The sequence below is a fragment of the Spinacia oleracea genome, chromosome 6 (genome assembly GCF_020520425.1).
Source record: "Spinacia oleracea cultivar Varoflay chromosome 6, BTI_SOV_V1, whole genome shotgun sequence".
Taxonomy (NCBI): domain Eukaryota; kingdom Viridiplantae; phylum Streptophyta; class Magnoliopsida; order Caryophyllales; family Amaranthaceae; genus Spinacia; species Spinacia oleracea.
This window is the reverse complement of record NC_079492.1, coordinates 25,171,161-25,243,249: the sequence shown is the minus strand read 5'-3', so window position 1 is coordinate 25,243,249 and position 72,089 is coordinate 25,171,161. Positions and strand designations below refer to the sequence as shown.

The 72,089-nt window shown below is 36.2% G+C and overlaps 2 protein-coding genes across 5 annotated transcripts in view; one reads left to right on the top strand and one right to left on the bottom strand.

Annotated features, from left to right (window-relative positions):
* Positions 1 to 28,477: 28,477 nt before the first annotated feature.
* Positions 28,478 to 29,392, bottom strand: LOC130463019 (uncharacterized). Its single transcript, XM_056832033.1, has one exon. The coding sequence runs from the start codon at positions 29,390 to 29,392 to the stop codon at positions 28,478 to 28,480; it is 915 nt and encodes a 304-aa protein (XP_056688011.1).
* A 40,240-nt stretch (positions 29,393 to 69,632) lies between these two features.
* LOC110793152 (WUSCHEL-related homeobox 9) overlaps positions 69,633 to 72,089 on the top strand; it is a 3,968-nt gene continuing 1,511 nt past the window's right edge. Inside the window, exons 1-3 of one of the 4 annotated variants that reach the window (XM_056831223.1) lie at positions 69,633 to 69,852; positions 70,051 to 70,308; positions 70,498 to 71,406. In XM_056831223.1, the coding sequence (XP_056687201.1) occupies positions 70,173 to 70,308; positions 70,498 to 71,406 (1,045 nt within the window). In that variant the 5' untranslated portion in view covers positions 69,633 to 69,852; positions 70,051 to 70,172. Of the gene's footprint in view, positions 69,853 to 70,011; positions 70,330 to 70,497; positions 71,407 to 72,089 lie in introns of all 4 variants that reach the window. The other 3 variants (XM_056831222.1, XM_056831221.1, XM_056831220.1) reach the window with 3 other exon arrangements.

Below are 72,089 nucleotides of genomic sequence, written 5' to 3'. Positions count from 1 at the left end.
CAAATAAACAGATAATCATAGCCTATGATTCATCCGAGCACGGCCATGCATTTCACAGTTTCTAGCTCTCCGAGTGGCCTTGTACAACTTTTAAGCATCTCATCCCGATTTATGGGAGGACAATCCCAATCTTGCGATCTTGAGATTAGACTTCGTTTGATAGGTGATTACCTGAGCGTTGCCTTTATAGCCTCCTTTTACGGTGCGACGGTTGGTCAACGTCAAAGCAACCAGTTCTCAAACAAGTAATCTCAAATCACTCAGGTATTGAGGATTTAGTGTCAAATAATTTAATGAAATTTACTTATGCCAGACTTTCATCTCTTACAGTAAAGTTTCATAGGTCTTGTCCGATACTAGTCTTCCCAAAGTAAGTATCTATGCAAATGATTATGACATTGCCATGTCCACATAGTTCAAGAAACAGAACTACTAGTCATCTTGCATTCTAATCGTCTAACGTTTTCTATGCGTCCAATTTTATAGAAAACTCCGATTAGGGACCATTTTCAACCTTTGACATTCAAGTTCACTTGATAGACATTTCTTAGTCACAGGACTGGTCCTGACAGTCTATCTTGAATATATCGTCAAATTGAAGGGACTCATCATTTAATAAACCACAAATTAAATGGAAAAATGAATTCTTTTCATTTATTGTGAATGATTAACCAATAATTTTTTACAAAGATTTAAACTCTAAAACTTTAAAACATTAAACAGAGACATCAAAGCCATTCTCCAATATGCTTGATTCCCATAGCTGCAGTGTGCGAGTTGTGCTTCGCTTGCGGCAGAGGTTTAGTTAATGGATCTGATATGTTGTCATCAGTTCCAATTTTGCTTATCTCGACTTCTTTTCTTTCAACGAACTCTCGTAGAAGGTGAAATCTACGAAGTACATGCTTGACTCTCTGGTGGTGTCTAGGCTCTTTTGCCTGTGCAATAGCTCCGTTATTATCACAATACAGGGCTATTGGTCCTTTAATGGAGGGGACTACACCGAGTTCACCTATGAACTTCCTTAACCATATAGCTTCCTTTGCTGCTTCATGTGCAGCAATGTACTCCGCTTCAGTTGTAGAATCCGCAATGGTGCTTTGCTTAGCACTTTTCCAGCTTACTGCTCCTCCGTTGAGGCAGGAGACAAACCCAGACTGTGATCTGAAATCATCTTTGTCGGTTTGGAAACTTGCGTCCGTATAGCCTTTAACAATTAATTCATCATCTCCACCATAGACCAGGAAGTCATCTTTGTGCCTTTTCAGGTACTTCAGAATATTCTTGGCAGCAGTCCAATGCGCCTCTCCTGAGTCTGACTGGTATCTGCTCGTAGCACTGAGTGCGTACGCAACATCCGGGCGTGTACATATCATAGCATACATTATTGAACCAATCAATGATGCATATGGAATCCCATTCATTCGTCTACGCTCATCAAGTGTTTTTGGGCACTGAGTCTTGCTTAGAGTCATTCCATGAGACATGGGTAGGTAGCCTCGCTTGGAGTCCGCCATCTTGAACCTATCAAGCACCTTATTGATATAAGTGCTTTGACTAAGTCCAGTCATCTTTTTAGATCTATCTCTGTAAATCTTGATGCCCAATATGTACTGTGCTTCTCCTAGATCCTTCATCGAAAAACATTTCCCAAGCCAAATCTTGACAGAGTTCAACATAGGAATGTCATTTCCGATAAGTAATATGTCGTCGACATATAATACTAGGAAAGCAATTTTGCTCCCACTGACCTTCTTGTATACACAAGATTCGTCCGCGTTCTTGATGAAACCAAAGTCACTGACTGCTTCATCAAAACGTATATTCCAGCTCCTGGATGCCTGCTTCAATCCGTGGATTGACTTCTTTAGCTTGCATACCTTTTTAGCATTCTTTGGATCCTCAAAACCTTCAGGCTGTGTCATAAACACAGTTTCTGTTAAAACGCCGTTTAAGAAAGCAGTTTTGACATCCATCTGCCATATTTCGTAATCGTAATATGCAGCGATTGCTAACATTATCCGAATAGACTTTAGCATTGCAACTGGCGAAAAGGTTTCATCGTAATCCACACCGTGGACTTGCCTGTAACCTTTTGCAACCAATCTAGCTTTGAAAACTTCAAGTTTCCCATCCTTGTCCTTTTTCATTTTGAAAACCCATTTGCTTCCAATGGCTTGGTAGCCATCTGGCAAATCGACCAAATCCCATACTTGGTTTTCAGACATGGAGTCTAATTCAGATTGCATGGCTTCTTGCCACTGCTTGGAGCTAGGGCTCGTCATAGCTTGTTTGTAAGTCGCAGGTTCATCACTTTCAAGTAATAGAACGTCATAGCTCTCGTTCGTCAAAATACCTAAGTACCTTTCCGGTTGAGATCAATATCTTTGCGATCTACGCGGGGTAACATTTCTAGATTGACCATGATTCTCACCAGATTCTTCTAAAGATCTCTGAGTTTCATCCTGAATGTCATCTTGAGCATTCTCTAGAGTTTGTTGTTCGACTCGAATTTCTTCGAGGTCTATTTTTCTCCCACTTGTCATTTTGGAAATGTGATCCTTCTCCAAAAAGACACCATCTCGAGCAACAAACACTTTGTTCTCAGATGTATTGTAGAAGTAATACCCCTTTGTTTCCTTTGGATAGCCCACAAGGATACATTTGTCAGATTTTGGATGAAGTTTGTCTGAAATTAATCGTTTGACGTATACTTCACATCCCCAAATCTTAAGAAAAGACACATTTGGGGGCTTTCCAAACCATAATTCGTATGGAGTCTTTTCGACAGCTTTAGACGGAGCTCTATTTATAGTGAGTGCAGCTGTATTTAGTGCATGTCCCCAAAATTCTAATGGAAGTTCGGCCTGACCCATCATTGACCTGACCATGTCTAGCAAGGTTCTGTTCCTCCGTTCCGACACACCGTTCCATTGTGGTGTTCCAGGAGGAGTCAATTCTGATAGAATTCCACATTCTTTCAGATGGTCATCAAATTCATAGCTCAGATATTCACCGCCTCTATCAGACCGCAGTGCTTTAATCTTCTTGCCTAATTGATTCTCTACTTCACTCTGAAATTCCTTGAATTTGTCAAAGGATTCAGACTTATGCTTCATTAGGTAGACATAACCATACTACTGAAGTCATCAGTGAAAGTGATAAAGTAGCTGAAACCACCTCTAGCATTTGTACTCATTGGTCCACATACATCTGTATGGATTAAACCCAATAGTTCATTTGCTCTTTCTCCAACTTTAGAGAAAGGTTGCTTTGTCATTTTTCCAAGTAAACATGATTCGCATTTACCATAATCCTCTAAGTCAAATGGTTCTAGAATTCCTTCCCTTTGAAGTCTTTCTAAGCGTTTCAAGTTTATATGGCCTAATCGACAATGCCACAGATAGGTGAGATCTGAATCATTCTTTTTGGCCTTTTTGGTATTTATGTTATATACTTGTTTGTCGTGATCTAATAAATAAAGTCCATTGACTAATCTAGCAGATCCATAAAACATCTCTTTAAAATAAAACGAACAACTATTGTCTTTTATTAAAAAAGAAAATCCCTTTGCATCTAAGCAAGAAACTGAAATGATGTTTTTAGTAAGAATTGGAACATGGAAACATTCTTCCAGTTCCAAAACTAGCCCGGAGGGCAACGACAAATAGTAAGTTCCTACAGCTAATGCAGCAATCCGTGCTCCATTTCCCACTCGTAGGTCGACTTCACCCTTGCTTAACTTTCTACTTCTTCTTAGTCCGTGTGGATTGGAACATAAGTGTGAGCCACTGTTAGGTTATGATACATATGACATTACATAGATCATGCGGAAATAACCATTAACCCAGGACAACATATTATTTACACATAATCATATAGCATAATTTAGATGCATACTCTTTGTTGCGTGCCCTCCCTAGCTGCGCCCGAACCGAACAAGAACAAGTCTTTAGGACTCCAAGTGTCGTCCCTCCGTAGATAGTCCACAGCACGTCCGGATCCGCCTTAAGATTGACCAACTAGAATCGCCCTTAAGGTACTAGAAAATTTCGGCACTTTATGAGCAAGATGTGTGCTTTAATTTTCTCTCAAAAACTCACTTTTTGAATACTTTGAAACTCGTTATAAATTGTGAGCCCTAGCCTCATATTTATAGGGGTATGGAAAGGGAATCGAAATCCTATTCAGATACAAATTAATTAAACCTAGAATCCTACAAGAACTCTAATTTAATTAATTTATCAAATAGAATTAGGAATTTAATCATTAACCGAACTCTGCATGTTTTAGGAAACGTGCACGAACACAAACATTTGCACACACACGCACGGCTGCCACGATGGGCCCCATGCGTGTGTGCGAGCAGCAGCCCACACAGCGCCCGCGCGCGCTGCGCGCTGCGCGCTGCGCGCTGCGCGTGCTGTGCGCGCTGTGCGCGCTGCGCAGCCTGCTGGGCCTGGCCTTGCGCTGGGCCTGGTGTGGCTGTTTGTGCGGCGCGCTTGGCTTGCTGGGCGATGGCCTGGCTTCGTGCTGGGCCTCGTCCGGCAGGCCTCGTCCGATGCTTATTCGTACGATACGCTTCCGATTAAATTTCCGATTCCGGAATTCATTTCCGATACGAACAATATTTAACATTTCCGATTCCGGAATTAATTTCCGTTTCGAACAAATATTTAATATTTCCGTTTCCGGAATTATTTTCCGATTCCGGTAATATTTCCGATTCTGACAATATTTCCGTTTCCGGCAATATTTCCGATTCTGGTAATATTTCCATTTCCGATAATATTTTCCGATACGTACCATGTTTCCGTTTCCGGCAACATCTACGACTTGGATAATATTTATATTTCCGATACGATCCATATTTCCGTTTCCGGCAATATCATCGTTTCCGGAGTATTCATTTCTTGCTTGTGACGATCTTAGCTCCCACTGAAACCAAGATCCGTCGGTTCCGAATATTCATAGATGGAGTATTTAATGCCATTAAATACTTGATCCGTTTACGTACTATTTGTGTGACCCTACGGGTTCAGTCAAGAGTAAGCTGTGGATTAATATCATTAATTCCACTTGAACTGAAGCGGCCTCTAGCTAGGCATTCAGCTCACTTGATCTCACTGAATTATTAACTTGTTAATTAATACTGAACCGCATTTATTAGACTTAACATAGAATGCATACTTGGACCAAGGGCATTATTTCCTTCAGTCTCCCACTTGTCCTTAGGGACAAGTGTGCATTTCCTAATTCCTTTGTCGCTCGATGCTTGCCCTTGAATCATAAGGTAAGAGTTGTCATCCTTATTACGTCCAGAGGTGTTCCTCGGTTTCAGAGTTCAACTGATCAAATAAACAGATAATCATAGCCTATGATTCATCCGAGCACGGCCATGCATTTCACAGTTTCTAGCTCTCCGAGTGGCCTTGTACAACTTTTAAGCATCTCATCCCGATTTATGGGAGGAAAATCCCAATCTTGCGATCTTGAGATTAGACTTCGTTTGATAGGTGATTACCTGAGCGTTGCCTTTATAGCCTCCTTTTACGGTGCGACGGTTGGTCAACGTCAAAGCAACCAGTTCTCAAACAAGTAATCTCAAATCACTCAGGTATTGAGGATTTAGTGTCTAATAATTTAATGAAATTTACTTATGACAGACTTTCATCTCTTACAGTAAAGTTTCATAGGTCTTGTCCGATACTAGTCTTCCCAAAGTAAGTATCTATGCAAATGATTATGACATTGCCATGTCCACATAGTTCAAGAAACAGAACTACTAGTCATCTTGCATTCTAATCGTCTAATGTTTTCTATGCGTCCAATTTTATAGAAAACTCCGATTAGGGACCATTTTCAACCTTTGACATTCAAGTTCACTTGATAGACATTTCTTAGTCACAGGACTGGTCCTGACAGTCTATCTTGAATATATCGTCAAATTGAAGGGACTCATCATTTAATAAACCACAAATTAAATGGAAAAATGAATTCTTTTCATTTATTTTGAATGATTAACCAATAATGTTTTACAAAGATTTAAACTCTAAAACTTTAAAACATTAAACAGAGACATCAAAGCCATTCTCCAATATGCTTGATTCCCATAGCTGCAGTGTGCGAGTTGTGCTTCGCCTGCGGCAGAGGTTTAGTTAATGGATCTGATATGTTGTCATCAGTTCCAATTTTGCTTATCTCGACTTCTTTTCTTTCAACGAACTCTCGTAGAAGGTGAAATCTACGAAGTACATGCTTGACTCTCTGGTGGTGTCTAGGCTCTTTTGCCTGTGCAATAGCTCCGTTATTATCACAATACATGGCTATTGGTCCTTTAATGGAGGGGACTACACCAAGTTCTCCTATGAACTTCCTTAGCCATATAGCTTCCTTTGCTGCTTCATGTGCAGCAATGTACTCCGCTTCAGTTGTAGAATCCGCAATGGTGCTTTGCTTAGCACTTTTCCAGCTTACTGCTCCTCCGTTGAGGCAGAAGACAAACCCAGACTGTGATCTAAAATCATCTTTGTCGGTTTGGAAACTTGCGTCCGTATAGCCTTTAACAATTAATTCATCATCTCCACCATAGACCAGGAAGTCATCTTTGTGCCTTTTCAGGTACTTCAGAATATTCTTGGCAGCAGTCCAATGCGCCTCTCCTGGGTTTGACTGGTATCTGCTCGTAGCACTGAGTGCGTACGCAACATCCGGTCGTGTACATATCATAGCATACATTATTGAACCAATCAATGATGCATATGGAATCCCATTCATTCGTCTACGCTCATCAAGTGTTTTTGGGCACTGAGTCTTGCTTAGAGTCATTCCATGAGACATGGGTAGGTAGCCTCGCTTGGAGTCCGCCATCTTGAACCTATCAAGCACCTTATTGATATAAGTGCTTTGACTAAGTCCAATCATCTTTTTAGATCTATCTCTGTAAATCTTGATGCCCAATATGTACTGTGCTTCTCCTAGATCCTTCATCGAAAAACATTTCCCAAGCCAAATCTTGACAGAGTTCAACATAGGAATGTCATTTCCGATAAGCAATATGTCGTCGACATATAATACTAGGAAAGCAATTTTGCTCCCACTGACCTTCTTGTATACACAAGATTCGTCCGCGTTCTTGATGAAACCAAAGTCACTGACTGCTTCATCAAAACGTATATTCCAGCTCCTGGATGCCTGCTTCAATCCGTAGATTGACTTCTTTAGCTTGCATACCTTTTTAGCATTCTTTGGATCCTCAAAACCTTCAGGCTGTGTCATAAACACAGTTTCTGTTAAAACGCCGTTTAAGAAAGCAGTTTTGACATCCATCTGCCATATTTCGTAATCGTAATATGCAGCGATTGCTAACATTATCCGAATAGACTTTAGCATTGCAACTGGCGAAAAGGTTTCATCGTAATCCACACCGTGGACTTGCCTGTAACCTTTTGCAACCAATCTAGCTTTGAAAACTTCAAGTTTCCCATCCTTGTCCTTTTTCAGTTTGAAAACCCATTTGCTTCCAATGGCTTGGTAGCCATCTGGCAAATCGACCAAATCCCATACTTGGTTTTCAGACATGGAGTCTAATTCAGATTGCATGGCTTCTTGCCATTGCTTGGAGCTAGGGCTCGTCATAGCTTGTTTGTAAGTCGCAGGTTCATCACTTTCAAGTAATAGAACGTCATAGCTCTCGTTCGTCAAAATACCTAAGTACCTTTCCGGTTGAGATCTATATCTTTGCGATCTACGCGGGGTAACATTTCTAGATTGACCATGATTCTCACCAGATTCTTCTAAAGATTTCTGAGTTTCATCCTGAATGTCATCTTGAGCATTCTCTAGAGTTTGTTGTTCGACTCGAATTTATTCGAGGTCTACTTTTCTCCCACTTGTCATTTTGGAAATGTGATCCTTCTCCAAAAAGACACCATCTCGAGCAACAAACACTTTGTTCTCAGATGTATTGTAGAAGTAATACCCCTTTGTTTCCTTTGGATAGCCCACAAGGATACATTTGTCAGATTTTGGATGAAGTTTGTCTGAAATTAATCGTTTGACGTATACTTCACATCCCCAAATCTTAAGAAAAGACACATTTGGAGGCTTTCCAAACCATAATTCGTATGGAGTCTTTTCGACAGCTTTAGACGGAGCTCTATTTATAGTGAGTGCAGCTGTATTTAGTGCATGTCCCCAAAATTCTAATGGAAGTTCGGCCTGACCCATCATTGACCTGACCATGTCTAGCAAGGTTATGTTCCTCCGTTCTGACACACCGTTCCATTGTGGTGTTCCAGGAGGAGTCAATTCTGATAGAATTCCACATTCTTTCAGATGGTCATCAAATTCATAGCTCAGATATTCACCGCCTCTATCAGACCGCAGTGCCTTAATCTTCTTGCCTAATTGATTCTCTACTTCACTCTGAAATTCCTTGAATTTGTCAAAGGATTCAGACTTATGCTTCATTAGGTAGACATAACCATACCTACTGAAGTCATCAGTGAAAGTGATAAAGTAGCTGAAACCACCTCTAGCATTTGTACTCATTGGTCCACATACATCTGTATGGATTAAACCCAATAGTTCATTTGCTCTTTCTCCAACTTTAGAGAAAGGTTGCTTTGTCATTTTGCCAAGTAAACATGATTTGCATTTACCATAATCCTCTAAGTCAAATGGTTCTAGAATTCCTTCCCTTTGAAGTCTTTCTAAGCGTTTCAAGTTTATATGGCCTAATCGACAATGCCACAGATAGGTGAGATCTGAATCATCCTTTTTGGCCTTTTTGGTATTTATGTTATATACTTGTTTGTCGTGATCTAATAAATAAAGTCCATTGACTAATCTAGCAGATCCATAAAACATCTCTTTAAAATAAAACGAACAACTATTGTCTTTTATTAAAAAGGAAAATCCCTTAGCATCTAAGCAAGAAACTGAAATGATGTTTTTAGTAAGACTTGGAACATGGAAACATTCTTCCAGTTCCAAAACTAGCCCGGAGGGCAACGACAAATAGTAAGTTCCTACGGCTAATGCAGCAATCCGTGCTCCATTTCCCACTCGTAGGTCGACTTCACCCTTGCTTAACTTTCTACTTCTTCTTAGTCCCTGTGGATTGGAACATAAGTGTGAGCCACAACCTGTATCTAATACCCAAGAAGTTGAATTAGCAAGTATACAGTCTATAACGAAAATACCTGAAGATGGAACGACTGTTCCGTTCTTCTGATCTTCCTTTAGCTTCAAGCAATCTCTCTTCCAATGCCCCTTCTTCTTGCAGTAGAAGCATTCGGATTCAGAAGTGGGTTGACTGACCTTCCTCTTTGCAGATTTGGCGCCAGTTTGCTTAGTTGGGCTGGCCTTGTTGCCACCTTTCTTAGCATTCCTCTTCTTTCCAGATTTCTTGAACTTGCCCCCACGCACCATAAGCACATCCTGCTTATCACTTTTGAGCGTCTTTTCAGCGGTCTTCAGCATACCGTGAAGCTCAGTGAGCGTTTTGTCCAGACTATTCATACTGTAGTTCAGTTTGAACTGATCATACCCGCTATGAAGAGAATGGAGGATGGTGTCTATAGCCATTTCCTGAGAAAATTGCTGATCCAGCCGACTCATATTCTCAATGAGTCCAATCATTTTGAGAACATGTGGACTTACGGGCTCGCCTTTCTTAAGCTTGGTCTCAAGAATTTGCCTATGAGTCTCGAATCTTTCGACTCGAGCCAGATCTTGGAACATGTTCTTCAACTCACTGATGATTGTGAAAGCATCTGAGTTGATGAACGTTTTCTGCAGATCCGCACTCATGGTGGCGAGCATTAGACATTTCACATCCTTGTTGGCATCAATCCAACGATTGAGGGCTGCCTGAGTGACCCCGTCGCCTGCAGCTTCGGGCATCGCCTCATCTAGGACATACTCCTTTTCTTCCTGCATAAGAACTATTTGCAAGTTCCTTTGCCAGTCAAGGAAGTTTTTCCAGTTCAACTTCTCCTTTTCGAGAATTGATCGAATGTTGAATGAATTGTTGTTTGCCATATTAAAAACTACAATTGAAAAGAATAAACAAATAAATAACCATTCACAGTTTCTCTTAATAAACTTAAATTCTAGCATACATGCATAATTCAATGTTTATTAAGCATTTTATTCAAATTATGTGTTCCGGCAGGTGTGAATAAAATGATTCCAAGATCCTAAAATCATTGAAGAACTAAGCACAGTTTGTCGACTTAATCCTAGAACATCTTAGGTAAGCAAAAGCCTTTTGCTAATAGTCTAGAAACTATTCTTGGTTGATAGGTACGTCTAAGAACTTATTAGGTAAACCTATCGAATTTGCCACGACATAAAAGGACTCCTTACTTATATCGTTGAGTTTCACCAAAACTAACATGTACTCACAATTATTTGTGTACCTTGCCCCTTTAGGACCAATAAGTAACACCTCGCTGAGCGAAAACTATTACTAGATTGATGTAAAGGATATCCAAGCAAGTGTATATTTTGGCATGGCACCTTTTAACTCAATTTTTAAGTTTGGAACTTAAGGCTCTTACTATGTTGGTTAGATTTTAAGTGAACTAAAATCCTTAATCATGCAACATAATCAAGTTTTTTTTGATCTCATGCATTTTAAGACATATTTAAAAGCAATAAATAACTTAAAACATGCATAAGATATTTGTGATCTAGTATGGCCCGACTTCATCTTGAAGCTTTGACTTCAAAGTCCGTCTTGAAAATCTCCGTGGGAGGCACCATTTTCTTCAAATAGGATAAGCTATAACTAATTACAACTATTTGATGGTTCGCAGACCATATTTGAATTGAAAAATAACTTTGGTACTTTAGACCAATTACATTCAAATTAATGGTACGCAGACCATATTTTCTATCCTATTTGGGCCATACTAGTCACTTCATAACCTGCAAAACAGTACATATACAATATATACCATTCACCCATTCATTATCATGAATGGCCCACATAGGTGGTTAGTAAAACACATTATGCATCACGTAAACATTTGCAGCAATTAATCAAGGGCACCAATAATCTACCAATTATTCAGTCCTTATTAATTCTAATCAAGTTGTTTTAACCTTAAGGATTTGTAGACCTAATCAAGAGTTTATGACTAAAAAACGCTCCCACTTAAACCAATAAATTTATATGCTTTACTAATTTTAAACATAAAAATGTATTTCTAGTCTAACCGGAAACATACAAATTTAATTAAAATTTAAAGCTCATATAAATTTATAATTGAATCCAAAAATTTAATTTAATTTCAGTCGTATTTAAATTAATTCATGATTTTAATTTTAGTAAAATAATTAGAATAAATAAAATTTATTATAATTACAATATTCAAAATTAAAATCCAAGAAAATAATTTAAATTATTAATTTTAAAATTAATTAAAATTACGTGAACTGAAATTTTCAAATTAAACATTCAAAACGATCTTTAATCGTAACGCAAACACCCTACGCGTTGCACGCCCATGGGCCGCACGCACACAGCCATTGCTGGCCATGTGCGCGCAGCCCATGCGCTCGTCGCATAGCTGCTGCATCCCCATCGCAAGCCTCCGCACGCATTGGTGCTCGCTGCGCGCGCCAGCGTTCATCGCACGCGAGCTATTGCTCGCAGTGCGCGCGCGACATCGCTCGCTGGGCGCGCGACATCGCTCGCTGGGCGCGCAAGCCATCGCTCGCTGGGCGCGCGACATCGCTCGCTGGGCGGGCGACATCGCTCGCTGTGCGCGCGAGTAATGCTGGGCGCAGCGCTCGTGGCACGCGAGCTTGCGCTCGCTGCGCGCGAGGCTGCGCGCTCTTGTGCGAGGCAGCGCGCGTTGTGGCGCAGCTCGCTTGCTGCCCACACGCGACTGCCTTGGCTCGCCCTTCGCCCATGCCCATTCGTCCATTGCTCGTGGCATACGACACAAGGCAGGGCTGCTGCCTTGTGCTCGTGCACTACGCCCTTGCTCATTGCATTCGTGCCGCACGGGCGACGAGCTCCCTTGCTCGTCGTCGCATGCCCGCATTATACAACACCCCTTAAGGATAACACGAAGCGTCCATTGCTTCGTGCGTGCAAGTTTTATGAACGAATCGCATAAAAATTTAAAATTTATATTTAAAATTAATGACAAATTAATAAATAATATTAATTTCATAATTTTAGGGCGAAAAATCGAAAATTTATTATCCAATTGATTTCCGATTGTTATGGATTCAAGTCTAGGTCATAAAAATTTAAAATTTATCATAAATTTACAATTTTTATGGTGGTTTTTAATCATAGGTTTCTAATTAAATTACAATTAATTATGAAAATCAAATTAATTCTAAATTATTCTAATTTTCAACAAATTAATCATAATTACAAATTAGATTGCATAATTAACAAGACTAGACATTCAAACTTGTTAAACATATACAGTAGGTCAATCAAAAATTCAAGATTTATCAACAAGAATCGCAAATATTTAATTTAACATCTTAAATTTACGAAATTTTGCATTCGAAAAACTAAAACCTTCGAAAAGTCATAGTTAGGCTTCGAATTTGAGAATTCTGGGTTCGGCAGAAAAAAACTATTTTTGTCAAAATTTTAGAATGCCTTTTACATGCGAAATTGACACAAAAATCACTCGATTTGGATGAGTAACGAAGAAACTGCCGAAAAACTGCGTACGTATAATTAAATAAACGCAATTTGCAATTAATTAACAATTACGAAAATTAATCACCCCTTTTATTTCTTACAAATTTGTAATATTTAACCATGTTCATGCAATTTAGATTATGAAAATAATAAGGGGCTCGTGATACCACTGTTAGGTTATGATACATATGACATTACATAGATCATGCGGAAACAACCATTAACCCAGGACAACATATTATTTACACATAATCATATAGCATAATTTAGATGCATACTCTTTGTTGCGTGCCCTCCCTAGCTGCGCCCGAACCGAACAAGAACAAGTCTTTAGGACTCCAAGTGTCGTCCCTCCGTAGATAGTCCACAGCACGTCCGGATCCGCCTTAAGATTGACCAACTAGAATCGCCCTTAAGGTACTAGAAAATTTCGGCACTTTATGAGCAAGATGTGTGTTTTAATTTTCTCTCAAAAACTCACTTTTTGAATACTTTGAAACTCGTTATAAATTGTGAGCCCTAGCCTCATATTTATAGGGGTATGGAAAGGGAATCGAAATCCTATTCAGATACAAATTAATTAAACCTAGAATCCTACAAGAACTCTAATTTAATTAATTTATCAAATAGAATTAGGAATTTAATCATTAACCGAACTCTGCATGTTTTAGGAAACGTGCACGAACACAAACATTTGCACACACACGCACGGCTGCCACGATGGGCCCCATGCGTGTGCGCGAGCAGCAGCCCACACAGCGCCCGCGCGCGCTGCGCGCTGCGCGTGCTGTGCGCGCTGTGCGCGCTACGCAGCCTGCTGGGCCTGGCCTTGCGCTGGGCCTGGCGTGGCTGTTTGTGCGGCGCGCTTGGCTTGCTGGGCGATGGCCTGGCTTCGTGCTGGGCCTCGTCCGGCAGGCCTCGTCCGATGCTTATTCGTACGATACGCTTCCGATTAAATTTCCGATTCCGGAATTCATTTCCGATACGAACAATATTTAACATTTCCGATTCCGGAATTAATTTCCGTTTCGAACAAATATTTAATATTTCCGTTTCCGGAATTATTTTCCGATTCCGGTAATATTTCCGATTCTGACAATATTTCCGTTTCCGGCAATATTTCCGATTCTGGTAATATTTCCATTTCCGATAATATTTTCCGATACGTACCATGTTTCCGTTTCCGGCAACATCTACGACTTGGATAATATTTATATTTCCGATACGATCCATATTTCCGTTTCCGGCAATATCATCGTTTCCGGAGTATTCATTTCTTGCTTGTGACGATCTTAGCTCCCACTGAAACCAAGATCCGTCGGTTCCGAATATTCATAGATGGAGTATTTAATGCCATTAAATACTTGATCCGTTTACGTACTATTTGTGTGACCCTACGGGTTCAGTCAAGAGTAAGCTGTGGATTAATATCATTAATTCCACTTGAACTGAAGCGGCCTCTAGCTAGGCATTCAACTCACTTGATCTCACTGAATTATTAACTTGTTAATTAATACTGAACCGCATTTATTAGACTTAACATAGAATGCATACTTGGACCAAGCTCATATAAATTTATAATTGAATCCAAAAAGTTTAATTTAATTTCAGTCGTTATTCAAATTAATTCATGATTTTAATTTTAGTAAAATAATTAGAATAAATAACATTTATTATAATTACAATATTCAAAATTAAAATCCAAGAAAATAATTTAAATTATTAATTTTAAAATTAATTAAAATTACGTGAACTGAAATTTTCAAATTAAACATTCAAAACGATCTAATCGTAACGCAAACACCCTACGCATTGCACGCCCATGGGCCGCTCGCACACAGCCATCGCTGGCCATGTGCGCGCAGCCCATGCGCTCGTCGCATAGCTGCTGCATTTCCATCGCAAGCCATCGCACGCTGCGCGCGCGCCAGCGCTCGTCGCACGCGAGCCATCGCTCGCAGTGCGCGCGAGCCATCGCTCGCTGTGCGCGCGACATCGCTCGCTGGGCGCGCGACATCGCTCGCTGTGCGTGCGAGCCATTGCTCGCTGGGCGCGCGACATCGCTCGCTGGGCGCGCGACATTGCTCGCTGTGCGTGCGAGCCATCGCTCGCTGGGCGCGCGACATCGCTCGCTGGGCGCGCGACATCGCTCGCTGTGCGCGCGAGCAACGCTGGGCGCAGCGCTCGTGGCACGCGAGCTTGCGCTCGTTGCGCGCGAGGCTGCGCGCTCTTGCGCGAGGCAGTGCGCGTTGTGGCGCAGCTCGCTTGCTGCCCACACGCGACTGCCTTGGCTCGCCCTTCGCCCATGCCCATTCGTCTATTGCTCGTGGCCCACGACACAAGGCAGGGCTGCTGCCTTGTGCACGTGCACCATGCCTTGCTCATTGCATTCGTGCCGCACGGGCGACGAGCTCCCTTGCTCGTCGTCGCATGCCCGCACTATACAACACCCCTTAAGGGTAACACGAAGCGTCCATTGCTTTGTGCGTGCAAGTTATATGAACGAATCGCATAAAAAATTTAAAATTTATAAAATTAATGACAAATTAATAAATATTATTAATTTCATAATTTTAGGGCGAAAAATCGAAAATTTATTATCCAATTGATTTCCGATTGTTATGGATTCAAGTCTAGGTCATAAAAATTTAAAATTTATCATAAATTTACAATTTTTATGGTTGTTTTTAATCATAGGTTTCTAATTAAATTATAATTAATTATGAAAATCAAATTAATTCTAAATTATTCTAATTTTCAACAAATTAATCATAATTACAAATTAGATTGCATAATTAACAAGGCTAGGCATTCAAACTTGTTAAACATATACAGTAGGTCAATCAAAAATTCAAGATTTATCAACAAGAATCGCAAATATTTAATTTAACATCTTAAATTTACGAAATTTTGCATTCGAAAAACTAAAACCTTCGAAAAGTCATAGTTAGGCTTCGAATTTGAGAATTCTGGGTTCGGCAGAAAAATATTATTTTTGTCAAAATTTTAGAATGCCTTTTACATGCGAAATTGACACAAAAATCACTCGATTTGGATGAGTAACGAAGAAACTGCCGAAAAACTGCGTACGTATAATTAAATAAACGCAATTTGCAATTAATTAACAATTACGAAAATTAATCACCCCTTTTAATTCTTGCAAATTTGTAATATTTAACCATGTTCATGCAATTTTAGATTATGAAAATAATAAGGGGCTCGTGATACCACTGTTAGGTTATGATACATATGATATTACATAAATCATGCGGAAACAACCATTAACCCAGGATTACATATTATTTACACATAATCATATAGCATAATTTAGATGCATACTCTTTGTTGCGTGCCTTCCCTAGCTGCGCCAGAACCGAACAAGAACAAGTCTTTAGGACTCCAAGTGTCGTCCCTCCGTAGATAGTCCACAGCACGTCCGGATCCGCCTTAAGATTGACCAACTAGAATCGCCCTTAAGGTACTAAAATTTTCGGCACTTTTGAGCAAGATGTGTGGCTGAATTTTTCTCTCAAAAACTCACTTTGAATACTTTTAAAACTCGTTATAAATTGTGAACCCAGGCCACATATTTATATGGGTATGGAAAGGGAATTGGAATTCTATTCAGATACAAATTGATTAAACCTAGAATCCTACAAGAACTCTAATTTAATTAATTTATCAAATAGAATTAGGAATTTAATCATTAACCGAACTCTGCACGTTTTAGGAAACGTGCACGAACACAAACACTTACACACGCACACACGGCAGCCACGATGGGCCGCCCATGCGTGCGCACGAGCAGCAGCCCACGCAGCGAGGCCTGCGCGAGCTGCAAGCCCACGCAGCTCCCGCGCGCGCTGCGCGCGCTGTGCGCGCTGCCACGGCCTGCTGGGCCTGGCCTTGCGCTGGGCCTGGCGTGGCTGTTTGTGCGGCGCGCTTGGCTTTCTGGGCGATGGCCTGGCTTCGTGCTGGGCCTCGTCCGGCAGGCCTCGTCCGATGCTTATTCGTACGATACGCTTCCGATTAAATTTCCGATTCCGGAATTCATTTCCGATACGAACAATATTTAACATTTCCGATTTCGGAATTAATTTCCGTTTCGAACAAATATTTAATATTTCCGTTTCCGGAATTATTTTCCGATTCCGATAATATTTCCGATTCTGACAATATTTCCGTTTCCGGCAATATTTCCGATTCTGGTAATATTTCCATTTCCGATAATATTTTCCGATACGTACCATGTTTCCGTTTCCGGCAACATCTACGACTTGGATAATATTTATATTTCCGATACGATCCATATTTCCGTTTCCGGTAATATCATCGTTTCCGGAGTATTCATTTCTTGCCTGTGACGATCTCAGCTCCCATTGAAACCAAGATCCGTCGGTTCCGAATATCCATAGATAGAGTATTTAATGCCATTAAATACTTGATCCGTTTACGTACTATTTGTGTGACCCTACGGGTTCAGTCAAGAATAAGCTGTGGATTAATATCATTAATTCCACTTGAACTGAAGCGGCCTCTAGCTAGGCATTCAGCTCACTTGATCTCACTGAATTATTAACTTGTTAATTAATACTGAACCGCATTTATTAGACTTAACATAGAATGCATACTTGGACCAAGGGCATTATTTCCTTCACCCAGCACGAAGCCAGGCCATCGCCCAGCAAGCCAAGCGCGCCACACAAACAGCCACGCCAGGCCCAGCGCAAGGCCAGGCCCAGCAGGCCGTGGCAGCGCGCACAGCGCGCGCAGCGCGCGCGGGTGCTTGCGTGGGCTTGTGGCTCGCGCAGGCCTCGCTGCGGGGGCTGCTGCTCGCACGCACGCATGGGCGGCCCATCGAGGCTGCCGTGTGTGTGTGCGTAAGTGTTTGTGTTCGTGCACGTTTCCTAAAACGTGCAGAGTTCGGTTAATGATTAAATTCCTAATTCTATTTGATAAATTAATTAAATTAGAGTTCTTGTAGGATTCTAGGTTTAATTAATTTGTATCTGAATAGGATTCCAATTCCCTTTCCATAACCCTATAAATATGTGGCCTGGGTTCACAATTTATAACGAGTTTCAAAGTATTCAAAGTGAGTTTTTGAGAGAAAAATTCAGCCACACATCTTGCTCAAAAGTGCCGAAAATTCTAGTACCTTAAGGGCGATTCTAGTTGGTCAATCTTAAGGCGGATCCGGACGTGCTGTGGACTATCTACGGAGGGACGACACTTGGAGTCCTAAAGACTTGTTCTTGTTCGGTTCGGGCGCAGCTAGGGAGGGCACGCAACAAAGAGTATGCATCTAAATTATGCTATATGATTATGTGTAAATAATATTTATTCCTGGGTTAATGGTTGTTTCCGCATGATTTATGTAATATCATATGTATCATAACCTAACAGTGGTATCACGAGCCCCTTATTATTTTCATAATCTAAATTGCATGAACATGGTTAAATATTACAAATTTGCAAGAATTAAAAGGGGTGATTAATTTTCGTAATTGTTAATTAATTGCAAATTGCGTTTATTTAATTATACGTACGCAGTTTTTCGGCAGTTTCTTCGTTACTCATCCAAATCGAGTGATTTTTGTGTCAATTCCGCATGTAAAAGGCATTCTAAAATTTTGACAAAAACAGTATTTTTCTGCCGAACCCAGAATTCTCAAATTCGAAGCCTAACTATGACTTTTCGAAGGTTTTAGTTTTTCGAATGCAAAATTTCGTAAATTTAAGATGTTAAATTAAATATTTGCGATTCTTGTTGATAAATCTTGAATTTTTGATTGACCTACTGCATATGTTTAACAAGTTTGAATGCCTAGTCTTGTTAATTATGCAATCTAATTTGTAATTATGATTAATTTGTTGAAAATTAGAATAATTTAGAATTAATTTGATTTTCATAATTAATTGTAATTTAATTAGAAACCTATGATTAAAAACCACCATAAAAATTGTAAATTTATGATAAATTTTAAATTTTTATGACCTAGACTTGAATCCATAACAAACGGAAATCAATTGGATAATAAATTTTCGATTTTTCGCCCTAAAATTATGAAATTAATAATATTTATTAATTTGTCATTAATTTTATAAATTTTAAATTTTTTATGCGATTCGTTCATATAACTTGCACGCACAAAGCAATGGACGCTTCGTGTTACCCTTAAGGGGTGTTGTATAATGCGGGCATGCGACGACGAGCAAGGGAGCTCGTCGCCCGTGCGGCACGAATGCAATGAGCAAGGGCGTAGTGCACGAGCACAAGGCAGCAGCCCTGCCTTGTGTCGTGGGCCACGAGCAATGGACGAATGGGCATGGGCGAAGGGCGAGCCAAGGCAGTCGCGTGTGGGCAGCAAGCGAGCTGCGCCACAACGCGCACTGCCTCGCGCAAGAGCGCGCAGCCTCGCGCGCAGCGAGCGCAAGCTCGCGTGCCACGAGCGTTGCGCCCAGCGTTGCTAGCGCGCACAGCGAGCGATGGCTCGCGCGCACAGCGAGCGATGTCGCGCGCCCAGCGAGCGATGGCTCGCGCGCACAGCGAGCGATGGCTCGCGCGCCCAGCGAGCGATGTCGCGCGCCCAGCGAGCGATGTCGCGCGCCCAGCGAGCGATGTCGCGCGCCCAGCGAGCGATGGCTCGCACGCACTGCGAGCGATGGCTCGCGTGCGACGAGCGCTGGCGCGCGCGCAGCAAGCACCACAGCGTGCGATGGCTTGCGATGGAGATGCAGCAGCTATGCGACGAGCGCATGGGCTGCGCGCACATGGCCAGCGATGGTTGTGTGCGAGCGGCCCATGGGCCTGCAATGCGTAGGGTGTTTGCGTTACGATTAGATCGTTTTGAATGTTTAATTTGAAATTTTCAGTTTACGTTATTTTAATTAATTTTAAAATTAATAATTTAAATTATTTTCTAGGATTTTAATTTTGAATATTGTAATTATAATAAATTTTATTTATTCTAATTATTTTACTAAAATTAAAATCATGAATTAATTTAAACACGACTGAAATTAAATTAAACTTTTGGATTCAATTATAAATTCATATGAGCTTTAAATTTTAATTAAATTTGTATGTTTCCGGTTAGACTAGAAATACATTTTTATGTTTAAAATTAGTAAAGCATATGAATTTATTGGTTTGAGTGGGAGCGCTTTTAGTCATAAACTCTTGATTAGGTCTACAAATCCTTAAGGTTAAAACAACTTGATTAGAATTAATAAGGACTGAATAATTGGTAGATTATTGATGCCCTTGATTAATTGCTGCAAATGTTTACGTGATGCATAATGTGTTTTACTAACCAGCTATGTGGGCCATTCATGATAATGAATGGGTGAATGGTATGTATTGTATATGTACTGTTTTGCAGGTTATGAAGTGACTAGTATGGCCCAAATAGGATAGAAAATATGGTCTGCGTACCATTAATTTGAATGTAATTGGTCTAAAGTACCAAAGTTATTTTTCAATTCAAATATGGTCTGCGAACCATCAAATAGTTGTAATTAGTTATAGCTTATCCTATTTGAAGAAAATGGTGCCTCCCACGGAGATTTTCAAGACGGACTTTGAAGTCAAAGCTTCAAGATGAAGTCGGGCCATACTAGATCACATTTATCTTATGCATGTTTAAGTTATTTATTGCTTTAAATATGTCTTAAAATGCATGAGATCAAAAGCTTGATTATGTTGCATGATTAAGGATTTTAGTTCACTTAAAATCTAACCAACATAGTAAGAGCCTTAAGTTCCAAACTTAAAAATTGAGTTAAAAGGTGCCATGCCAAAATATACACTTGCTTGGATATCCTTTACATCAATCTAGTAATAGTTTTCGCTCAGCGAGGTGTTACTTATTGGTCCTAAAGGGGCAAGGTACACAAATAATTGTGAGTACATGTTAGTTTTGGTGAAACTCAACGATATAAGTAAGGAGTCCTTTTATGTCGTGGAAAAATCGATAGGTTTACCTAATAAGTTCTTAGACGTACCTATCAACCAAGAGTAGTTTCTAGACTATTAGCAAAAGGCTTTTGCTTACCTAAAATGTTTTAGAATTGAGTCGACAAACTGTGCTTAATTCTTCAATGGTTTTAGGGTCTTGGAATCATTTTATTCACACCTGCCGGAACACATAATTCGAATAAAATGCTAATGACTTGCTTAGATTGCATGATTGCTTTCATTTTCAAGTTATTACTCATGATAAATGTTTAGACTTTGCATGCTTCAATGAATGTTTTAATTATTGTTTATAATTAAATATCTTGCACTGCAATAAATCCTTTTAGAAAGGTAACAGTAAATTTCCTCGATTGGTAGTGAATCCAAGAACGATTCACGGAAGAGAGAGAAAGTGAGCAATTTAAAATGTACGTTTCTTATATCGACTTTTATGGTTGTTTTCGAATATCAAAATCGAATGGCAAACCAATTGGTGCTTGTGAATTCAAAACACACTGTAGTTTTGAGATCATAAAGCATTGAGCTTAAACGCTCAGCTTTACCAATGGTTAACAACCTAATATCTTTGTCCATTTAATTCTCGAATGAGTCTAGTCCCTAGACATTCGAATAGATCGATGCTTAGAGAACTTTAGAAGCTTCTTGTAAGATCATCTAGTTGAAACAGAATATTCAACATAAATTAAAATGGTAAAAACCTTGTTGGTGACATTGGACATGTCTAACAAAGTATAAAAGTCAACACTAAAGAAATCAATTCTTAAGACTATAAGAAAGGGTACAAGAAATAGGAAAACGAGGAACAAATGAAAGGAATTTACGATTCCGTTTCTACCTATAAGTTTATGTTTAAAGAGAAGTGACCTAGCAATCAAACTTCCTTGGTATCATATACCGCTTGAGGTTCTTACTTCGGTAATAACTCAAACAATGGAAGCTAGGATACACTAATGACCTACAAGTGGGAAATGAAGCATGGCAATGCTACATTAATTGTAGGGTCATCTAAGTTTATTTTAAGTCCTTTCAAAGGCTGGAACTTAATGGCTATTTTGTTCCATAATCAACATACCTAAATTTCTGTTTTCAAATACAGAAAGACTCACATTCAAGAAAAACAAAAACAATGTTTGTTTGTTTATTTGAATGAAATGGTCAATTACAGATTGAGTCAATATGCCTGATTAAAACAAACAACTCTTTAAAGAACTTTACTAGGTTCAAATCAACTTCTTGATTTGAGTTCCACTAATCTTTGGCATTGTTGCTTAGACCATGTCAACAAGTTAACATTCACAAGCTCTATTTTAATGGACTTTTGAAAGTTGGTTGATTTCTAGATCAACTTAAGACAAGCTAGTCTTACTTGTTGAAAGTAACAAAAGATATGAACTATTGTTAGAACGCCTAGACAATAGAGTTCAAAGCTAAAGAAAGATTTTATGACTTTATTATTTCACATGGATTTGAGTGAATATAGGTTTATTTACTCAAATGTGATATAAGTTGAATCTGTTTGGCTAGTTCAAAGATTCGAAGTATAAAATCCACTTGGCAAGAAATCATAAAGATCTAGGTTAGATCATGTTGATGATTACTTGAGACCAAATATGATCATCAATGATTGTGTGTTGTAATTTCACAATCTAGCTCCATAAGATATGGCATATCTAAGTTGAAATGATCGAAGTCGATTAGTACTTGATTCGATCAATGATGGATCATAAAGACTTTTTCTTTAATTTCTAAAACAAAATGCTCAACTACCACCAAACTAAACTAAATTCGTCAAAGCTATAGAAAAGAAATTTCAGAATATCTTTTCGATAATATATATCTAGAGAGTTGCTAAACTCAGTGGGAGCTTAGTGTTTGTTATTCAACAAACTAAGGCCCAAGTATAGATATATGTTTCATTGTGATTTATTCAAATGAGACACAAGGGTATTGTTTCTACCACGAATTTTTGAGAACATAATGTTTGGTTGCTCGAAATGATGTCCTTTTGGAGATTCGTTTCCAAAATGACAAGTGGGAGAAAATAGACCTCGAAAGTCTTCGAGGCGAACAACAAACATAAACGGACATTCCGGAGGCTTTTCGAAGTGCTTCAGAAAATCCGAACTTATTCTTTAAGGACTTTAGAAGTGGCTTTAAAGAATAGACATCTCTTAGAAGACTTTACAATTGCTTCAAGGAGAACAGAATATTCAAAGGACTTTCAAGTGGCTATTGATATTCTATTGTTTGATGTTCTATACCCAAGTAGGCATAGAATTCAAGTCACTGAAACTATAAGATTCTTCTATTAGATAGTGAAGAAACATAGAGATCAGGTCAATGAAACTATGAGATTCTTCTATTAGATAGTGAAGAAACCTACAACTTGCAGTCAAACTATTATCATGTAGATTAATGAGTTTGTGATTTGTAAGAAAGCTATGACGAAACCTAGATTCACTAAAATGGTTAGAGGCCATGTATAGACTCAAATGTTTTAAATGGTTAGAGGCCATAAAACATACTCAATGTTTTGATGACAAAATTGAAATTTTGTTGATTTGCAAGAATAGGTTCACACCTATTGGTTGCAAGTTTGTTTTAAGGATAAAAACCATCAAACATGAAATTGTGTTCACACGCAAAGCTAGATTAGTTGCTAAAGGTTACAAGCAAATTCATGACATGGATTGTGTTGAAACCTCATGCATAATCGTAATGCTCAAGTCTATAATTCAAGCAATGATTGCATATTGGTACATATAGCAATTGGATGACAAAACGTATTCCTCAATCAAATGTTGGAATATAATATGTACATGGTATGTCATAGAATTTGTGGATCCAAATAAATGCTTGAAAAGGAAAGCTAGCTTATAAAATCTAAGTACAGATTTAAGCAAGCAATTGGGAATTGGAACTGTATTTTAAGTGAAGCTAATAAGCATTTTAGTTTCATAAAATATACATGATTCTTATAGATGTATAAGAAGTTTAGTGGGAGTACATAAAAACTTATTTGGTCCTATGTGTATCACACACATATCTCTCTATTGTGAAATAACATTCAAATGCTAATGACTTAGATTTGAAATTATTCATCAATAATGGACCATGGCGAAACTTAGTACATATTGGGTATTAAGATCTATTTACAAAGATCTTATGACATTGTTTTGGATTAAGTAATGGCATTTACTAAATCAAACACGAAAGACTCCATTGGAAATATTCGACCCATATGAATAAATCTAAGTAAAGGATGTTTGAACTATGTATAAGCATTTACTAAGTTAAACATCAAAGAATCTAAGTAAGATTCTTAAACCTATATTATATATCAAAGAATTTAGCTGGATTTAGTATCTACTGAAACTAGATGAGCTAAAGTTACATGAATAGAATTCAATTGGGAATTATTCTGCAAAAGAATTTATCATGTATGATATAATATGAGGATCGCCAAAAACATATCGTATGACTTTAGGCATGACGAACATATACCAATCTCTATTGATCTAAGTGAAGATCAACTAGATTGAGATCAAGAATACTTATGGTACTTGAAAAGGTACATAGGAATAGTTCTTGATTCAAGGAAATAAAGATATGCTAAATATTGATGCTACACGCATAAACACTGGCAAAGGATCAAGCAAGACCCTTTGGAGTTAACCATTGATAAGGACGAGCTATAGAGCATCGTGTTTTGAAATGGCAACATGGATAGGAGACCATGAGTTGTTGCGTGGGAAATTAAAATAATAATTTCTATGTTCCAAGATATAGTTGGAGAATCTTCCACATATCTATGAACTGCCTGGATAGGTAAATCCAAACAAAGCATCACTAGCAACCTATACAGTTGAAGTAAAAGTAATTATTGCCTAAGAAGCAATAAAACAGGGTTGTTTAAAGTTCTTCACTGAACTTGGGTAGATCACCTATTTGCTGGCTTGATGGTTCTTCATTGAAAAATGCGTAGAACCACTCTTGAAGCAAGAAAAACGTCTGCTAACTTGATGGTTCTTCATTGCAAAGTGAGTAAAACCACCATCGAAGTAAGAAAGACTAGATCACATAATAAACAAACTCGAAAAGATCTTATCATCATATCTCGAAGAACATTCGATGAAAAGGATATTAAGATTGGTAAAGCATGATAACTAAACCTATGCAACAAGTGAGAAGCAACACTCACATTGTAGCACTGGAAATCAAGCATAGCTTTGAATTCCATGAACTGTTTTAGAAGATGGGTTTGAGGCCCATGGTTATAAAACATTGGGGTTGAACATTTATCATATATGAAATGTGTTTTCATATTCCATTTAATCTTGGTTTAGTATTAAATGATGAGTCCCTTCAAATTTGACAATATATTCAAGATAGACTGTCAGGACCAGTCCTGTGACTAAGAAATGTCTATCAAGTGAACTTGAATGTCAAAAGTTGAAAATGGTCCTTAGTCGGAGTTTTCTATAAAATTGGACGCATAGAAAACGTTAGACGACTAGAATGCAAGATGACTAGTAGTTCTGTTTCTTGAACTATGTGGACATGGCAATGTCATAATCATTTGCATAGATACTTACTTTGGGAAGACTAGTATCGGACAAGACCTATGAAACTTTACTGTAAGAGATGAAAATCTGTCATAAGTAAATTTCATTAAAATTATTAGACACTAAATCCTCAATACCTGAGTGATTTGAGATTACTTGTTTGAGAACTGGTTGCTTTGACGTTGACCAACCGTCGCACCGTAAAAGGAGGCTATAAAGGCAACGCTCAGGTAATCGCCTATCAAACGAAGTCTAATCTCAAGATCGCAAGATTGGGATTGTCCTCCCATAAATCGGGATGAGATGCTTAAAAGTTGTACAAGGCCACTCGGAGAGCTAGAAACTGTGAAATGCATGGCCGTGCTCGGATGAATCATAGGCTATGATTATCTGTTTATTTGATCAGTTGAACTCTGAAACCGAGGAACACCTCTGGACATAATAAGGATGACAACTCTTACCTTATGTTCAAGAGCAAGCATCGAGCGACAAAGGAATTAGGAAATGCACACTTGTCCCTAAGGACAAGTGGGAGACTGAAGGAAATAATGCCCTTGGTCCAAGTATGCATTCTATGTTAAGTCTAATAAATGCGGTTCAGTATTAATTAACAAGTTAATAATTCAGTGAGATCAAGTGAGCTGAATGCCTAGCTAGAGGCCGCTTCAGTTCAAGTGGAATTAATGATATTAATCCACAGCTTACTCTTGACTGAACCCGTAGGATCACACAAATAGTACGTAAACGGATCAAGTATTTAATGGCATTAAATACTCTATCTATGGATATTCGGAATCGACGGATCTTGGTTTCAGTGGGAGCTGAGATCGTCACAGGCAAGAAATGAATACTCCGGAAACGATGATATTACCGGAAACGGAAATATGGATCGTATCGGAAATATAAATATTATCCAAGTCGTAGATGTTGCCGGAAACGGAAACATGGTACGTATCGGAAAATATTATCGGAAATGGAAATATTACCAGAATCGGAAATATTGCCGGAAACGGAAATATTGTCAGAATCGGAAATATTACCGGAATCGGAAAATAATTCCGGAAACGGAAATATTAAATATTTGTTCGAAACGGAAATTAATTCCGGAATCGGAAATGTTAAATATTGTTCGTATCGGAAATGAATTCCGGAATCGGAAATTTAATCGGAAGCGTATCGTACGAATAAGCATCGGACGAGGCCTGCCGGACGAGGGCCCAGCACGAAGCCAGGCCATCGCCCAGCAAGCCAAGCGCGCCACACAAACAGCCACGCCAGGCCCAGCGCAAGGCCAGGCCCAGCAGGCCGTGGCAGCGCGCACAGCGCGCGCAGCGCGCATGGGTGCTTGCGTGGGCTTGTGGCTCGCGCAGGCCTCGCTGCGTGGGCTGCTGCTCGCACTCACGCATGGGCGGCCCATCGAGGCTGCCGTGTGTGTGTGCGTAAGTGTTTGTGTTCGTGCACATTTCCTAAAACGTGCAGAGTTCGGTTAATGATTAAATTCCTAATTCTATTTGATAAATTAATTAAATTAGAGTTCTTGTAGGATTCCAATTCCCTTTCCATAACCCTATAAATATGTGGCCTGGGTTCACAATTTATAACGAGTTTCAAAGTATTCAAAGTGAGTTTTTGAGAGAAACATTCAGCCACACATCTTGCTCAAAAGTGCCGAAAATTCTAGTACCTTAAGGGCGATTCTAGTTGGTCAATCTTAAGGCGGATCCGGACGTGCTGTGGACTATCTACGGAGGGACGACACTTGGAGTCCTAAAGACTTGTTCTTGTTCGGTTCGGGCGCAGCTAGGGAGGGCACGCAACAAAGAGTATGCATCTAAATTATGCTATATGATTATGTGTAAATAATATGTATTCCTGGGTTAATGGTTGTTTCCGCATGATTTATGTAATATCATATGTATCATAACCTAACACAGCGTCTATAAGTTGTGTTGAAGCGTCTCCACTGCGAATGGATTCTAAAACTTGAGAAAACAACGATGTCATTGTCCTAATCAGCTTTGCATTCTCATCGCACTTGTCTTTTATCTCTTCATTTTTCTTATGAAGTTCCTTATTCTCTTGCTTCAAGCTTGATACCTCGACATTGATGCTATCCACTTCTATTACCTTCCTTTTTCCTTTACCAAACCCTGCTTTTCTGAGTGCACCACGCACCCCATAAATGTCACCTTTACAAACACCAAATCCATAACCTTGTGGTTTTTCAGGAATTTCTCCATTATATAGCGTAGCCTTGAAAGCCTCATTCTCGATCTCCTTAATTGACTTGGAGCCAGGAGGATAAAGAAGCTTTAAAGTTTCAGCCTTTGCCTTAACATCATCCTGCATATCATATACGAAAAATAAATGGGAGAATAAAATTATACAAAAGAAAGTACAAGCTAAGGGATAACCATCAGAACTTTACCAAAAAGTCTTCGGTGAATGTGCCATCGACAAAGGTTCCATCCTTCTTCTTATAACAAGCTAGCCAAAGTTCTATTAGGCTCATATCTTCTCCATGTTCATCTTCCTACAAGTAGCAATATATACATAGAAACAAGTTACATGCATACTTAACCTTTTCTAGTTCCTTCAAAATGTCTATCCCACTTGTAGGGACCAGAGCAACCCCGTATTCATTTTCCCCATCTAATAAATTAATTTGAGAACGATAAGGATGATCAATTGGCAACCATTTTCGATGCCCTGAGTAGCACATTCTTCCGCCAAACCAATATGAATTAGTATTATGGGCACATGTAGGGCAAGCTTTGTAACCTCTTGTACTCCAACCGGACAACATAGCATATGCCGGAAAGTCGTTTATAGTGGAATGTAAGGCTGCTCGCATCTTAAATTTATTTCCACTATGCGCATCAAAGACAGGAACACCTTCCCACTATAACTTTAACTCGTAGATTAATGGTTGCAAATACACATCAATATCCATCCCAGGACTATGTTTTCCGGGAATAAGCAAGGACAAAATGAATGATGATGGCTTCATACAAAGCCACGGTGGCAAATTATAAGGAATCAAAATCACCGGCCATGTACTATAATTGGTATCATTAGACGATATGGATTGAAACCATCACTCGCTAGACCTAATCTAACACTACGGGGATCTTCGGCGAATTCTACATATCTTTTATCAAAACTTTTCCAAGCCTCACCATCCGACGGGTGCCTTAAGATCTTATCATCTTCATGTTCAAAATGCCATCTCATATCCTTAGATGTTTAAGATGACATATAGAGTCTCTTTAGCCTAGGTATAAGAGGAAAATATCGCATTACTTTAGCTGGCTCGCCCTTCTTACATATTTTCTTTCCTTTCTCACTTTTATTATCCTCCTTTTCTTTCACTGTTTTCCACCTTGATGTATGGCAAACATGACACTCATCTTTGTCTGCAAATACACCCCAATATAAAATGCAATTATTTGGACATGCATCGATTTTCTCATATCCTAACCCCAAATCGTTCACTATCTTCTTTCCTTCATAATAAGACGATGGAAACTCCTTAATTTGAGGAAATGCGTCTATTAGAAGTTCAAGCAATTTAGTAAATGACTCTGCGGACCAGTGGAACATACACTTAAGGTGAAACAAGTGTAAAATAAAGGATAACTTTGAGAAAGTAGTGCATCCCTCATATAAAACCTCATCAGCGGCTTCCATTAGTCGTTTACACTTAGAATCTTCTTCACCTGAGTTACTTGATGGAAATTCATTATCTACCTCACAATGAAAATCAAACTCCTCATGCATGTCATAAAAAACTTCATCTTCGGGCATGTCTTGTGATTCATTATGCGACTCTGAATTGTCAACACCAAAAGCTGCTCTTAGCAACTCTCCCATGTCATCTTGACCTACTGCATTTCCTAGACCACTAGGGGTTTCAAAGCTATTTCTCCCTTCATTGACTTTACGATGAAAAACCCAATTTCGATATTTTTTAAGAAAACCGTTAAGCAAAATATGTCCTCCAACTTCTTCTACGAAGTGCCATTTATTTAACTTGCACTTGTTACACGGACATCGTGTTTTTCCTTCAACAAGAGTCTCCTTCGCAAGTTCCATGAATTTCAAGCAACCACTATAATAAGCAGGATCCCCATTGCGTAAATCAATCCAACTAGTATCCATGTCTATAAAAAAAAATTTACTTATTCCAAGGATTTTTTAGCAAGGAACACACAAGAACAAAAGAGCCTAGACAAGCCTTACACCACGCACATCCACAAAGTAACCTTATCACACAAAATACAAGAATCTAGAATTTGACAACCAATAAACTAGAATTCCACTAAGGGTAGCAGCTTATTATTGAAAAACATACAACAATAGGAACATGCAACAATGATAGAAATTCATAACATATATTTAAACATGACACTTCACACAAATTCATGAGAAAAATAATAAGACCAGCTACTTTGTCACGCATTGTTATAACATGATATCAATCTAAGATTATGTTAATCACCTGGTTCGTCTACAAGAGTGCAAATAAACTTGACACAAGCCTTTTGCTCTTCGCTAGAGTCTTCTGTTCGTTTGTTATCTCCTTCAATTTTTGCCAAATGGCCAAATTCAATTAGTAATTGACTGGAAAAATTCATATTTCAAATCAAAGGCTATATTAAGATTGCAAGATTGAATGCAAAAGATAAAGATACAACAAATACACCTTAAAAGCATTAGACTTTAGAGGAGATTCAACTCATTAGATAAGATTGGACATGTTAGAGAATCTTATGTCATTCAGATGAGGGAACACCGGAATAGGGCTCAAAATGAATGCTCTCTATCAAACCATCAAGCACAGTGAAGCCCCAAAACTCAAGAACTTAAAGTTTATTATATATATAAGGGAAGTTTCATTCAAGGGAAGTTTCAAAATAAATTATCCATTAAAAATACTAGTATAACAGAGACAATGAAAGAAAATCCAACAAAATATACTATGTGTTAGGTAGAGAAATCAAGCAATGTAGACGGCTTAAGAGCCACCTAATTAATCATATCATGAGCCCTTTGGAAGAGCCAGAGTGTCGTCCCTAGGAAAATGAAATTTTTTATCACTCTAGATTAATGTAAATGTAATTAAACAGAATTTTGTCTCAACCAGCACATAGTTTCTTTTTAGAAGTAAATCAGAATGTTTTTTGAGTAAATCATGCCAGAGAAAACTGAACTTCACGTAACAATTCTGATCTGCGCAGATCAGTTCTGATCTGCACAGATCAAAACTGTTCTGTGAAGTTCAGAACTATTTTGTTCTACATAGATCGGAACTGTTCTGTTCTACACAGATCAGAACTGTTCTGCTCTGCATAGATCAGAACTGTTCTGTTCTGCACAGATCAGAAATGTTCTGAAAGATCCCGTGTTGAAATACGACATCAAACATAAAACCAACAAACTTGACATACCGAATCAAGAAATTTAAAGCCAATAATACCAATCACATATCAGAACAGAACTTCACATAACAGTTCTGATCTGCACAGATCAGAACTGATCTGCATAGATTAGAACTGTTCTGTGAAGTTCAGAACTGTTCTGTTCTGCACAGATCAGAACTGTTCTAAAAATCAATAAAAACAACCCAAAAAATTAAAAACACCCACAACAAATCAGAAATTAAATTACTTGAAAACGAAAGCGCGCGCGAATTGATGAAACCCAATACCAAAGAAGACAACTAGCTTGTTTTTCTGACGAAACCCAATACCACGGCAGCAACTAGAACAAACCAAAACAAACAGACTCACAATCAACAACTAGACCAAACAAAAACATACAGAATCAAAATACCGAATCAAAAAATCAAAAACATAAACACTGCATCAAACACAAAATCCTATTGTACCAATTCATATACATCTTTTCAGTTTATTAAATTCGATAAAGTCCTAATGCTCGAATACAATATCCTATGCTCGAATACAATATCAGTTCATAGCACACAAATAAGAACATACGTGAAATTAAAAGGGGGAATTCGATAAATTCCGACTAAGAGAACGATCGAGACAACGATTAAGACCACGGGATTGGAAGCGCGAATTCAATGAAACCTGAAACTGAAATTGAAATTGCAAATTTGGAACTTGAATTAATACCGAGCGCAAATCCTAAAATTGTACATCATTTATTCTTATAATTAATCAAAGCTTCAGGGGGAAATCATTTTAAAAAATAAAATCCACTCTAATTATCAGCCACACAATTACAAAGCTGATCTTATTACTCCGTAGTTTGTAAAAGTGTAATGCTAATGATATTGTTCCCTATCTAGTTCAATAGAAAATCATAAGCCATATCCAGTAGAGAAAAACACACATCCTTGTGTCAGACACACGATTCAAGAAAATCCCATAATCCATTTTCCCTGTTAAAAGCCTAAAACACACTACAAAAACAGTGGCAGGACTATCTTAATAGAGGGGCTAAACAAATTCATGGTGGTACTAAAGTTTCAACCAGTCCAATTCAGAGCCAATATAGCTCACTACAGTGGGCAAAGACATGAAAATGGCAGCAGAAATAAAAGAATGGTGATTTTCCGGCCTCGATGTCGAATAATAGAGCCAACATGTGATTTTGGCAAATTGCTCCAATCTGCCATAACTTAATCTCAACTCTAAACAATTCTAGACAAAAATAACATAAAATCACAACAATAATTTCCAATCAAAACAAATTTTCCCAAAAAATCACAAATTTACCACACAACTTTATGCAAAAAATCCCAACATATAACACGAAATTGAACCCATAAGAATCCGAAAATAAGCAAGTCAGAAAATCAACTGGTAACACTAATGTCTTATTCGATCAGCCTCAAAATTTAGATTCAAACCCACCTTAACAATAGTTCTCATCAAATTATAATAACTTCTTTCCGTTCTTATTTTAAAATTTCTATAAGAATCATTATCATCAATTAAAAAAAACTATAAATCAGTTAATAATTAATGGATTCACATAACCAACAACAAACATTAAAAATCGAGGATTCAAGGTGTAGAACATACCAGGGTTCAAGGTGGCTTGAGAGATGCGATTTCAATGGAGGGTTGAAGTGAACGGCGATTTCAATGGAGGTTGAAGTGAACGGCGATTTCAATGGAGGTTGAAGGATTCTCAGATCGAACAACTGATGACAGAGGTGAATGAAGGGGTTTTTTCTTTTTAGGGTTTTAATTTAGTATTGGCGGTTCACCACTTAAAATTAAAATTAGAAGACGCGGGTTTGAAAAAATTTAAGTAGAGGTCACGTGCCACACACGTGGAACATTCTCGACGGTCTTTGCTGTCGAGAAAACATGTCGACTACAAACAGCGTTGAGATATCTCGCGAACTGAAACTTCTCCCAGCAGACTTGTGCAGCGTCGAGGGGATAGCGTCGTGAAATCACGGGAATTATAGTAGTGAATACATTATTTATCTCCGTTACTCACCAAACTTTTCTCCACAACTCCCTCCCCCCCCCCCCCCCCCTCGGCGGGTGGATGCATGGGGGTCTCTTACAAACTCTCACCACTAACAATCTGACATCCCTATATTTAGTTAATTATCCACCTTATCTTTTAACTTAACTTTTGTATATATTGATATAAATTTATTATAAAATTGATTTTATTATTAGCTATAATATTGATAAAAGTTTTGTAAGACTATATACATATTAGGATGGGGAGAGTATTTCCAAAGCTAATAAATCCAAACATGCCTCATCACCAAGTTAGGTACATCCGTACATGTATTGTTATCCTTCTACCAGCCCACAATATCAACTCTCTATTATTATTCAATATTAGTCACCTATCTATGTTTGTTTTCGTTTTCAGGCGAATCTAAATCCAAACCAACCCCATCACCAAGGTGTGATCTACGATTTACGTATCAAAATGTTACTTTTGCATCAAACTTTATATAAAAGTGACATTACACTCTTTTACATTAACATATTAACAATAATATTTTGTTGAAAACATATTTATGATAATTCGTTATAATATAAAATACTACAGTACAATTCCTTATAATATACTTGTATACCATTATAAAGTCTCTTGTGGAGTTACAAATTTTAAAATTATTTCTGCCTTACTTCCCCAAGAAGTTCGCACACTGCATTCGACCAAAGATTCATTTTACCAACCAGCTTTGTTACCCTTAAAGTGGTTGGAACACGAGGAATCTGAGTCTCAAACCAAGTTTGATCGCCTTAAGAAGTTTTCTCAAGTGATTTTCCCCCTGTTGACATTAACAAAAAGAACAATGCAAATACATATATTCCAAGCACAGTGCCCCACGATCAACGTTTGGCAAGTCAAGCTAGCCTCAAAGTATTGTACCTGCTTACACAACATAGTAATCCGAGAAGCAACAACCATATAAACCAGCAATATTTAGATTTTAAACCAAGCAAGTTTGAAAATATTTAAACCAAAAAGGGAAGATTCCCATTGTTTAGTTATACATAACCAAAAAAAAAAAAATCCAGAAACAAGGCAGTAATAAAAGAGATAGGAAGGATTGATTGGTTAGGCTTGGGTAGGAGAATCTGAGGCTGCTGTTTCTTCCACCACAGTTTCCTCGAAGGATTCAAGGTTGTTGATTTTCTGCAGAATTTAAGTTCGAGTGTTGTTGGCTTGATCAGCATACTGTTGCAGATTGGTTTGGAGTGTTTGAACAGCATTGACCAAGGCATTCAATTGTGTCTGCATCTATTGAACTCGAAGGTTTGATCCTTCCTGCAGTGCTATTAAGCGAGTCAACGTACCCTGGAGTTCCTGAAATTTTTCAGCAGAAACAGGTGGTGTTCCAAACCCAGAGGAACCAGAGAAACCAGCAAAACCACCCAGAGAACCTGGAGCCTTAGCAGAAACAGCTTGAGGAACAGGAATGGTTTCTGTTCCCTTAGTCAAAGGAACAGACGCAGGTTTCTTAGGAACTGGTGATTTGGTCCTAAGAGCCTTTGTCAGTTCCTGTTTCTCCTGTGGAACTGGCTTAGTTCCTGTGTCCTCTTCCTCCTCTTCTTCTTCACAAGTGATATCCATATAAACAGGAGGAGCAGGAACTTTGCGAGGTCTGGTGGCAATTCTCATACTTTTCCTATTACCCCTCTTAGGAACACTCTTGGCCTTTAATGACACAGTTTCTTCCAGAATAGGAACTTCAGATTCTACCTCATTTTTACCAGGGAAACATAACACCTTATCCACCACAACCAACTTCAGATTTTTTAGGAACTTTTCTTGAATGATTTGAGAAGGGGTTAGGGGTTGGGAATCATAGGAACTCAGGTCAACTACGAAGTTGTTGAATATGGCAGTGAGTAAGGAACCGTACCCAATTTTGAATTTTCCGGGAATGCAGTGGGCTAGGTGTTTGATCATGATGGCCGGAAAATTAATTGGGATATCAAATTCGAGACAATAAATTAGACATGCATCATAGAAAGTGACATCATCTCGTTTTTGACTCCTAGGAACTACCCCCCTCCACACAAAGTTGAAAAGTAGTTTATGTAGTGGTGAAAGAAGATTGTGGTTAGTGATGGATGATTCTTTGAGATTTCCCCCTATATTGGCCACAATTTGATTACTATCAACCTCATTTATTGTGATGTTGGTTTTCTTTTTCACATACTCCTCAAAACCCTCGTTGGGCACACCAAACAGATTTGACAAATAATTTGCATCAAAAGAAATTGGAGTTCCATTGACTACACTCGAAACTACCCCTTCTTTACACTCAAATTTTTCACAGAATTCAATAACAACTAAGGGATAGATTGGAAGTCTTGCATGTGTGTCAAATAGTCTTACCCATTGTTGGTGGTCAAGTATTCCGACGAGCTCTTCCAAGTTTTCCGATTTGCACCACACATAGTTGATCGCAAACCCACCACTGAGACCCTTAGCCAGTTCCTCTATCTTCTATGTTTCCCCCTGAGTTTCAGCTTCCGGTTCCTCGGTCTTGTCGATTTTTTGTCTTTTGGCTCTTGAAGAAGATCGACGGCCAAGTGGAGGAGTGGGACTTTGGGTTTCCATTGGTTGGTCGGTCCACTCGCCGTAGGTGAGAGCGAGTACAGGGGGTGGTTGAATTTGGATTGGTGATGGTGATTTGATTGGTGATTGAGCGGGTGATGTTTCCATCGGAATCGGAGAGTTAGGGTTTCGTTTTCTTTTGAGTTGGGGAAGTTTGATGGTTTGATTTGAGGCACTCATGGTTGTAGGTGTTTTATAGGTGTATGGAATTTATGAGGTTAAGGGGGGAAACCGAGTGGGAGTTGAAGGATTTGAGAAAGGGGGATGGATGGAAGGTGAAGAGTTTCTCTTATATTACTGATTTATTTTGGAACGGAAAAATAGGATAGACATTTGTTTTTGAAAATTTAAAAAAAACGTAACAACCTTTTATTTTTTGTTTTTAAAAAAATAATTAATAAAAATTGCCTGATTAATTGTCTAATATTTACTGATTTATTAGGGAGGTGCTTACCTGGCTTAAATGTTGAGTGAGTCGATCTTTTACGATGGTAAGCTTCAACTGTGTTTACACACGAAAATTGTGTTTGAAATAATCAGTATCATGCACCATTGTTGTTGTCTTTGTCTTCAGAGGAACTTCACTTTTGCAATTATCTTATTTTGATCATCCAGAGTTCCATCCTCATTTTCTCATGTTTCTCCCTGTTTAAGGGCTTAGTCAAAATGTCAGCAATTTGGTGATCAGTTTGGCAAAAATCTAATTTAATTAAACCTTTCTCAACATTATCTTTAAGGAAGTGGTGTCTGAAGGAAATATGTCCTTCACCCAAGGTGCATTAAATCTAATACCAAGGTTCAGATTAATTGTGAACAATTAATTCAGTGAGATCAAGTGATCGGAACAGCTAGCTGGAGCAATGCTTCCGATCAGTGAGTTCTAATAGATATTGAACTCACAACTTACTCTTGACTGAACCTACAAGGTGTGAGGGGGTCGAAAAAGCGCGAGGCTAATGCATGACCTTGTCCCTCGTGGGTGTGACGATTCTTTTTATTCAATCAAGTGTAATTGGATTTCCTGTGAGTATACACCCAATTGACTAGTAATATAGGAGTCGCCATTCAGTTTTTAACGACAATGAGAAAAACTGACAAAACCCGGTTATCGTGACATAAAGGGAATGCAATTATGTTTGACCACGACGGCCGTAGGTTGCCTTGTGATCCCTGGTGTGGGGATCTCTCAATATACACCCGCAAGGTAGAGATTGAGGGTTCGAGGGACTGTAACTACCGAGAGGAGTAATTTGCTCGTCGATAACTCCAGAGGCAGGATATCCTTACTAGCTCAGCATAAATAATTGAAGGGACATGCGTTAACTATTAAACTAATCTGTGTTGATTTTAGCAATATGCAACATATAATACTAATTCGATCGTGATTATCTGATTTAAATAGCATTAAGGGACCTAGCATGATAATCCGATTTCCCAAAAATATTATATTTGTTAGGCGTGATAGAACAATCAGATTAGGTTAGTTTAACAGTTCATAAAAAGGGTGAGGAAAGCAGTTAAATCATCGAAAAGGGACACATTACGACGCACCCTTGAGAGGTGCGTCACGGTTCTCAGAAAACTAACCACTTTGACTTTGCTATTTCTCCTTTTTATTTAACGAATCTCAATTATGGGACAGGATACGTTCTGTCCGAATTATGGATCGATTGCGACAGAACGCGTGAACAATTTCGCAGCGAGAGGCTTAGGCTAAGGGGTTTAGAGTCAATACTCAGAATATAATTATGTATTGTTGTGTGTTCTTTTCACGTCGAAACTAGGGGCCTATTTATAGGGAAGAGTTCGTGGAAAGATAGAATTGCAGAGTTCTAATCCACAAAGAATTAGGAAAAGAGACGTACCCAGGTATATTCAGCGCCCAGGCCTGGGCGCCGAAGATTTCGGCGCCCAGATCCAGGCGTTGAAAATAGGGTCTGGGCAGTTTTGTTTAGTCAGATTTGGATTCCTAAAATCCGTAGAGTTTGAGATTAATTCGAGTCTTTTAGCGCGTATCAATTTTATGACGGAATGCGTCTGGGCCCGTTACGAACTCTAGGTTCGTTAGGATTTTAATTAATACGTAACTCTTATTTCTGAATCCTATTAGGAATAGGATTCTCGCGGTTTTCTATATCATTTAGGATTTATGTTGGAATGCAACACCTAATTCTGACAGGTTTCTATCCTTTATGATTTGCCACTTTTAGAAGCTACCTTTTACGACAATTACTATTTTAGCAGGTTTCCATAAATAGCAGGTTTCGGGTGAAATGAAATGGGGAATCGAGATTCGTTTATTTTATAGGAGATGCGTTGTCAAGTGGAGTTTTTATGCTTTCATCATCGAACCTTTCCCTTGCGGGAACGGGGACAAAAGTAGGTGTCTACACAAGGTCACACCAATGACACGTAACAGATCACCGGATTAAATGAATCGGAAATTCATTTAATAGCTTTTCGGGAATTAGTTGGAAACGTATTATACGATACGACCTTTGTCGAAATCGTATATCGTATCGCGAATATTCGTAAGCTGGGCGACACGAATAAATCGTATCGTACGACGGTGATTCGTCGTATACGAAATGATAAATAATATATCAGAAATATATTAAATCGCGAATACGAAGGGCATCAGAGTTGCCGGCCCGTCGAGCCAAGCACGTAAGCGTGCAAGGCCCAACGAGCCAGCAAGCTCGCGAGCAAAGGCGAGCAAGGCCAGCCCATTGGGGGCGAGCACGCAACAGCGCACAGCAGCGACGAGCGAGCAAGGCCCACGGCCCAGCTACTCGGCGCGCGCGCTGTGGGCTTAGGCCTGCAGTGTGTCGCTGGGCGCGGGCGTGCGGTCCGTGTGACTTGGCGTGCAAGGCTTACTAGCCGGCCTTGCCTCTTGTCTTGGTCGGTTAGTAAGGTTATGTAAATAACCTTACAACCTAATTTCCAACTAAGCACAATTCATTACTCAAACCCTAGAGACACAGAGAACCCTAATTCTCTCTGTGCCTCCAAAGTGAGTTCTTCCCAAAAGCAAAGTATCTTGATCAATTGTCTAAGCTACGATTATCAAGACGGATCTGATCGTGTCGGTGAACCAAGTAGAGGAACGACAAGTGGAGTTCTTTGTTCGTGTTCGTTGACAGATTATTGTGGAAAACACGCTTCGAATGTAAGTTTGCTTAATCTGTGCTTTATACATGTTTCCTGGCTTTGGGGATTGTTCCGCACATGTTATTATGTTTAACTGTATTCCCCTACAGTGGTATCATGAGCCTTATGTATTCAAAGAATGAATTAGCATGATTATTATTGTTTTTGCATCTGTCGAAAATTTGGATTTTTTGTTGATTTTTCGGAATTTTTTACGAATTATTGGATGAATTGCGTATAATCAGGTCCGAAATCAAAAATCATCGCTTTTTCGATTTTTAAAACCCTAATCTGATGGAAAAAGATTTTCTAAGATCAATTCATGAGAATAGAATTGCGAAAACAGGCCTCGAAGTATCGTTTTTTGGGCGTTTTTGTTAATTTTTCATTAAAAATTAAAACTGTCGGACAGTAATTCAATTAAAAGGTCAACCTAAAATACTCGGAATTGCTTGAAATTTTGACACAGTGTTTCTGGGTAAATGCTTGATCTATGGTACAAATTTCAGATTTTCCCGATAAGTATAAACCCTAATTTTGCCTTTCCCCAATTCGTAAAATTTGAAACCCTAGTTGAATTTTAATTAATTTTAGTTTAATAATTCGGTTAATTGGGAAAGGGGATATAATTTCATGGGTTAGTGGCTAATTTTAAAAATTATTGGATTAAAATTTTGAATGGTTTCGTTAATTTTAATCGCACTTAAACCAAATTATTAAAAATCTGAAATTTAATTGTTTATGAACGATTTAAAGCTTCGGATTTTATTAATTAAAAGTTCAAACTTTAATGTTGATTCGATCGTTCTTAAAAGTTTGAATATTGTTAGCCCTTGATTTAATAATTTTACGAAATTGGATTGTCGTTAAAGTTTATTGAATCGTTAAAAATCGTTGTTTTTCGAAAAGAAAAATCGTAACTTTTTGAAAATTAAAATTAATGCAAGTTCGTGAATTAAAATTTAATTTTAATTAGGTTGGTCCGTTTTACGAACCAAAAACACGAACATGGGCATGATGGAAGTATGGCTCGTCGAGCCATACGAGGCCATCGTGCTTAGGCCGAGCCATGCGACACCGGCAGCAGCAGCTATGTTGCGTGCCTCGTGCACGCTAGGCGAGGAAAGGGCATGCGGGAGCTTGCGGGGCTGTGACGAAGCAAGGCGCAAGCCTTGCAACGTCCAGCACACACACGATGCACAACACGCAGCGCAGGGGCAGCATGGCTGCGGGGACGCGGTGCGCGCGCGCGATGGGGCTGGGGGTGTGCGAGCCTTGCTCGTGCGCCTCTTGGGCCTCACGCAAGGCATGGGCCTGGGCGCAAGCCTAGCCCGACTACGTAATCGGACTTTTTTTGTTGAAAATTGTTTATTTCGTTGGGCTTCGTATATTTGCATTAATTTGGGCTAACGGGATATTTAATTTAATATTTTATTTTCTTGGGCCGGGCCGCGAGTTTTAATTTAATATTTCATAATTAATTATCCGGAATAATTATTGGTTTGAGTGGGAGCCACTAAATGAAATTAAAATGAAATAATTATCTTTAATTATTTTCGTAGGTCGCATTATTTTAATTAAATTCAATTTCAATTAGAATAAAGTCTAAGGATTAATAATTTGGAAATTGATTAATCTTTTAGGACGCGTTTATGTGAACGTGAATTTTAATTAATTCACGTAAATACTTGCATATTTACATGGGCCATTCGTTTTAGCACACGAATGGATGAATGCATAGAATGTATATTTTATGTAATGCAGGTACTCCAAGTGACTAGTATGGCCAAATTTAGGATAGTTAAATACGGTCTGCGTACCATTCTATCTTTGAATGTAAAGTTTTAAATATGGTGTGCGTACCATGGAAATTTTGATGTAATTTATTATTTTCAAGTATTTCTAAGTTTAGAACTTTAAGTTAGCATTTGAACGAAGATTCAAGACGATGCCAAGCTAACAAGGAGGTGATGAAGATTGGATGCTTCAAGACAAGATGTTTTGGGCCATACTAGATCACCATTTCTTTATGCAATTTAATATATATATTATGCGTGAATGTATGAATGTATGTATGCTTTGCATGAACAGGTTGTTTCATATGAATCGATTAGATTAAGTTCACTAAATAATCGAACCAACATAGAAACAACTAGGTCCAAGTAATATTGAGTTTAAAAATTGCCTTCCAAATCAAGCACTTACAAAAATCTAAGGATCTAAGATAGTAGGTTTACGCTAAAGCGAGGTGCTATTTTAGTTGACTTAGATGGTAAGGCGTCCTAAAGGAGCACGTTGATTGTGGTTACAACTCAAACAACAATGGCATCATGTTGTGGCAATGGGATAAATTATGGCATTAATTTATTAACCAAGAGTAATTTGGAGATTACTAGCAATAGGTTTTGCTTACCTAAGATCTTAAACTACTTAAGACATGCTAAAGATGCTTAAGGATTTAGGACTTTTGGGGTTTTGGAATCGTTTCATTCATATTGGACCATGTTTTATTTTTGCATGAATGAAATGTTTAATAGCTTTGATGATTGTGTGAATGCTTTTATTTAAAGTTATTAAAGTATGATAAATGTTTTCTTTGCTAGTTCATTTTGTAGAATAGTCAATCTTCAACCTTATTGCGTTCGGGCAATAGAACTGCGATATTTCCTCGATCGATTGGTAACTATTTTTGAGAGAGATTCTCAAAGAAAAGGAGAGTGAGAGCGTATCTTGAATGCTATTTACTTATAGTGATCTTCATGGTTGTTTTCAAACTAGAATTTGAATGGTAGACCAATTGGACCTCATATATTCAGAATACTGGGTAATTTTGAAATAATGAAGTATTGAGTTAAAGACTCATGTATAACCAATGGTTAACAACCAATTTTCTTTTGATTCGATAATGAACTAGACTCATTGGATGCGGTCATTCAAAGTGAATAAAAGAAAGGGACTTTGTACGCATAACAAAGTAAGAAGATCAAGCAAAGAGTAAAATCTTTAGGACTATAAGAAACCATGCTAGAAAGGATAGGAAAGGGGAACAAAAGAAATGAATTCAATATTCAATTTCTACCTAAAAGTTTGTGTTAAAGAGAAAAGACTTAGCAAATAAACTCCTATGGTATTAGATTACCGCTTGAGGTTCTAAACTCTTGTTAAGAACTCAAATTCCTGGAGCTAAGTCAGGTTATTGACCTACAAGTAGGAAATGAAGCAAAGTTGTGCTACATTAATTGTAGGGTCATCGTGTTTGTTTTAAAGTCCTTCTAAAGGCTGGAACTTAATGGTATTATGTTCCATTAATCATCATAATCAATTTTTGTTTGGACAACGGAAAGACTCACATTCAAAGTAAACAAAAACATTCGTTGAGTGTTTATTTGAATGAAATGGTCATTTAAGGGTTGAGTCATATGATTGATTAATAAACAAACGAATCTCTTCACACTCAAACTTCATAAGGTTCAAATCAAACACTTTGATTTGTGTTCCACATATCTTTGGCAATGTCATACGACCATATCAACAAGTCAACATTCTAAGATTCCATGGCATGGATTTCTGAAAGTTGGTTAATTTAAGACACGTGGGTCTTGCTTGTTGAACATGACATAGAAATGGACTATTGTTAGAAGTTTCTAGACAATGAAGTTCATGGGCCAAAGATGGATTTTATGACCTACCTATTTCACAAGAATTTAAGAAAATACGGCTTTATTTACTCAAAGTGAAATATGTGAAATACTTCAATGTAATTCACAAAAGGATATAAAATCAACTTGGCAAGAATTTTGGAACATCTAGGCTGGGTCAAGGTGATGTTTGCATAAGCCAAGAAAGATTATCTAGATTGTTTATATGGCAATATGACAATCGAAGCTCCATAAGAATATGGTATGTCCAAATGGAGAAATCGGAATCTATTTCGATTAACGATAATCACGACTATTTTCCTATTTAGTTTCTAATTACACTCTCAAGTGACTTTCACACTAAACAAGGTTGTCAAAGCTAAGTATAAGATGTCATAAGGATTGAACTTCGGTTCAGTACATCTTTTTAGTACATATATATCTAGGGTTGTCGAACCCAGTGGGAGTTAGTGTTTACATCAAACAAACTCAAGGATAGATATATGTTTCTTTATGAGCGACTCATAGAAACAAAAGGTATTGATTCTACCACAAATCTGAGAACATATGGTTGTTTCTTAAGATAATGTCTTTTAGGAAACCATCATATTTCCAAAAAGGCAAGTGGGAGAAAAATGACCTCGAATGGACTTCGAGTCAAGCAACAAACAAATGTAGGATACTTAGGAGTCTTTGGAAAAGCTCCGTACTTAGAAGCCTTTGGAAGAGCTTCATGAAGACTTTAGAAGTGCTTCAAGAGAATCCTAATACTCAAAGGACTTGAGTGATGTCTTTATAGACACTAACGTTTGATGTTCAATACCTACGTAAATAGTATAAGGAATAGAATTCAACCAAGATAGATACATAGATATCTTGAGGAATGAAAACTATGAAGACTTTGGAAAGTGCTTCAAAAACATACGACTTGCAGGTTAGCTACGACGAATTAAAATTCCCAAGTATGGTTTGAGGCCATCAAAAACATAAGTATGGTTCGAGACCATACAAAATGGTTTGAGGCCATTTCATCCAAAGTACCTTCATCTTGAAGAATCAAATCTATGATTTGGTTGATTTGCATAAAGGGTTCACTCCCATTAGTTGCAAACATGTTTTCTAAACATAGAACGTTGATTTGCATAAAGGGTTCACTCCCATTGGTTGCAAACATGTTTTCAAAACATACAAAGATGATATTGTATACACATACAAAAGAAAAGCTAGATTAGTGGTTAAAGATTGTAAACAACTTCACGGCGTTGATAATGATGAAATCTTTTTCACCAAGTCGGAATGCTTGAACTATTTTGGATAAATCTAGCAATCATTGCATATGGCAATATGGCAATTGGAAAACGAAACACCTTACTCAATTGGACTTGTAGAAAGGAATTGTGTACATCACACAATGTAAAAGTTTTGGATTCTAGATAAAAGAGCAAGCTTAAGAAATCTATTCGTAGATTAAAGCATGCAAGTGGGAATTGGACCATATTTGTCTACAAGGCTATTGAGCAATCATAGCTTTATGAAAATATGGATCATCTTATAGATGAGGAATTTAGTGGGAGCTAAGTCAAGATTATTGGTTCTATATATGAGATACATATCTCTGTATTGAAAATGATATTCAAATTCTAAATGGTTAGATTTGAAAGTATTGTCAATATTAGAACCATGGCGAAACTTAGAACATACTGGGTTAAAGATCTATTGGATAGGATCTAAAGTGTTGTTTGGATTATGTAAAAGTAATTACTAAATCAAACACAATGGAGAGACTCAAAAGAGACTCTCAACCCATATGAGTAAGTCTAAGTTATGAATGCTTTAACTAAGTATAAAGCTAGGCTGTTATCACTAGAGTTAAGCATGAAGGACCTTGAAGAGGTGCCTTCACCTTATATCACATGGCAATGCCAAGATTTTAGCAAGATTCAGTGTCTCTTGAAACAGAATGAAGCTAAAAGTTACATGGATGGATTTTAAAATGCGAATGGTTTTTGCATTACAATCAATCATGTATAATGTGATATATAGATCGCCAAGATGACTCGTGAACATTGGATCGTGACGAGTTTATACCAATCTCTATTGATCTGGATCAAAGATCATTGGAACAGTATCAAGAACATCCAATACATTTGGATATGTAGGATGAGCACTTGATAAGAGGAAGTGAAGATAACTAAAGTTTTGATGCTATATGTATTTGCCTAAGCAAAAGTTGAATCTTGTTGGTAGGCAAACCACAAACAAACACGGGAAATTAGGCGTCGTGATTAAAAGGTGGTTACATAGGTTCTAAACCATATGTGATGCATGGGAAACTGAATCAGTGATTAGTTTCCAAGTTCTCAGTTGAAAGATGTATCTCCCACATCTATGTGAACTGGTTGGAGTATTCCAAAAGGGAAGCATCATTTGAAATTCTACATAATTGAAATGAGTTCATTATTGCCTAAGAAGCAATAAAAGGGAATTGTTTTTAGTGGGAGTTCTTCAGTGAACTCGGGTTGATCACAAGTCTGCTACCTGGATGATTTTCTATTTTAGATATGATTATCATTCTAAACAGCAACGAAAGACTAGATCATTCTAGAAACATATTCAAAGATCTTTTCATCTTACATCGAAAGGCTTTCGATAGAAAAGATTCTAAGGATAGCAAAGTATGATAAACTAAACCTCGGCATTGAATGATACACAACATTCATATGCAGATATGGAATCAATTTTGAGTTCCATGAATGTTTTAAGTATTAGGTGAAAGGCCTATATCTGTAAAACGTTAAATGCTTGATTTTGGGTTAGAGGCCCACAAATTGGTAAGCATTTGGTTTAAACATTTATCATTTATGAAATTATATTTCATAGTTCATTTAATCTTGGTTTAGTATTAAATGATAATTCCATGTGATTCAAATCATTCAAATGGGATGTCAAGATGGATTCTTTGACAAAGAAACACCCATAAGTGAACTTGAATATTGAAGTCACAAAGGATCCCTAATCCAGGTCATTGAAAGGTGGACGACCAATGACTAATGAAGATTAGATTGCAAGTAGATTACTTAGTTCTGTTTCTTGAACTAGAGTGACTGGATGTCAGAATCTTTTGCATAGATACTTATTGGATCTTGTATCGGATTGACCATGAGAACGCTTTAAGAGATTAAAGTCATGTCATAGGCAGTTCTCATTAATGGTGATTAGAAACCATTCCTCAGAACATGAGCGATTATGTCTGCTCATTTGAGAATTAGTTCGCTTTGATACTAGCTAAACATCGCACCGTAAAAGGAGGCTATAAAAGCAGTTATTGGGCGTACTATGAATCAAAGTGAGTGGTCATAGATTTCAAGAATGGATTGTCCTCCTATCTTTGATAGGATATGGTGTTGTTGTGTAACAAGGCCTCTCGGAGAGTTAGATACTGTAAAATGCATGGCTGTGCTCAGAATGGTTAGGCTTAACCTTCTGCAAAAGTTTGACAGTTGAACTCTGTAATCCGAGAAACACTTCTGGACCTAATAAGGATGGCTTGGATCTTACCTTATGTTCAGTAAGTAACACTAAGTGACAAAGGAATGTGGATGCACAATTGTCTGAATGACAAGTGGGAGATTGAAGGAAATATGTCCTTCACCCAAGGTGCATTAAGTCTAATACCAAGATTCAGATTAATTGCGAACAATTAATTCAGTGAGATCAAGTGATCGGAACAGCTAGCTGGAACAATGCTTCCTATCAGTGAGTTCTAATGGATATTGAACTCACAACTTACTCTTGACTGAACCTACAAGGTCACACCAATGACACGTAACAGATCACCGGATTAAATGAATCGGAAATTCATTTAATAGCTTTTCGAGAATTAGTTGGAAACGTATTATACGATACGACCTTTGTCGAAATCGTATATCGTATCGCGAATATTCGTAAGCTGGGCGACACGAATAAATCGTATCGTACGACGGTGATTCGTCGTATACGAAACGATAAATAATATATCGGAAATATATTAAATCGCGAATAAGAAGGGCATCGGAGTTGCCGGCCCGTCGAGCCAAGCACGTAAGCGTGCAAGGCCCAACGAGCCAGCAAAGGCGAGCAAGGCCAGCCCATTGGGCGCGAGCACGCAACAGCGCACAGCAGCGACGAGCGAGCAAGGCCCACGGCCCAGCTGCTCGGCGCGCGCGCTGTGGGCTTCGGCCTGCAGTGTGTCACTAGGCGCGGGCGTGCGGTCCGTGTGAGTTGGCGTGCAAGGCTTGCTAGCCGGCCTTGCCTCTTGGCTTGGTCGGTTAGTAAGGTTATGTAAATAACCTTACAACCTAATTTCCAACTAAGCACAATTCATTACTCAAACCCTAGAGACATAGAGAACCCTAATTCTCTCTGTGCCTCCAAAGTGAGTTCTTTCCAAAAGCAAAGTATCTTGATCAATTGTCTAAGCTACTATTATCAAGACGGATCTGATCGTGTTGGTGAACCAAGTAGAGGAACGACAAGTGGAGTTCTTTGTTCGTGTTCGTTGACAGATTATTGTGGAAAACACGCTTCGAATGTAAGTTTGCTTAATCTATGCTTTATACATGTTTCCTGGATTTGGGGATTGTTCCGGACATGTTATTATGTTTAACTGTATTCCCCTACAGTGTCTAATGTGAATGTGTTTGACCCGGGAATGATGAACCGGATCTTTTGAAATACAAATAGCACTGGTGTTATCACAATAGATAGGAACACAATCATAGATAATACCAAAATCTCTTAACTGTTGTTTTATCCATAGAATTTGTGAGCAACAAGCTGAAGCAGCTACATACTCAGCTTCAGCTGTGGATAGAGCAACAGTATTTTGTTTCTTAGAACCCCAAGAAACCATGCATGGACCTAGGAACTGTACCATACCTGATGTGCTTTTTCTATTTACCAGGTCACCTGCATAATCAGCGTCAGCATATCCTTTTAGCTCGAATGATCCACTTCTTGAATAGAATAAGCATAGGTCATCAGTTCCTTTGAGATATCTAAGTATTCTTTTTACAGCAGTTAAGTGAGACTCCTTTGGATTGGATTGGAATCTTGCACATAGTCCTACACTGAAAGAAATGTCAGGTCTACTAGCAGTTAAATATAGTAGTGATCCAATCATACCTCTATACTTCGTTTGATTTACATTTTTCCCATTAGGATCTGTGTCTAATCTGGTGGCTGTTCCCATGGGAGTGTGATTCACCTTAGCAGAATCCAGCTCATATTTCTTTAGGAGTTCCTTCACATATTTTTGCTGGTGGATCATGATTCCTTCCTCTGTTTGTTTGATTTGTAAACCAAGGAAAAAGTTGAGTTCCCCCATCATGCTCATTTCAAATTCACTGCTCATTAGGTTTGCAAATTCCTTGCACATATTTTCATTAGTTGCCCCAAATAATATATCATCTACATAAATTTGAACAACTAATAAGTCAGTTCCTTTTGATTTTAGAAACAAAGTTTTATCTATTCTACCTCTTTTAAAATCATTTTGTAAAAGGAACTTTGAAAGTCTTTCATACCAAGACCCGGGGGCTTGTTTTAGTCCATAGAGTGCTTTGTCTAACTTGTATATGTGGTTTGGAAATTCAGGATTTTCAAAGCCAGGAGGTTGTTCCACATATACATCTTCTTCTAGGAACCCATTTAAAAAGGCACACTTAACATCCATTTGATAAAGTTTAAAACCCATAAATGCAGCAAAGGCAATTAAAATTCTAATGGCTTCTAGTCTAGCAACATGAGCAAAATTTTCTTCGAAGTCAATACCTTCTTGTTGATTGTAACCTTTAACAACTAACCTTGCCTTGTTCCTTATGATTGTTGCATGTTCATCTTTCTTGTTCCGGAACACCCATTTCAGTCCTATCACTTTTTGATGTTTTGGTTTGGGTTCCATGTGCCATACCTTGTTCCTTTTGAATTCATTCAGCTCTTCTTGCATGGCAATTATCCAGTCAGCATCTTCCAAGGCCTCATTGTGGTTCATTGGTTCAATCATGGAGAGGAACGCATGAGTTGCACAGAAGTTCCTCAGTTGAGATCTCGTCTAGGTTCCTTTTCTAATATCACTCATAATGAGTTCTATTGGATGGGAACTCTGGTGCTTCCAAGGTTTGGGTGGGAACTGTGCAGCTGGTGTTGTAACAGCTCTCTCTGTTCCTTCTGTGACCTCAGTTCCTTTTTGTATGCCATGGAATTCCTCCGGTTCAAATGCTATTTCTGGTTCTTCTGGGACTGGATCTTCTGGTTGTTCCTCTTGAATTTGAACTTGTTGGTTCTGCTGGACTGTTCCTTTAGTTGTTTGTCTGGTTGGGTGGATCTCTTCATCATTATCTGAAACACGAGACAAACCAATTTCGAAACTTTCTTGTTCCTGTGCTGCATCAAATTTGTTAGACTCATCAAAAATTATGTGTACACTTTCCTCTACACACATTGACCTTTTGTTATATACTCTGTAGGCTTTTCTATTTAAGGCATAACCTAGGAACACTGCCTCATCACTTCTCTCATCAAACTTTCCTAAGTTTCTTTTGCCATTATTGTGGACAAAACATTTACAACCAAAAGCTCTAAAGTAGGAGATGTTCGGTTTGATACCTTTTAGAAGTTCATAGGGAGTTTTGTTTAAGATTGCTCGGATCATAACTCTATTGACAATGTAGCAAGCTGTGTTGACTGCCTCAGCCCAGAAGTTCCTAGGTAAGGAACTTGCGATTAACATGGTTCTAGCCATGTCTTCCAGGGTTCTGTTTTTCCTCTCAACAACTCCATTTTGTTGTGGAGTCCTAGGTGCTGAGACATTATGATCCATACCTTGTTCCTTGCAGTACTCGTCGAATTTGTAGTTCTCAAATTCTGTTCCATGATCAGATTTGATGTGAATCAACTGATGACCTGTGGTTTTCTGGATTTTCTTTGAAAATGCAACAAACTCATCAAAGGTTTCATCTTTGCTTGTTAGAAATATGACCCAGGTAAATCTAGAATAATCATCAACAATAACTAAAACATATTTTTTCCCACTTCTGCTTTGAATTCTCATTGGACCACACAAATCCATATGGATGAGTTCCAATGGTTTTGATGTGCTTACTAATTTCTTTGGCTTAAAGGAACTTCGGACATTCTTGCTTTTTGCACATGCATCACAGACTTTATCATTGAGAAACTTGATTGAGGGGAGTCCTCGAACCAGTTCCTTTGATCTTAGTTTGTCGAGCAATGAGAAACTAGCAAGTCCAAACCTCCTGTGCCATAGGAGAGTGTCTTCTTCAATGGCACTGAGACAGGTTAAGTTGTTCCTTGAAACTGTATTGAGATCCACAGAATATGTGTTCCCTTTACGAGTTCCTTCCAAAATAACCTTCCCAGTGTTATTGCTAATAATTTGACAGTTTTCAGAAGTAAAACTTACAGAGTTCCCTTTGTTGCAAAATTGAGAAATACTTAGTAGACTGTGCATTAAACCCTCGACTAAAAATACATTTTCAATGGCATAGGAACTTGACCTTCCAACCTTTCCAATTCCAACAATTTCTCCTTTCATGTTGTCTCCAAAGGTCACAGTTCCTCCGTTGTAGGCTTCTAGTGAGAGGAATTTAGATTTATCTCCTGTCATGTGTTTGGAACACCCGCTGTCGAGATACCACGAGCTGTTCCCCTTCACTAGAACCTGTAAAGAGATCAAAGGTTAGTTACAGGAACTCGGGTTTCCTCGAGTTCCTTTTCAACTATAACATCTGACTTCTTAACCCATTTTTGCTTTACATAATTTATGTTTCTTTGATCCTGTTCCTTCATCTTGGAACACTCAGTACTTACATGACTCCCACTTCCACATGAGAAACAGACTTTCACACTTGGAAGATCCACATACCTTTTCTTATGACTAGTTTTATAATTAAAACCTAATCCTTCTGTTCTCTTAGATTGAGCATTCTCAATCCATTTGGGAGGAACTTTAGGTGGTTGTCTCTGTGCCCTGGCCATGGCTAGTTCCCTCTCTAGTTTCTCTTTCTGTTCCTTTGTGGTGATTAGATCTTTGTTTAATCTTTCTAAGTCGATGTTAAAAACTCCCATGTTAATTTCCAAGGATTTTGTAGGGTCTAAACTTAGATTAATCATCTTATATTGACTGAGTTGCACTTGTAGAAGGATGTTTTCATTTCTAATTTTCTCGAATGACTCATTAATGGTGGTATTTCTATCTAGCAATTCAAAGAACCTGCCTTGAACATCAGATCTAATATTGTTCAGATAATTTATGTGGTCTTTACTGAGTTCCAAGGCTCTATCACTTTGTGCTTTTAACATACTTAGCTTTTTGTAATCATCTAGAGTTTCTAGCAACAGTTCGATTAGTTTTGACTTTGAAAGACACTGAAGAGTGGAGGAACTTACTTCTTCTGATGGAACTTGTTCAGTTCCTTCTGTTCTTGCCATAAGGCAGAGATTTGCAGTTTCTTCATTTGGTTGTTCCTCATCATCTTCTGAATCAGTTGCTTCGCCCCATGCAGCTATAATAGCCTTTTTAAAGTTAGGCTTGTTGAAGGTGGACTTATTGTAGCGTTCCTTGACCTGTTCCTTTCCTTTTCCTTTGCCTTTGTCGTTTTCCCACTAAGGGCACTCACGAATTTGATGATCAGTTTCTCCACATTTGGAGCAACCTTGCTCAGTTTTGGAACTGACAGTTTTTCTTGCAAAGTTCCTTCCTTTCTGGTTGCCTGGTTTGAAGTTCCTGTAGAGCTTTGTCATCCTTCTGACCAGCATAGCAGCTTCTTCTTCATCTGGTTCAGACTCATCGAGTTCCTCAGCTTTTAGAGCAAGTCCTCGGTTTCTGGAGCTCTCAGGAACAGCAGCTCCAAGGTGCAGTTCATGTGTCATCAAGGAACCAGCAAGTTGCTCAATATTGAATTTTGTAAAATCCTTGGTCTCAAACAGTGATGTGACCTTTGTTCTCCAACGATCATCTTGTGGCATACTCCTTAGTATTTTTCTTACCTGTTCATCACTGGGAATGGTTCTACCAAGAGAAACTAATTCATTTGTTATGTTAGTAAATCGAGTAAACATCTCTTGAATTGTTTCTTTTGGAAGAATTTCAAATCTCTCATATTTAGACATTAACCTATCAATGTTGGAACGTTTAACTTCGTTAGTTCCTTCGTGGGTTACTTGTAGTAATTCCCGAATCTGTTTTGCGTTCTTGCACCCCATGACCCTATTGTGTTCATGGGGTCCAAGTCCACAATGCAAGATTTTAACTGCCATAGCATTCATCTCATATTTATCAAAGTCTTCTTTAGAGAATTCAGACATAGGTTTAGGAACTACCTCGTTTTCTGCATTGGTCTTTGCTACCTCAAAGTCTCCAACTTCAATCACACGCCAAACTTGGTAATTTTCCGCTTTGATGAATATCTCCATTCTGTTCTTCCAGTATGAGTAGAACTTGCCATTGAACATAGGTGGCCTTTGCGTGGAGTAGCCTTCTTCCAGTTTCTCTTGTGTATTCATACTATCAGGAACTAGACTCAAACAGGGTTTCCTGTGTTTTTAGTGATTACTGGCTCTGATACTAATTGATAGTCTAATAGGAACACGCACAAGAGGGGGGGGGGGTGAATTGTATTTGGAACTTGAGAGAGTTTCTTGCAAACTTTAAAGCAATTTAAGGAACTGAAAAATACAGAAACAAAAGTTACTCAATTTGAGGAAACTTCTTGACACTAATCAAGAAGAGAAAACCTCAAAACTCTTTTATAATAAAATAATTCCTCAATTACAATAATATAACAACTTGAGTTCCTCTCTAAATCAAGTTTCTCACAGTAATCGACTCTGACTGCACTCTCTTTTGTTTCTCTCTTTCTCGACGTTAACTCAAATCCTTTACAAGATTACTCAATCTTCTCTCACTCAGATTACAAGTTGTTTTTAAGACTCTAGATAATAATAAAGCTTTTCAGATATTTATGGAACTTAGGAACTCGAATTTTGCTAGGACACAAATCGTTTTTATAAACTCTTTTGAAAGCTTTTGATAGATAAGAAAGCTTGTAGCATATTTGTGTGTTTTTACCAGAAGAAAAACGACCCTTTTTATAGAGATGATCCTTAGGGTTAGTTCCCTTCAAATCTCAACTGCCCACACTCCTACACTACTTGGTCTTTACGATCCATAACTTGTGGATCAAGGGAAGACCACTTCCCTTTAAACTGCTTTAGAGAAAATCGTGGTTTTGGACTTTGTCAACCACTAAAAGATTTGTGAAAATATTTAGTAAAATAAAATCAGATTTTAAGAGAAGTTTTAGGAGCAGTAAAACTGTTTTGTTTTAAAAGATAAAATCAGATTTTATTAAAGGAAATAAAACAGTTTTACTGCTCCTAAAACTTCTCTTAAAATCTGATTTTATTTTACTAAATATTTTCACAAATCTTTTAGTGGTTGACAAAGTCCAAAACCACGATTTTCTCTAAAGCAGTTTAAAGGGAAATGGTCTTCCCTTGATCCACAAGTTATGGATCGTGGAGACCAAGTAGTGTAGGAGTGTGGGCAGTTGAGATTTGAAGGGAACTAACCCTAAGGATCATCTCTATAAAAAGGGTCGTTTTTCTTCTGGTAAAAACACACAAATATGCTACAAGCTTTCTTATCTATCAAAAGCTTTCAAAAGAGTTTATAAAAACGATTTGTGTCCTAGCAAAATTCGAGTTCCTAAGTTCCATAAATATCTGAAAAGCTTTATTATTATCTAGAGTCTTAAAAACAACTTGTAATCTGAGTGAGAGAAGATTGAGTAATCTTGTAAAGGCTTTGAGTTAAAGTCGAGAAAGAGAGAAACAAAAGAGAGTGTAGTCAGAGTCGATTACTGTGAGAAACTTGAGTTAGAGAGGAACTCAAGTTGTTATATTATTGTAATTGAGGAATTATTTTAATATAAAAGAGTTTTGAGGTTTTCTCTTCCTGATTAGTGTCAAGAAGTTTCCTCAAATTGTGTAACTTTTGTTTCTGTATATTTCAGTTCCTTACATTGCTTTAAAGTTTGCAAGAAACTCTCTCAAGTTCCAAATACAATTCACCCCCCCCCCCCCCCTCTTGTGCGTGTTCCTATTAGACTATCAAGCTTGTTATCTCAAACTCAATCCTCACGTATCACCATATTGAGTAAAGATACATGGATTGAGTTTAAGGTTCCAAACCCACCTTATAAACGAAATTATTATATACCTTTCATATCTTATTTTCGTACCATAAACATCTCGAAAGCACGGTACGGCGTGAAAAAACACAACTATACCTATTTTTTACTTTCTCACTTACTCATAAAATGATTGTTATTTCTTTTATACATCGTAACATAAGTTTAATATAAATTTTCTAGTGTAATATGTAGTACAGTTAGATAGTATATAGATTAAATTAACTTTTCTTTTCCTGAACGCAACGTAGAATTATCGAATATAATAGAATATCACATTTAATAGTTGTAATATTAGTCGAATACTCGAATCTAGTTATAAACATGAGATAATGTGCATTCTTAGTTATATTTGGTCGTTTTTTGAATTATTTAGAATCATAATTATGTAAAGTCGACAAAATAATTAATTATTATATTACATAACTCTTATTATTTATGTCAAAGTAATATTTTTTTTATTCTTCCAAATATAAGACAAAATTGATTAGAAAATGCATTGATTACACAGTACCATAACTAAATATTTTGATATGTAAGTTGGAAAAATAAAAAAAATAAGGACACGTATCAGCTTCATAGTTATTGCCGTCTCTTTTAGTATAATATATTGATATAGATAGTATATGTAGATATACATATTGAGATATCCTAGTTTTTTTTTATTAACATACGATAACAACATCGATCAAGTGTTATGAAAATCAACAAAAGGTGTATAACATAATTGAAATAAACAAAATGAACGAAGAAACCCAGACTGTAAGAGGTTCTTACATAGATAGTATATTGAATAGATAGTATATATATTGCAGGTTCTTCAATTTCATGTAAGAGGTTCCTGTTATAGATCGGTGTTACTTGATTTTCTATGATAGTGTTATTTTTAGTTATTTTAGTCTTTTCAATTTCATGTTAGAGGTTCCTTGTATAGACTGGTGTTACTTGACTTTCTAAGTTGGTGTTACTCACACATTGTATTCGTCGTCACTTTTCTTGTTTTATTGCGGATTTATGTTAAAGGTTCCTTGTATAGACTGATGTTACTTTTTTTTTTACGTTGGTGTTACTTTAGATTCCGTTAACCAACGCACTGAGTTTTAAATGCGTTGGGCTTATTTATAAGTGTGAACACGCCACACCATCAACTTGGTGGTGTGGCTGGTCACATATAAGACTTGAGGTTTTTTCTTATCGATAATTGAAGATATGCAGCGCGTCTCATGTGTGACCAGCCACACCATCAACTTGATGGTGTGACGCGCGTAGCTAATATGGAGAAAGTTATTGACGAGTGTTACTTGACTTTCTATATTGGTGTTACTTATACATTATATTTGCTGTTACTTTTTTGTTTTTCTGCAGTTTCTTGAATTTTATGTATGAGGTTCATTGTATAGACTGATATTACTTGATTTTCTATGTTAGTGTTACTTATACATTGTATTAGTTGTTACTTTTCTTGTTTTATTGCAGTTGCATGTTAGAGGTTCCTTGTATATATAGATCGGTGTTACTTAACTTTCTATGATAATGTTACTTATACGTTGTATTCATTGTTATTTTCTTGTTTTACTACAATTTCTTGAATTTCATGTTCGAGGTTCCTTATATAGACTGGTGTTACTTGACTTTTTATGTTGGTGTTACCTTTTAGTTATTGCAGTTTATTCAATTGCATGTTAGAGGTTTATTGTATAACTGATGTTACTTGATTTTATTTCTATGCTAGTGTTACTTATACATTGTTTTCGCTGTTACTTTTCTTGTTTTATTGCATTTTCTTCAATTTCATTTTAGAGGTTCTTTGTATATATTGATGTTACTTTATTTTCTATGCTGATGTTACTTTATATTCTTTGCTGATATTACTTTATTTTCTGGGATTTAAACACGCTGGGCTTATTTATAAGTGTGAACATCTCACACCATCAAGTTGATGGTGTGGCTGGTTACATATAAGATTTGAGGGAAGATATTAATGTTTGAAATATTGCATCGACAAACGTGCCTAAATGACTGTGTCATTTAAAAAAGTATAAAGGAAGTATTATTTATTATTATTCTTATTATTGTTATTATTATTAATAATAAGTTTCAATAAGTTCCAATAAGTTGAGATAATTTCATATAAATTCCGATCAATAAGTTGAAAAAAGTTAAAAAAGTTTTTTATAAAATACGAAAAATAAATTCAGACTATTTTTTTTGAAAAAAAGAAATACTCCGAACTCCCTATAAAACACCATAATTCGAGGTCAACCCATCTTCAATTAAAGATTACTGAAAAAGATTAACCTAGGACTATTTATGTAGTGTGTAGATTTAATAGAGTTGATGCTAATGGTTATAAAGTGACAAATCAAAGTATTCTTAACGTGATTTGATGAAGGGATAGTTTAATGTGAATTGAAAGAAGAGATAAGTCAAAGACAAGTAAACTTAAAATTAAATATATTGAATTCCAAAAAGGGCATTTATTAATTATTGTTAAAAATTATCAAAGAAGCTACATTTGGCTAATTTAGCTGCTGCTTGCCTCGCTATAAGCAAGCCAATGGTATCTAAAACGGTTGAAATTCAGACTGGTTTTAATGCCAATCTACATTCCTAATTAATTTTTGTATGTCGGAGATGTACCGACACCTCACTATAATCTCATTTTTACGACAATATTTCTGTTAGGCCCTGTTCTTTAGAACTGAACTGAACTGAATTGAATTGAACTGAACTGAACTGAACTGAACTGAATGCTCATGAACTGAACTGAACTGAACTTAACAGAATATATTATCGAAATAAATAATAAATAATAAATAATAAATAATAAATAAATAATACATAATAAATAATAAATAATAAATAATAAATAATAAATAATAAATAATAAGTAATAAATAATAAGTAATAAGTAATAAATAATAAGTAACAAAAAATAAATAAAAAATAATAAATAATAATAATAAATTATAATTAATAAATAATTATAAGTAATTAATAAATAATAATTAATAAATAATAATAAAAAATGTTAACTAATAACTAAAGAATAATTATTAATTAATAACTAAATAACTATATAATAAATAATAATAATAATAATAATCAGTAATTGATTACTCAATAATTACAATAAATAAATAATAATAAATAATATTAATTATTAATAAATAATTAGTTATAAATAATAATAATAAGTAATATAATAATATAAATATAAATATAAATAGTAAGTAATATAATAATATAATAATATAAATATAAATAATAAGTAATACAATAATATAAATAATAATATAAGTAATATTAATAATAATAATAATAATAATAATAATATTATTATTATTATTATTATTATTATTATTAAGTTAAATTATATTGAATTAAACTGAATTAAACTGAACTGAACTTAATGCTCCTGAACTGAACTAAAATGAACTGAACTGAACTGAACTGAATGCTCTGAACTGAACTGAACTGAACTGAATGCTCCTGAACTGAACTGAACTGAATTGAACTGAACTGTCAAATAAGTCCTGAAACTGAAATTAAGCCAAAAAGAACAGGGCCTTAACCTTACTTTAAATCACGGTAGGTTATATTCACCTGATTTTTCACTTATTTAAATCTATTTAAATTTATCTAAACTTATTTGGGTAGTCTTTTCTTGAGCCTTAGGCGTCGGTCAAGCCCCATACTCTATCCAAAATCTTTACGATGTTCAAAAAAAGACAGAACGACTCAGGTGATTGTAGTGTAGTGCAGTGCTCTTGGATTTTAAAATGGTTAAATATGGGGACACTTCTTCGGCCCAGGGTGATGGTGTACACCAGTCCAAAACCGGACAGGACTGGAACGGATCAAATCTGGAATCAAGAAAATTTGTGGGCTAAAGACCGAACCGAAAATATACAGGTGTGGATTGGATTGAACCGAAATTATTATTGAATGTGCCTCCATAAAATTATCGGGGTTATTTACTTCCAAAAAACATATATAGTTAGAAAATCTTGCAAACCTTAATTCTCCATTTTTAAGGAAGTACATGATTTTAGAGAATTAAAGAAGAATAATGATTTATTTAATTTAAACCAGGTCAACCGGCCAAGACCAAAAAAATCTGATTTTGGACCAGAAACCAAAATTTAAAGGATCGGAGACGTACCGAAATCAAACGGCACAGTCTGATATGATTTTAGTCTATTTTCCGGTCCGGGTTGAATTTTGAACTCCTATAGCGCGATGGCCAACAACCGTTGAGGGAGAGGTGGATCAAACAACTATTTTTTCTGAACTTATTTAAGTTCAAATAAAATAAATTTTAGAAAAATAAAGGTTAATCAAAAACATTTTACCGCGAGGGGGAGGTGCATTTTACTCAAATATCTGAATATATATATATATATATATATATATATATATATATATATATATATATGTATATTTATCAGATAAATTAAGTTCAGTTCAGATAAATTAATATAGGTGAATAAAATACACCTTTAATTTTCATAAAGTGTAATGAGTTCATAAAAATTTTAAAAGGGAAAATCAGGTAAGTAGCAAGTAAAATTTACAACTAAAATAATTTCAGATAAGTAAAATCAAGTTACTAGAAAACACACTGAATGTTACAAGTATGGTAATCATGAAAAACATTTGAGTAACAAATGAAGGGGTGTTTGGCTTGCGAATTCTAGGTATGAGTTTAAAATGATCAAAACTCAAGCCCTACTACTCCGTATGTGTTTGGTTGATGATTTTAAGATCTTTAAACTCATAACTCGATCAAAGCTCCAAAATATGGGGTTTAGAAACCTAGGGAACTTAGAATTTGGCGTATAAATTTAGTTTGGTATCAGTAAAGAGAAAAAAAATACTCATTACCTAACTGAACCAAACACATCAAGAGTAGTATTAAAAACCAAAGTCCAAACCTATATCTTAATAATGTCAATATACTACCTCAATACATGCAACATTTTTTTTTCACGTATTCCAACACGTTTATTTAGACATTATTATCTTTAAGTGTGTATAAGTAAAAATTATAAAAAAATTGATATTTGAAATCCTCGCATTAATACGAACTTAACAAGATCTTTCTTGACTTTGTTTTTCTTACATAATGATGAAAGAAAGATTGTCAAAATTAATTGGTTGATAAATAGAAATACCCAAAAAAAAATGGTGCAAGTATCGTGAACAGAGGTACTCCCTCCGTTCCTAAATAAGTGTCACATTTGGGCTCCGGCACGGTAATTAATAAAATTATAAAGTGTGTAAGAGTTAATGATTGAGAATGTTTTTTTTGGGGAAAGGATAAAGTAGATAATTGTTTAATTGAATAAAGCACAAATAAAAGTGTATGTGGGGATTGAAAAGTGGAAAAGTGTAGAATGTGTAAGTAAAAGTAATTATGATTTATAGAAAAGTGGGAAAAGTGTATGAAAAAGTGTGAAAAGTGTATGGAAAAGTGGGAAAAGTACATGTTCAAAAATAAAAATGTGACACTTATAAGAAAATGCCAAAAATGGAAATGTGACACTTATTTAGAAACGGAGGGAGTAATATAATTCAGGATTCCAACTCTATGTCAGTTGTGCAAAGACATAGTAGGTCTGTTTTCTTTGCTGAGAAGCTTAGGTCAACAGCAAAAATGAAATTTCATACTTGGATTTTTTTTTCAAAAAAAATCTTCTTCACTTTTTTTTTTCTCCAAAAATAAATGCACAGATAATGTTTTTTCCCTATTACAATGCACAAGACCCGATCAAGTAAGTCACCCAACAGGCCAACATCTACCCGAAGGTCAAAATATCCACAAAATTCTTGCCCAAAATCGATCACCCAATAAAAAATAGTGATAGGGTTCAGTTTTAATCTATTGTGGAGATTTAATCCAAAAAATATACTAGTACGAAATGCTATGATTTGATATTTTATTATGTTGACTGAAAATTCACATGCATGAGTATGAATTAAACTGAAATCACTACAAAGTATATATTACAAGAGATAACTTAGAGACGTATATAAAGATGGATGTGGGTCGGGCTGGGTCGGGTTTCGAGTGGAGTTCATCACTACAAGAAATTGTATTATTAACGACGGAAAATCCCGTCGCTAAAGGTCAATAATTGTTGGTTAACGACGGGATTTTCCGTCGTGAACCCGTCATAAAAGGGGCCGTCGTTAATGGAAAATCCCATCGTTAACCCGTCGTAAAAGACTTTTGCGACGGTTGTTCCCGTCTTTGTTGGGTTATTATCCCCGTCGCAAAAGCTCTTTTGCGACGGGATCTCTACCCGTCGTTATTAGGTTGTCATAAAAGATACAAATTTTTGTAGTGTCACGGGTTGTGCGTCTAATAGGTCCGGGTCCACGTCATGCCCACATTGTATCGTTTTGGGCGGGGCCGAAAAGTCCAAAAAATGGCCCAGGCCCACAGGCTTTCGTGCCGGGCCGTCGTGCCTAAGGCTAGTTTTACTAAATTTAGCGTGCTTTGTCGTGTCGGGTCGAGTCGTGTCGTGTCTTGCCTTACTTTTTCTAAAAAATTAAGGCCCAGGCCCGGCCCACGACCCACGACTTCGTGCCCGTGCCGAGCCGTGCTTTTTTCGTGCCCGTGTAGGGTCGGGCTTTTTTCTTGTCGGGTCGGGTTTCGGGCCGGCCCGGCCCGACACACAACCATCTTTAGACGTATATTATAAGCATCTCAGATTTGAGACGAATTACTAAATTTTTGTCACCAATAAAAATCGAGATAGAAATGTATGTGGAGTCCAAAAATTTCCGTCTGAAAGATTTTGAAACGACCTACATAGGGACGCATTATTTCCGTTTCAAGTACATCTATAATCACCATTTTGAGACGAATTCGGACTAATTAATTAGAAATGAAGTCTCTCATCTCTATAAATTGATTATTTTGTAGTGGATGGACTAAACGAAATTGAATTAATTGAACATAATCTATCGGAGCAGGACTAAATAGAAAATTAATACTTATAGTGTTACTATACTGAACTAAATTGAAATGAGTTGAAATTCTGAAAGGTAAAGTGAGATTGATGTGATTAAATTCATGTTAATATAATTTCCATATGTTTAATTCTCATATCTATTCTGATAGAGTTATGAGAAAGCTTAATCCCAAATTCTTATATGAGACTGTCCTCACCATCAACTGATGGTGGGACCAGTTAACACTTGCGAATTTAGGTATGTTACTTCTATAGTTTAGACATGTTACTTTTTTTTATAATTTTAGAGAAGGTACTTTTTTAAGTTTAGGTATGTTACTTCCATAGTTTATACATGTTACTTTTTTTTTATACGGAGTAGTTTTAGGAGAGATACCTTCTTAGTTTAGGTATGTTACTTCTATAGTTTAGACATGTTACTTTTTTTTTAATAATTTTAGAGGAGGTATTTTTTTAGTTTAGGTATGTTACTTCTATAGTTTAGACATGTTACTTTTTTTATAATTTTAGATGAGGTACTTTTTTAGTTTAGGTATGTTACTTCTATAGTTTAGACATGTTACTTTTTTTTTTATACGGAATAGTTTTAGGGGAGGTACATTTTTAGTTTATGTATGTTACTTCTATAGTTTAGACATGTTACTTTTTTTTATATATAATTTTAGAGGAGTTACTTTTTTAGTTTAGGTATGTTACTTCTATAGTTTAGATCCGTTACTTCTATAGTTTAGATCTGTTACTTTTTTTTATAGTTTTAGGGGAGATAAGTTATTGGTTTCGCGTTCGTCACACCATCAAGTTGATGGTGTGGCTGGTCTCACAGGAGACGCGCTGAAGCTTAATTGTATTGATGTTTGCAATGAAATATTTATACAAGCCTAAGAATATTACAAAGTCAACGATAATATTAATTGCTAAAATAACAAAGATATTGTACATAATTAGAAGATATTATAAAATCAAATCTACCACTAATATGTTAAGTATATTTACATAATCAGTAATAATATAAAGGATATATTATCCTTTATATTATGATATTATCTCAATACGCCCCCGCAAGATGGACGTCCGAGAAGGGAAAGTCCAATCTTGAGAAATGGTAAGTGATGACCGATTGCTTGAATGGTAGTTGCTTGACGTGCCTCGAGGAGTCGAGGAGACAAAATGATGTGGATGGTGAAGATTGCTGATTGATGACCATACATGAAGTTTTGAGTGATATTGATTTGGGTTGTAAAACCCAAAGCATTGAGAAAAGCGAGAAATTTGACATTGTTCTGTACTAGTTGTCCATGCCAAAGGTGAAGTAGTTTTGATTGCATCAAATTGAAGAAGAAAAGAGCATTTTAAAAACAAAAACTATATTACAGGATATGCGTAGAGAAAACATGGAATATTAGGGTTTTTTTTTTTAATGAAGAAAAGATGCGTGAAGAAAAAAATATTAAGGTTTTTTTTTGTTTTGTGTTTAAAAATATAGAAATAGAAAGTGGGAAATTGACTTAGTGGTTGCTTTTCACGATTGTTGAACCGTGGACCACTAACGGCCAAAAACAACATTCAATAAAGTCATATTTTTGGGTGGAGAACCCAGATACAAAAGAACAATTTTTGCTAGCACATGCCTTCGAAGTATGGTGAAAAGGATGGGGGAGGAGTACTTTGCATAGTGTGTGCTGAGGCATGTTTCACAAGAAAAGGTATAGGGAGGATGCATTCCATTTCCATGGAGGAAAGGATCACAGTGATGGAGGTGTTGGGTTTAAAGCTCTCCATAGGGTTTGGAGAAAAGAGCTCATGTTCGGGCACTCTTAGTAGGCAAACTATAGGGTGCCGAAATGGTGGAGCAATGTGTTTGGGTTTGAAGCTTTCTCTGATAGAGTTATGAGAAAGCTTAATTGTATTGATGTTTGCAATGAAATATTTATACAAGCCTAAGAATATTACAAAGTCAACGATAATATTAATTGCTAAAATAACAAAGATATTGTACATAATTAGAAGATATTATAAAATCAAATCTACTACTAATATGTTAAATATATTTACATAATCAGTAATAATATAAAGGATATATTATCCTTTATATTATGATATTATCTCAATATATTCTACAATACAATATTAAGGACGATCTCTAACTAAAATGCTAGAATATGTCAAAATTTCTGGAACATATTTGTGTTTCATCAAATTCCCAATCTATAGACTACAATTCTCAATTATCTACGGACTACAAGTTTATTTTTTTCACCTTATTTTCACTTATTTCAGGTATAATGAGATAAAATTAGATAAGTGAGCCAATACGTTCGATAAGATAAGATAAGTAGGGATGTCAATGAGCCGATATGTCCGTGAACAACTTGTGAAAAGGTCGGTCAAAACTCGTTCATTATAAACAAGTCCGAACAAAAATTTGAAACTTGTTTAATAAACGATACTATCGAATAGTTTGATGTTCGACTCATTTAAGCTCGTGAAAAGCTAATGAACAGCTCGTTTATATTCTTGTTCACTGTATAGGAGCAAAATAAAAGAAGCAATGCAAATCGTATACACAAGAGGTTGATTGACCAGACACTAAGGCCTAAGCTGACATGCTCAATCTCTCGTTAATTCAACAAATACGGAGTACATGATTTCCTATTGGAGGCTAATATACCTGCATTGTGTAGCTCTACGCCCTTAGATCTAAAGGACGTTTCCTGCTTCTTAGGGATCCACTATTAAAATAAGGCATGAATTTTTTTTTACTATGTCGAAAAAAATCGAGTATGAGTCGAGTAATTGAATTTAATTATTTGAAAATCTATTACTATATACTAAAAGATACATTAGGAATGACACATGTCACATCATGGTGAGTCATTAATATTTTCTTTTTCTTTTTTCATTAACTTTTTTATGCTTAAAATATTTCACCATATTTTAAAGAATCTTACTCCGTATATTTTCTTTTCTCTTTTTGGATAGAAAACCATTCCTTATACTCCCTCCGCATTTATTTAAGGGATACACTTGTTTTTTGCGACCGTATTTATTTAAGAGAAACCTTTGCCATTTTTAGTAACTTATCAACCCCATCATCTAATTAGATAATCTATCTAATATATCCTATGTCCCACCACCCTATTAACACAAATAATTTCATATCTACACTCCACCCCTCACCCCCTAAAATGACATGGTCCCCACTTTTTTACTTATTAAAATATCTACTTTACCCCACTTGTTTTATTACTCCTTCTTAATACTTTATTTCATTCAATACTTCTTCTTAATACTTGTGCCCGACCAAGTGTATCTCTTAAATGAATACGGAGGGAGTATAATTGAATTTTTTTGTCAAAATTTTATTTGGAGTACATGTTATAAAATATCCTTATATTATATTCTTTTCAAAACATAGCAACATACACCTTCGCAAATTTCATTTATGAACAATCAAATCAATAGTTACACTACTTTATTTTAAAATAATACCAAGAATAATATGTGTTCCTTCTTCGCGATAATTTTGCTGGCACATTTTTAACTACCAAAATCAATAACTATAACTATTAATAAGTAAATTAATTACTATATACTTAAAAAACACGCGATTATGAAAAATATATACTTAAAGACACGCAAAACGATACATGTCATCTCATGGTGTATTTTTTAATTAAAAATATCTTATATGGATATTTATATGGAAAAAATAAATAAACGAATAAAAATTAATATACATTAGGAAAACATTACATAGAAGTCTATTGAGGCTTAAAACTTTGCTATAATTAAGCCCCAATAATCTAACTAAAGGATACACATGCCTTTTGTAGGAGAATCAAATGATTGACTAAATATTACGAAGTATATCATGTATTATACATAAAGAGTATTAGAAAAATATAATTAAAATCAGTAAGTTAGGAAAAAAATCCATAAACAAAATAATAAGGCTTACACAATACGAAAAACACATCTTATAAAATTAATAGTCTACTAAATATTGCATCAAATACTCGGAAAAAATATCAAATACACGCAGTATGTAAACGATCATACATTGTAGTTAGCTGAAAATAATTTGATTAACTTACTTTATATATAATAGGAAAGATAAATATGCATCTTAGAAAAATAATAATTTGACTAACTTATTTTGTATATAATAGAAAAGGATAAATATTGTGTCTTAGAAAAATAATAATTTGACTAACTTACTCCTTTTACAATAGGAAAAGATAATCAATTAGAATTATGACTATGTAGGCCACACATAATTTTCAAAATTAATTTTCACAATTGATTTTCAAAATTTTCTAATAATCTTGGCATACTTCCCGAATTTTAAAAAACATTGTAATAGTATAAAAAAGAAGTTATGTGTTACTATACGTACATACCCAAACAAGAGTTTTTTTTTATTGTCTTTCTATAATTGTTTTATTGTATAGAAAATTTTGATAGACTTTGTATTGTGTTTTGTTATATTTTATATATTTAAACAAGGGTTAAAAAGTGGGTTAAACAAAATTATCTAAAAATTCGAAACTCAATAGTATATGCGGTCTATAAATCAGTGTATTCGAATATCGGGTCAGATATGATGTTGATCTTTAAAATCCATTTCCTTCTTTATTTCCATCTTAAGTATTTTTACCGAAATCCTATACTTCTAAAATAGTACTCCGTACTCATCACTTTGTAATTTTAATAAATGGTAATTTTTCTTATTATTCCATTAACAATTGACACGATCTATTCGTTAAAAATAGTAGATTTATTCAATTAAAAACAAACCAATTATTTATTAACATTCGTGCGTTGCACGGGACCTAACCTAGTATGACTATAATTTTGGGACGGAGGGAGTAGTTATTAATTAGAATTGGATATCCAATATAAACCAGTACCATATTTTATGAGTACTCTTTAACGTTTTAAAAAATGCATGTTATACTGCTACTAGTTTGTTTTAGTTTTCCAAAATTTATCCAGTATCAAATCTAATTTATATATATAAAGGAGGCATATTTGCTGAATTATTAGAGCGCCACATAGGATTACTAATGGTTTCGGCCAATGAAAAATAAGATTTCTAATTTATTTTTGAATTAAAAAAATCGATTGCCACTTAGATAATTAATTAGGTACCACATAGAAATTTTAATTAATTAATTAATTACTAATATACACTCCCTCTGTCCCTTAGTACTCGACCTATTTTGACCGGACACGCTTGTCGATGCACAACTTTGACCACCAATTTCTTTAACTACATATTATAAAAACTTATAAAAATATTAATATTTTGAAAATATATATTAAGATGATGCCAAAAATATATTATAAACTAACATTTGTTTTCATATACTAGAAATAAAATAGGGTCAGAGTGAATTATATGAATAGTGCAAAAAGTTAAAACAAGTCGAGTATTAAGGGACGGAGGGAGTACAACTCCATCTAAAGTCAAACACTATAATAATTTAAAAATAAATCTAAAATAAAATAAATCCAAAATCAAACACTAATATAAAATAAAATAAATAAAATTCAATTTAAAATCAAACATTAATCCAATAGGCATATTTGCTGAATTAGTAGAGCGCCACGTAGGATTACTAATGGTTTCGGCCAATGAAAAATAAGATTTCTACTTTATTTTTGAATTAAAAAAATCAATTGCCACGTAGATAATTAATTAGGTGTCACTAGGGATGCTAATGAGCCGAGTCGAGCTCGAGTTTGGCTAAGCTCGACTCGAACTCGAAAACTCTTAGTCAAACTCGACTCGACTCGAAAACTCGCGAGCTTAAAATTTTCAAACTCGACTCGAACTCGAAAACTAAACCCGAGCTCGAACTCGACTCGAAATCGGCTCGAAAACTCAAAGCCGAGCTCAAAAACTAAACTCAAGCTCGAACTCGGCTTGAACTCGGCTCGAAGTCGGCTCGAAAACACAAGCACTCGAGCTAAAACTTGACTCGTAATCGACTTGAAAACCCAAAATTGAGCTTAAATTCAACTTAAATCAAATTTAAATCTTATAAAAAATAAGTTTATACCCCAAATCAATATATCCATTAGCCCAAATGAAAGCCCAATGCAAGTGATTTGTACACTTTCATACTCAAAGAGTAATAGTTATAACCCTTTTTCCCTTTCCTCCCTCACTTATTTACCAATGTGGGGACAAAGTTAATATAACATTTTTTTCTTTCCTCCCTTACTTATTTACCCATGTGGGACAAAATAAATATACTTATTTCCTTCTTTCCTCCCTTATTTATGTACCAACGTTGGAGTAACGGTAGAAGACATTTTGACTGCCAAATAGTATAATCCATAGGGACGAATTAGATTTTTTTTTTTTTTTTGTCCTTAATAACTTATTCATCCATTTTAGGAAGAAAAAAAATATTTTTATTAAAGAATTAAAAAACATAAAATGATGAATAAAAATGATAAAATAAAACATTTATATTTTTATAACAGTTTTTATTATGTATATATAATTCGAGCTTCTCGAGCTTTTCGAGTCGAGTATCAAGTTGCTCGACTCGACTCGTTAAATTTTCGAGTCGATCTCGAGCTCGAGTCGAGCTGATTCGAGTCGAGTTTTGACCGAGCTTTGACCGAGTCGGGTTCGAGTAGCTCGCGAGTTCGGGGAGCTCATAAGCACCCCTGGGTGTCACGTAGATGTTTTAATTAATTAATTACTAATATATACAACTCCATCTAAAATCAAACACTCTAATAAACGTTTTCTTTTTAATCTAGCTTAAGTATTTTTTTCTCTTCATCTAGCATGGTCTCGTTTTTCTACTTTATTTTTTGGTATGGTCCGATTCTTCCTAATATGGTATGGTCTAATTTTTTTCTAGTTTGATCTAATTATCTTTTGTGATTGTTTTTTTCTTGTTTTAAATAATTTTTTTAAAATAAGTAATACAGAGTAAGCCATAACAATGGAGAGAACAAAGTCACATGATTTTCAGTCACTGGTCACATGCATCTTTCTACTTCATAAATTGAACTGAAACAAAAATTCTGGTAATTGTATGTTACCTTATTCCTTTATAGTCTCTTTTTTCCCTTCTTTGATGAACGTTAACCTTAATTTTTGGCTTTGTCGATCTCTTCATTTAAGTTCTCTATTTGTCTTTACTATTTTCCATATTTCTGTTTGTGTACAGAGTTTTTTTTTTTTTTTTTAATAGTGTGTACCATAGTTCTTTCATTGTTTTTATTTATTTATTGGCGAGGATAAAACTATACGTAACAGATCTTAATACTCCGTAAACAATTTTCAATTCTAATACTATGTTTACGGTATTTTTAGGTTCGAATAACCCTTTCCTCATAAATTGTATTGTTTTTTAGTCCAAGTTCATTTACACGAAATTAATAAATAACTCTTACAGTCTAAAATTTTATTTTAACCCTAGATTCTTTCTCACCAACTTAGTCAAACATACCATTCAAATTAACACATTTTCCATTTTCATGTTTAAATTCTAATGCATGTATTGTATTAATTTCTCATAACATACATGTCGATAAATTTTTAAAGTTATTTTAAAATGTAAAGTTTAAAATAGAAGTACCTATATCCATATTTTCTTTATAATCTACTCTCTCCGTCTCTTTTTGTTTTTTACGTTTGATATTTTTCACGTGTTTTAACGATTAATTAATTTCCATCGAGATTTCTCAATTTTTTTTATTTAAACAAGATAAATTACGTTTATTTATAATATTTTCACTTTTATCAAAGTTCTGATATTGGAAAATGAGAAAATTTAACGACCCAATGAATTTAATTGGTTAAAATAATAATTAGACACAAATTTTGATAGAATACTAAGTCATTTATGTGATAAGATAAAAGGAAATGTAAAGAAAATTTTGAAATACCCAAAAAGGAAAACGTAAAGAACAAAAAGAGACGGAGGGAGTATTTAAGTCATTGTCCGGTTTATTTTATTTTCTACTTAATTATGTAATGAAAACAAGTTTATATAAGGTCGAATTGAACAAGGTAAATTGAGGAAAAATAATTCAATCGAACAAATATGGAGTACAACTTTTATATCATATACCTGTAACATCGAACAATCCAAGAATTCTACTCCTCCGTCTCAAATGTTAATTACGTTTAGTATTTTGCACACTATTTAACGACTAATTAACGTGTATTGAGATTTTTCTATTTTTTTAAACAAGACAAATTATGTTTATTTATAATGTTTTCACTTTTATAAAAAATTCGACATTAGGAAAATGAAAAAGATTTAATACCCTGATGGAAAAATGTGAGAGATTAAATACTCCAATGACTTTAATTATTAAAATAATCTTTGACACAAATTTTGGTATACTATTAAAACGTTCATGTGATAATATAAAATGAAATGTAAAGAACATTTTGGGACACCCAAAATGGAATAAGTAAAGAACAATTTGGGACGGAGGGAGTAGTACGTAGTGTTTTTCAATAATTTGCCAATAACCTTAAGAATTACATTTAATTAATTGGGTGATGATAAAGGTCGCAAGTTGCGACAACATTTAGTTGTCGCAATCTTACATGTCGGAGTTTAATTGGTACATATAGGCGCCACGTAGGATATGAGTCATCATAATATTTTTACTATCAATGCAAAAAATTTACTATGAAAATATGTAAATAAGGTAATCGATATAAAAAAAGAAACAAATTAGAATATTAAGATTTTCCTACTTTTATTTTAAACATGTATAATAGGATATATAAGTTAAATATTTTAGATTCCAATTTAAATCATGACACATAAGCATGACATGTCATCATTGTGACACGGCTTAAAGGTCGCATGTTGCGACCTTTATCATTTTCGTAATTAAATTCCCATTTTCATTTGATTAATGTAACTTGACCAGAATTTGGAAAAACCAAGCATGAATTAAACACAACAATCGTTCCCCTAATTATGAACAAATAATTCATTTTCACATTTGAGTCAAAAGAGGTAAAAATAGTGTTGATCGATTAGTCATTCATTCAATTCAATGAACTTCTACTGATTTTGAAAACTCAAAAAGTCTTCTTCTTTACTCGATCTTTTCAACTTACACAATCTAATCCTACTCCTATCGATCATATATCTCCCTCATAGCTCAATTTTTCAGTGTGAAATTACATCTTTAACCTAAAAAAAATATAAAATTACTTAATTTTAAAGAAAGAAATTATAACTGCCACCTTTGCAGAATTTAATCTTTGCTCTCGAGTCAATCCAAAAGCCTTCCAACTCCCAACTTTTTATTTTCTTTTAAAAAATAATTAAAAAAAAGAAAAGAAAATGCAATAACTCTTGACACCCCTTATTTATTCCTGCAACAACCTCTTCCCTCATTAGAATAATCCCACCCCTCAATCAATAACCTCTTCTTCCTGCAACTCAAACTCAACATACTTAGAGAGAGAAACACTCTTAGTTAGAGAAAAAGATCCTAATTTATGAACTGAAAAGGTAATTTCCATTAATTTTCTTTTTAAATTTATGATCATTTTTTTTCTTCATAATTTTAATAAGGAAAAAGCATGGGTTTCCTCTTCTCTCCCAATAATTTTAAAAAAAAAAACTAGTTTAATTTTCATTTTGCGTAATTATTTATCAACTTAATTACAGGCGGTTCCTGTTGTTTGTTTTTTGTTTTTTCTATAAAAGGGATGTTGAAAACCTAGCAACTTCAAGTGCAACAACAACAACAACAACTAACAACAAATCAACTGGGGGTGTTGTTCTTTGTTGCTTTAGTTTCTTTTTAAGCTATACAAAAGTTGGTAGAAATGGCGTCGTCAAATCGACACTGGCCAAGTATGTTCAAGTCTAAGCCTTGTAACAATCAGCAGTGGTCACAAAATCATGACACAAACCATCAACAAAGCTCTCTTCTCTCGAATTCTTGCGGTCGCTCTTCTTCGAGTAATTCTCCTTTCTCTTCAGGTAGTTTTGTACTCCGTAATAGTTTCACTACAGTCATGTTCATAGTGTAATTTAAACTAGCTAGAGTGTAATTGTTCTAAAAATAAATAAATAAAATGTAAAAGTTCATTTCTTTAGGGTTTCATTTTTTATTTTTATTTAATTTATATTTGGATTGTTGGATAATAGGGTGTGAAGAGAGGACTCCGGAGCCGAAGCCAAGGTGGAATCCGAAACCGGAGCAAATTCGGATCCTTGAGGCTATATTCAACTCGGGTATGGTGAACCCGCCAAGAGATGAGATTCGGAGGATCCGAGCTCAGCTCCAAGAGTATGGTCAAGTTGGTGATGCCAACGTGTTCTACTGGTTCCAAAACCGTAAGTCCAGGAGTAAACATAAGCAACGCACTCTCCAAGCTAAAATCACTGCCACCGCCGCCACAATCACCAATAATACAACCGTTGGTATCCACCACAACAGCCCGCCGCAACCAATGCCAACCTCATCCTCTTCGTCCTCCTCGGAAAAAGCATCACCTCGAGAGGTGACTCTTTCTAGGTCAGGAGGAGGATCATCATCATATGGTGGTGGTGGTAGTAGTAGCAATAATAGTGGTAATGTTGTGGTTGATCAATTTGGAAATTCTCCAACTTCTGTTAACCAATGTAACCCTTATTTCCAACAACTTGTTGCTCCGAATCATCATCATTCCACAACTACTCATGAGTTTGTTTCTCAAGATCCCTTGTTTTTCCCTTTACACCAAAGTGGTGCCAATTTTAGCCAAGGGTTATGCTATAATGATCAACACCATCAACACCAACTTATGAATAGTACTACTGCGGTTACTATCCACGTGCCGCCTAGTTCCGATCAGGCGACGGCGGGCGGGTTCTCGTCTCTCTTGCTTGGGGACATGTTTGGTGGTGATCATTCTAAAAGAGATCATGAGGTGGACAAGTTTAAGTTTCAACAAGAGCTTAGTTTCTTGGTGACTAGTGCTCCTAATACTACTACTTGCACCATTTCTTCATCCTCTCCTATTGTTCATACCCCTACTTCTACCGCCATTTCGAGTAATCTTGGTCAAATGCTAGGTAACTCCATTTCTTTACTTAAGTTGCATCTTTTTAATGAATTTTGCTATAAAACTTCTATGATGCTAGAATTCCACAAAAAAAAAAATGAGTTCAATTAATAAAAAATTACCACTAATTGAACGCTTAAACTTAGAAAAAAGTATCTATATAATTAAATTTTCTCATTTTGTCACATCATCTCTAATTTGTAATTCTAATGCACTACTTGTTATCACATGTTATATGGAAGATCGTTATGACGAAATGCATAAGTTTATTTTAGAAGACAGATCGATATTATTAAGGAACTAATTGAAGGGAGTAAATAATCGACTTAGGACGACGGTCGAAGTCATTGTACATGGATCATACAATTATTATTGTATTTGTCCCACCTATTATTAGAAGATTTGAAAGTGAAAAAGCTAGGAAGTTGATTAATCATTTCAAAATTATGAATTCCAAATAAATAGGGGTAGACTTTTGGAATATTGAATAGGGATTCGATCGATATGATTGATGTAATGTAACATAAAAGATGAACTGATACTTAAAACACGTACACCTATAAAAAAAACAAAGTAAAAAGTAAGGACAATTTTGTCATAATTACATTTACAAGGGGCTAATTTTGTCTTTTCTGAACTGAAATAAGGCAGACTGATCCCCCTCCCCCTAACTCCGGACGTGTGCATGGCCAG

Coding starts and splice junctions, on each gene's coding strand:
- LOC130463019 (XM_056832033.1), bottom strand. CDS start 29,392: ATGGATACTAGTTGGATTGATTTACGCAATGGGGATCCTGCTTATTAT.